This window comes from Gymnodraco acuticeps, unplaced genomic scaffold (genome assembly GCF_902827175.1).
Source record: "Gymnodraco acuticeps unplaced genomic scaffold, fGymAcu1.1, whole genome shotgun sequence".
NCBI classification, from domain to species: Eukaryota; Metazoa; Chordata; class Actinopteri; order Perciformes; family Bathydraconidae; genus Gymnodraco; species Gymnodraco acuticeps.
In genome coordinates, this window is record NW_022990271.1 from 4,714,616 (window position 1) to 4,770,622 (window position 56,007).

Consider the following 56,007-nt stretch of genomic DNA (forward strand, 5'->3'; position numbering starts at 1 on the left):
GGGTTTGTCAACGGGACTGTAGTCCCAAACGATAGCTGGGGATTATGGGTAATGTAGTGTTTTCGGCCATCCTAAATCTCGAAATGTCCCGTCTGTTTCTGGTGACTTTATTTACGGCTAAAAAGCCCAAGATTATAGAATTAAACAAATAAATAAAAACAAGGATAATTGTGTGTTATTGTTGAGTAAATAACAGTGTGTTATTTAGAAAAGAATAACAAATTAGAAGGAAAAGATTTTAAAAAATACAGATTTCAGTATTTTGAGGCTCTAAACCCCATTTATTTTCCTCACAGACGTTTATACGATTTAAAATAAAAACAAATAAATAAAAAGATAAAACACTGGCATGTAATTTACGTTAGAATACATAGAATGGTTTTGAATAATAGATGATAGTAAAATCTACGTCACTTTACAGCTCCGCCCACTTTTGGGGAAACCAACGCTGTCATTTGAACGGCGATCAAGCCTGAAGCCACAGAGCTCTTCTTTTACTGTCTTTTCTTCTTAGAGGAAGTACAGAAACACGTAACTCTGGATTTGTTTTAATGTTTGAGGTAAACGACACAGCAGCTTTTTGTCATGTTAAAACTATTATTTTCTGCCTCGCTCATGAGAGTAACAGCTGGCGAAATTACAGCCTCGCCTACTGATTTTAATTTAACCATATATCGAGCCTGATTCTCGATTTCAAAGGTGTGCTCTAAAATGATATTTATAAATGACTATTATCATTATTATAAGCAAGACAATACATGGCAAAGATATGTAGAAAATAAACGTATTTAAGATACGTTCATAACGAACGTAACGTGGGAGAAAATATGTTTCTAGAAGATATGTAGAAAATAAACGTATTTTAGATACGTTCATAACGAACGTAACGTGGGAGTAAATACGTTTCAAGCTAAACGTAATTCAGAATGCAGTTTAGTTCTGTGGGAACGTAATTTTTAGGAGACAGGGTTGCACAGCAGCAGACGCACATTCATGACGTCCGCTGGCGCATCATAAACAAGTCGGATAGTGAAAGTGCATTCGGATTCTCTAAAGTACCGCAGTCTCTTCTCCTAAATCCTTTTGAATTCTCCTATCCACTATCCCTTAACCCCATGACGTTTCACTCAGAGGTCAAGGAATAGGAGATAGGGTTCGAATTTAGGAGCTGATTTTTGGATTATCGGAACGCAACCCTGGCCACCGGCTGCATGAGTCTCCTTCAATGGGCTTTTTGTTTCCCTTTTGATCAACTCCAATGAAACAATTCCGCAACGTATTCAATATGTTATACTTTGATCCTCCATGATATACGTACATGCATATGATCAGATACATCCTTTCATGTTTAGACACTCACACACATTTAAGGATATTATTTAATCTGCCAAAGGAACTTTACATTCTAGTTCAATAGTAGAAATCAACTCAAAAGAACAACAAAGAAGCTTGCATTTCATCCGAAAACAGGGAATCCCCCTAGGCTTGAATTCAATGAGATTCTCTCGTTAGTGTTCTGTAATGAATCACAAAATTGTTGGTATTTAATATGCAGTACATGTACTTTATTCTCTCATGTGTCAAGCTTTATGTCTTGTATGCAAGTGTGCAACTCGATTTTGACAGGAAAGCAACTGGAGACTTCTAGAATTGTGTGAGTAACATTCTGTTTTTAGACTTCTCTGTTTCAGTGTGTGTACTCTGTATAAATGCTCTGTAGTTGATCTGACTGAAATTGTGATTTTAAATCTCAAAACCGCTACAGTATCTGTCAGGCAGAAACTTGGGACAAGTAATTTGACTGAAACCTTAAAACTGAACTAACTGACTGCTAGGGTTAACTTTTATTTTAACTGTATTAAGGGTTAAACTCATAACTTTATAACTTAGGGTTTAATGTAATTGTAAAACCATTGGGCCACTGAAAAGACAATAACAACTCAGGAGGAAGCCAGTCTAGATTTCCTTTTGAGGGCCACCAGCTGCAGAGAGTGAACTAATTAAAGGGATGTGGCCCCACAGCTGTGAGAACTCAGCAATCAGGTGTCCATTTTTAGGTAGCACTTTCCTGGAGCGGCAGCTTCAGCGTCAGACAGGCTAAGACTGACAAAGACATTAGAGTCCTGCGGGAGTAAGACTGACAAAGACATTAGAGTCCTGCGGGAGTCACGAGGGAGGCAAAGAGGAGGCAAATCCTACTCTGATTGAGCTAAGTATTGCTGGTGTTTTATTTTCTTTGGTTGTTTAGCCCCTCATGCTATAATCATGTGTATTTTCTCCATTCCTGTTTATGTGTCTTCTCGCAATTATCACTGGCCCCGTGTATCTCGTAATCGATATAACCGGCCTGCTCTCGTGTATCCCACATGCTCCACTGACATCCAACATCTAGTTTCAGGCGGCCTGTGGAACTGCCAGTCAGCTGTTCCTAAGGCTGACTTCATCTCTGGCTACGCTTCCCTGCAGTCTCTGGATTTCCTTGCTCTCACTGAGACGTGGATTACTCCATTCAACACATCCACCCCAGCAGCTCTCTCCACAGCATATTCCTTCTTCCATACACCCAGACCCACTGGCAGAGGAGGTGGCACTGGTCTCCTGCTCTCTCCCAACTGGAGCTTTTCCCTCTTCAAGCTACCTAACTTCACTCCTTCCACCTTTGAATTCCATGCCGTCACAGTAACCCATCCTATACAATTAACCATTGTTGTTCTCTACCGTCCACCAGGCGCCTTGGGGGACTTCTTGGAGGAATTAGATCATCTCCTCTCACACATCCCTGAAACTGGCCCTCCCGCTGTACTTCTCGGAGACTTCAACCTCCAGACAGGGAAGATAGACGAACTAACATCTCTGTTAACCGCCTTTGCTTTCTCACTGTCTCCGTCCCCACCAACTCATAAAGCTGGCAATGTCCTTGATCTCATATTCTCAAGGAACTGCACTACTTCTAACCTCTCTGTAAACCCGCTCCACACATCCGATCACTTCTTCATTTCATTCTCTCTACCCCTTTCCAAACATAACGAACTAATCTCTTCCCATCCTGCACCTGTCCGCCGTAACCTTCGTTCCCTCTCCCCCTCTACCTTTGCCTCATCGGTGCTCTCAGCCCTCCCTTCCTCTGACTCGTTCCAACTCCTACCTCCAAACTCTGCTGCATAAACTCTCCTCTCTACTCTCTCATCCTCTCTGGACTCTCTCTGTCCTCTCACATCTCGGCAGGCTCGTCAGTCCCCTCCTGCTCCCTGGCTAAATGACGCACTGCGTGCTAATAGAACCGTCCTTCGGGCAGCAGAGCGGAAATGGTGGAAATCCAAACACCGTGACGACCTCCTAACCTATCAGGCTCTCCTCTCCTCTTTCTCTGCTTCGATCTCTCAGGCAAAAAGCACTTTCTTTCAAGATAAGATCCAATCTTCCTATTCCAATCCCAAAAAACTATTTTCCATCTTCTCCTCCCTCCTGGACCCCCCCAAAGCCCCTTCCCCCTCCTTCCTTCTGTCAAGCGACTTTGTTAACCACTTTGAAAAAAAGGTTGATGATATTCGCTCTTCTTTTTCTGACTTACCTCTACTCACCGCTGGGTCACCAGACCCTCCTTTCACCCACACACTAACCTCCTTTTCCCCTCTCTCTCCAAGTGAGGTTCTTACCCTCATTACCTCTGCCCGCCCTACCACCTGTCCTCTGGACCCTATCCCTTCAAACCTCCTTCAGACTATCGCTCCTGATATTCTACCGTTTCTCACCCATTTCATCAACACTTCTCTAACTTCTGGTCACTTTCCAAACAGTCTCAAGGAGGCAAGAGTAAACCCTCTCCTAAAGAAACCCACTCTCAACCCGTCAGATGTTATAAACTACAGGCCCGTCTCTCTCCTCCCGTTCCTTTCTAAAACACTTGAACGCGCTGTCTTTAGACAACTCTCCTGCTATCTCCATCAGAACAACCTTCTGGATCCGCACCAGTCTGGTTTCAAGGCAGGTCACTCCACAGAAACTGCCCTCCTTGTTGCACACTGCTAAAGCAGCCTCCCTCTCCTCTGTCATCATCCTTTTGGACCTGTCTGCTGCATTCGACACGGTGAATCATCAGATCATCCTTCGCACTCTCCAAGCACTTGGAGTTTCAGGCTCTGCACTTTCCCTCCTCACCTCATACCTCAAAGACCGCACCTACAGGGTTACTTGGAGAGGGTCCGAGTCCGACCCTTGTCAATTAACTACAGGGGTCCCTCAGGGCTCTGTTCTTGGTCCCCTCCTCTTCTCCTTGTACACAAACTTGCTCGGATCAGTCATTAGCCCGCATGGTTTTTCATACCACTGCTACGCTGACGACACCCAATTAATTCTGTCCTTTCCCCGCTCAGAGACCCAGGTCGTCGCACGCATCTCTGCTTGTTTAGCTGACATCTCTCAGTGGATGTCTGATCATCACCTCAAGCTCAACCTTGACAATACTGAACTGCTTTTCCTTCCGGGAAAAGATTGTCCCACTCTTGACCTAACAATCAACATTGGCACCTCTGTTGTTTCCCCGACTCAGACTGCAAGGAATCTGGGTGTGACCCTAGATAACAACCTGTCCTTCACTGCAAACATAGCTGCTACAACCCGCTGCTGCAGATACACGCTTTACAACACCTGGAGGATGCGTCCCCAGCTGACCCAGAAAGCGACGCAGGTTCTGGTCCAGGCTCTCGTCATCTCACGCCTAGACTACTGCAACTCCCTCCTGGCTGGTCTACCTGCATGTGCCATCCGACCTCTGCAGCTCATCCAGAATGCAGCTGCTCGCCTGGTCTTCAACCTTCCTAAATTCTCCCACACCACTCCGCTCCTCCGCTGCCTTCACTTGCTTCCGATAACTGCTAGAATCCACTTCAAGACAATGGTACTTGCGTACCATGCTGCCAATGGATCTGGCCCTTCCTACATCCAGGACATGGTTAAACCGTACACCCCAGCACGTGCACTCCGCTCTGCATCAACCAAACGGTTTGCTGCACCCTCGCTGCGAAGGGGACCCAAGTTCCCATCAGCAAAAACACGTGGGTTTGCTATCCTGGCTCCTAAATGGTGGAATGAGCTCCCCATTGACATCAGGACAGCAGATAGCTTACACACTTTCCGGCGCAGACTGAAAACTCATCTCTTTCGACTCCACTTCGAGCGATAGAACTATTAACAAAGCACTTATAAACTACTAATAAAGGGCTGGCTTATCTAAAGCCAGTTGAGTAGCACTTGAAATGTTTTTGCTCTATGAAACCTGATGTACTTATATGATTCTGTTTTCTTCAAGTTTGTATTTTGTTGGTCGAACGCACTTATTGTAATTCGCTTTGGATAAAAGCGTCAGCTAAATGCAATGTAATGTAATGTAATGTAATGTATTAATGTGGGCGGTGAGCCATACATAATGCTGACATCATGTTTCAGAAAAGTTTATTTCGGAGTTGGAGAAGTTTTGGTCCAAGCTTACGTCCATTGTCTCAACTGGCACATCTTCCACCGTCACATTTAGATAAAACTCCCCCAGAAACTCAGTCTCTTACATTTTTGATAAGGGATGAGGCCTGAAAACAGCAGGCGGCATCTAAATTATGCAACCGTCCGCATACTCTAAGGGGAAAAAGTGGAGTTGGGCTGAGTTGTCGAAGGGAACAAGCCATGACAGGCCTGTGTATGGAGGGGTGGTGACCATGCATTATGAATGGTGCTAAGTGCGCTTCAGCTGGAGGAGCTGAGTGGAGGCGATGGAGGGCGATGGGATCGGACCAACCTATTGGCCGCCCGCGGGTAATGCACTTTACTTTACCCCCCAAAAACATTCTCTCTCCTTCAATTCCCGCATTATCAATCAATCAAGTTTATTTATATAGCCCAATATCACAAATGTTACATTTGTCTCAGTGGACTTTACAGTTTGTACAAAATATCAGTATGACAATACGACACCCTCTGTCCTTAGACCCTCACATCGTACAAGGAAAAACTTCCGAAGAAAACCCACAGTTTAAAGGGAAAAATGGGAGAAACCTCAGGGAGAGCAACAGAGGAGCGATCCCTCTCCCAGGACGGACAGACGTGCAATAGATGCCGTGTGTAAATTGAAAAGATAATACATTTGCAACATAGGTAGTCCAAATGTTTGGAAATGCATGTGTGTATAATAGGAAGATGAATCCACGAGGATATCCATCCAGGACCTATGATCCAGGACCACAGCCACGACTCAAGATCCAGGACAGAGGAGCGCAGGATCATCCATGACTCCGGATCCCCCATTACTGCCCCAGCCTTTCTATACGGCACCTGCCACAGCCCGAAAATGTCCCCCAGAATCTCCAGATTGAGTTCATGCTGTTGCCTCACAGTTGGAAGAGTGCAGATGATGACTAATAGACTGTTGTGGATGGGGAGTGAGGAGGTTTTTTAAAAAATGATTCAGATGGCTCTTTAGATAACTTTCACTTAAGATGCTCTTTACAACCATGAAGCTGTTTTTTTTTTTTTTAAATGCCTAAAACTTGTTTTTAGTTTAGGCATTTGGTCATTCTTGAAAGTCATCGAGAATGTCTTTTAAAACAAAATTACAGCTGAAAGTACTAATAATGAAAACTCTCAGAAGTACCTCAGCATTCTGTCTTCTGCAGGAAATGTCATTTATAAACAATTATTCCTTTTATTAAATGTAACCTTTTATTCCTGTGACACAACAAGATTAAGAGAGACCATCTTGCGATAGGATTATCAGGATCACACCAGCCGCGACGGTATATTAATAAATACCCCCCTTACGGGCACACCTGCCCAGTCCATACCCACTACACACCTACACAAAAGTTTTGTGACACAAAACTGGCGAGGGGCGTAAAATGAGGTGGCCGATGGCCCCTTTCAAACGTTGTTTCAATACGTTTAAAATGTCCAAATATCTCACCTTCCCTTATCTTAGCTTTGATGACAATACTTGTATATCAGTCACTGGCTGTCTTAATGAATGCAATTTAATCTTTGTCTGTAATGAATTTATTTTACATATATTCTCCAGCAAGATTATTTTTGAGCATCATAGCAGGTCGACATTTCATATTTTAAATAATTAACTTATGAGGTGTGTACAAGTGCATGTATCCGCACATGAATCACTTTTTTTACATTAATCTAAAGCCTTAACATTTGTCTGTAACAAATAAGATGCATCACTTCCTCTTCTAATATTTAGATTTACTAGATTAATGACATATGCTAGAGAAATCATGTCAGTACAGGATGTGGACCTTTTAAAATATTTCAATTCAGAGGAAGAAGCCACTGTAGCACTCTTCCCTTGTGTCGTCAACATGCAGCTCTGTGTTTAGTTTAAAGTTTAAAGCTTTGTTTAAATCATCTGTTAATTCAAAGACAGTTGTCAGATGTGTTATGTGCTCTTTATACAGTTGCAGTCATGTTCTATATTTTTCAGCACGTATGTGCATGTGACCCTCATCCTAAATAAAACATGTTCTTCAAAAGTACCTTATATAGATCATACATCTTGGTTACCAGGCAAGTTACGTTTTTGACTGTGTAGATTTGTATTTTAAGCACATCAATCAAAAAAAAATCAAAAGATCAATCAACCGTTGACATTAAAGACATTTATGACATTTAAACACAGAGTGCTTACTCAAGTTTGATTAAAATGCTCATTTTTGGTGTTGTTCTTGATACAACTAGACTAGAAAGTGTGTGTTTTTGTTGTGAACTTTCTAGTCTTTCTAGTCCAGAAAAAGATATATCCCTGTAGAAGGCCATGGGATCAAAATGCTTAACTTAATTCTTAACTGAAGATGTTTTTATTTGGGTGGTCAATTGAAAGTGGGTCTTTTTTACCAGTATGGTAATTCAACTGACAAATCTAATATTTTTTAAATATACCTTGCATTAATTATTTTTCAAAATGGCTTCCACCCACGTCCAGTTCCTGAGCAAAACCCCATGATCCTCCAGTTCTTCTCATGTAGGTCTGCAGGGAAATCCTGCGCTGCTCAGCTGAGTCTCCTTAGTTTAATATTTGATGACATTAGTTCTGCTCGCTGCTTTGCACTCTTTACTTCTGCTGAATGCCTTCCAGCCCTAAATTGCAACCTGAATTTCCATTTTTGGTTAACGGTTGGTGTGTTTCACTTGTAATGAGGGACAATTGGAAGATATTTGAAAAGAAAAATGTTAATTTTAGCAAAAGCCTTATTTTTGTGTTGATTACTCATAGATATTGTGAAACACATTTCATATAACTTCTTTAAACCTGTAAAAATATTCTGACAGAGACAAAGTATGTTTATGATGTAGTAAATGTGTGTTTTTTTTCAGATTATGCATGTGTCGACTCACATGCAAATTGAAAGAAGTAGGGTATGATTGTCCAACCATTTTAAAGGGTAGTTCAGATATAGTTGGATAAGATAAACAACACATGGGGCCGGTTCACAAAACAACACAACAACACAGAACTAAAAATGAATCTTTACAACAAAATAAAACATCTTTAGGGAACAAAAGATACTTAATCTTGAAATGTTTTGTGGGATTTTACTTTCAAATAAAGCAAATGGTTACATTTAGTGCTGAACTGGTGAACATGAAAATAGAAAACACTCCCGACATTAGACTTTTTATGCCATATCCCTCTGTATAATTTATATTCGCTATTGATAATCCACATTTATCTGATAACATACGTCTCTCAGAAGGTTCAGTTTAATAAAACAAACAAACAAAATGTATCACATGTTATTATAGTCTATAGATTCACAGCTACAACATTTAATATGTAATGAACACATTAATGCTTCAATAATTATTATTAAACAATATCATATTTATTATTCTGAAATGTACCAGTTAGCATATTTTATAATTGCACATTTTGTACTTTACATACATTTTGATGCTAAGATATTTATAATTTTAACATTTTGAGAAACTTGTCCACCACTGGTTATATATAAATGTGTTTGAGAAGACATGTTTAATAGTATAAATCAGGCCTGCCTGGTGATTGGAGGTTGTGTTTTGTGTTGGTTGGCTCAGAAATGTCCAACATTAAATAATTTTTTGTATTACCTTATTATTATTTTATTATGTTATAATTAGGGCCGGGACTTTAACGCGTTAATTAAGATTAATTAATTACACAAAAATTAACGCGTTAAAAAAATTAACGCATTTTAATCGCACTTATTTTTACACCGCGGAACGTTTCTCACTGGATGAGTTTCAGGCCTACCGATTATACTGGAGCACCAACTAACGTTCATGACTTCAGACAACAACAAACCACAGTGAACAACAGTGGGAAATGTTGTTTTGAAAAACGGACGGATGGAAGCGTCGATAAGAGCACGGTTGTGTGCAAATTATGCAAAAAGGAATTCGCATATCACCGCAGCACATCAAGCCTCAAGTATCACCTCAATGCAAAACATATAGCAGCTAGCGTGGACGTTAGCCTATTTTATCGCGTTCACACCAAAAAGAGCCGGTACTAAAATTAGTTCATGAGAACCTTTTTACCCCCACGAAAGTCCCTGCTAGAGAGCAGAGAGCTGCAAGAGAGCAGGGACTTTCGTACGGCTCTCTTGTGAGAAAAGAGCTATATTTCTGATTGGCTGGGTGGATTGCAAACCACGCCCCGTAAAACTCCCAAACAGTTTTGTGAAGCCGCCATTTTATTATCCTCGCATTAGCATTATTAGCATTAGCCCAGCGCAGAAACGCAGAGAGACTAACTTATGGCAACACAAAATAAAACATGGGAGCGGTGGAGATGAGGAGGTGTCGGCGTTCTGGCGATTTACTCGGAAGGCTGCTGGGACTCCCAGCAGCTTCTACTGAAGCCAGTCCCCAACTCCGGGGACTTCCGGCCGGGGACTTTGGGCGGCAGTATACGACGTGAAGTGGTTTGCGGCCTGCCAGTAAACCCAAAGCAGAAGAAGAAGAAGTGACGTCAGCGGCTTCATTTACCTAATCCACCCCCAGGTTCAAAGAGTTCTCATGAACTAAGTTCTCATGAACCTTTGTGGGAAAAGTACTGCGGTGTGAATGCGCCTAATGGTATACTAAAATCCATGTGAAAAAAATTGCTTCTCACTGTTCTCAGGTCAAATATTTATATGTGATTAAAAATGCGATTAATTTCGATTAATTAATTACAAAGCCTCTAATTAATTAGATTAATTTTTTTAATCGAGTCCCGGCCCTAGTTATAATCTTTTAAAGGTGGGGTAGGTCATTTTGGAGAAACCAGCTCGAGTGCGCTAGTATTTGAAAATACACAGCCGGAAGAAATCTGCCACTTCCTTACAGAGCCCCTCCTCCAACACAAACGAACGCGCACATGACCAATGAGGGCACGAGATAAGTTTGTGCACAGATGGAAGGCTGACAGGCAGGTAGGCCATCCAGTTATTTTAGCCGGGCCGGCTCAGATGATTGGTCGTGCTTTTTACAGTACTACGGCTTCCACAGGTGACATTTTTGTATGGATTTTTTGTCAAAGCACTTAAAGGTGGGGTAGGTAAGTTTCAGAAACCGGCTCGAGTGCACTAAAATGTGAAAGTACACAGCCGAAAAGAATCCGCCCCTTCCTTCAGAGCACCTCCTCCAACACACATGAACGCGCACATGACGTCAGCAGACTGGTGAAAGTGGCCGCCTGTTGCTGGCGAGTCATTGAAGTACTGCTGCAATGCACGCCCAATGAGGGCACGAGATATATTTGTGCGTGCACGAGATGGAAGGCTGACAGACAGGGCGACAATCCAATCCGTTTAGCCGGCCCGGCTAAACGGGCCGGCACTATTACGGGTTCCACAGATGACATTTTTTAATGGATTTTTTGTCAAAGCACTTAAGATATTCATTGCTATCGGGATGTTAAGAGCATTCCATGGAATATAACAAAAAGTGTATCTCGAGCCGGTTTCTCAAACTTACCTACCCCACCTTTAAGAAGCACAATAATCAAAAACAAGTTCTTGACATCTGTCTTAGTTGTTTCTATGTTTGAATCTAAAAGCGATCACCTGGAAATAGCTCCTCTTAAAAGCAGGAAGGAATATTTAGATTTCACAGCTTGGACAGGCGTCAAGCAATGAGCAGCAGACATTTGAGAAGGAATGACGCTGTTTTACCTTCCTCGTCTGTTTCTCAGCAGATTGTAATACATTAGAAATGCCACACTCCGAACTCAGGTTTCAGGATGAGCAAGTGGCCTAAAAGCCAGATGTTTATTAGAAACAGATTGATTTAGTGTCTCTGAGAAAGACTCGACTAAGACCTGCCGCTTTTAACTGGCTTGTTATTGTCCATTAGATGAGAGCCATGCCTCCGATTTGTTGAGCGCAGAAGGAACATTGTATAACGTGTGTTTGGATTGGACTCCAGTGATGGATGCTCTGTGAGATTTACCTACCAACACTTACAAAGGACATGGTCAATGTTACTTGTAAGAGAGAGGGAGAGAAAGGAATTGATTGTGCAATAAGCCATTTTTAAAGAGATGTTGGGTTGTTGCAAGGCCTTGCTACAACTTCCCTGATAAAATTCGACCAATATATATTTGACCAAAAAAAACCCAAAGCATACAGATTTTTTAAATATATATTCATATATCATTATAATAAAAGCTATTGGTGCTAATTTTTTTAACATCGGACTCACATTTACAACCACACTATTCTGTGTGTTTAAACCGGACCAGCTGTGTTATGTTTGGGGATAAATGCAAATGATAGCTAAATACTTCAAGGCTAACATGCTGATTTTTTGCAGGTAAATGTAACATGCTCGCCATATTATTTTGGCGCATTAGCATTATAATATTTTTTACAATTAGCACTGAACACAGCTCGGTCTGATAGATATGCTATATTTGGTAAAAAAAACTAATTATTGGACACATTTAAATGTATACCTGATGTTAGAAATACGAGAGAAAGTTAAAGGATCACCAGAATTGACTGTAATGGTGACATCCATAAATGTCAACTAATAGTATCAAAGAAAATGTCAGGGGACCGGCAAAGGCTAGAATGATCACATAGGAACCATTACATTTGTAAATTATTTTAATTAATGTGAATCCATTCAATCTTTGTTGAGATATTTCAGTCTGGACTATAAGACACTGAGTGACTGACATAGATCGGCACTGCTAGCATCACCTTGCTCCATTGTGTCTGGAGGAGGTTAAGGTTTGGATGATGATAAGATAATTGATTTTCTTTTCTTTTTTTCAGCAGCATTTGAGAAGCAGAAGCATGTTGAGCTGTCATTGCAGTGCTCTGAATGATCAGTCCACATAAAAATCGATATAAAAAAGATACAATCACAAGAATGAATGTATTCGTGGTGGACATTGGTATTGTAGTTGTTAAGCCATGTTTGCATTTTATTAATCTGTTTAGATAAGATGTAATAGCTCATTTTACAACTAATCTTCAAATTAGCTATTTTTACTCTCTGAAGAAAGTGTGTCTGTTTTTGTTAAAATAACTATGAGGTGTCATCAAAAGTTTGCAAAGCTGTGAATTGTTCGAAAAGAAAAAAGAACAGAAAGGAAAAAAACCTACTGAGAAAAAAAAGATGAACCGAGTCCAGTGGCTGCAGTCTGCGGTAAGACACCCATCATCTTCATCCAAACATAATAAACACACATCTGTGTGAGTTGAACACAACTAGCACACATACACACTGCTAATCTAATAACTGTAAAGTGCCAGTGGTTCATTACAAAAAAATCACCTTGAAAATAATAACCAGCGGCAACAGTGATTGTTATCGTTGATTTCAAATCATGTAAAGTTCAATTAAATGTATTAGTCATGTGATGATGTTGAACATGTGAACATTTCACTGTATGTCATTAGTTGTTATGAAGTCTGTGTATATGAGTGGGTAGTAGTGAGTTTACATTCCTGAGACGCTGCCCAAAACCAGAACACGAGCGCGTATCGCAGCTGAGCTAAAAGTGTCCAAACAACATTTGAATTTTTGGCGTATCGCCTGCAGAACGTGCCTGCAGGCGGAGAGCGTCACAGGCCCTGGTGGATCTGATAGTTATCAAAAGGCCTTCCTTTCTTTGAAATCTCTGCGCTGGTTGAATATACTGCTACAAAGTGCTCTTATAATGGGCTTGAATATTACAGTTAAATGCAAACATAATAACATTGAGCGGTCACATTAAAGAGTCTGGAGGGAAATCAGAGAGTTTTTCCCCTTTTCTTTCAACTTTTTAAGATTTCAGTTTTATCAAGTTCATCTGCTTTATTTACAGGATCAGGGATCTCTGATTGAGGAAGCAACAAAGTGGTTTAGTTAGACATGTATTTCCTCTGACTGCAGGTCTACTTTACACATCCTTTAATGTCTCACTGAGGAGGATTGGGTTTGGTTCCATTTGTTTATCCGTTTGTTATATCACATGTTTGTGTCTTTTAAAACATAAATGTTGTTTATCAATCGTTTAATCTGTTATAGCAACCAAAAATTAGAAAATTGGTCACCGGTACACTTCAAACCAGGAAACCTCGTATTTTCTCACCTGTTTTCAGTTTTGCTAAGTTGCAAAGATCTAATTTCGTTCAGATTCTTATGACTCCTCAGTCTGTTTTATGTTTTTATAATGTCCCCATATCAAGGAAGTGCAAGCCAAAGGTAATGTCATCACATATTTTGTGTAAAGTAGAATAACTGCCACAAATAGCCTTCTGATAAAAGCAAATATTAAGAAAACGTTTTTTTAATTTGGTAACATGTCTCAGAATTTGAAAAAGAGGTATTAAATATATTTTAATTTGAGTCAATAATTTGCCAGCTAAATCAAATTGTTTACATGATATTCAACCTTTCAACTTTTGTTTCATTAGGATCGATTTGATGTTACACCGACTCTGTTCTTCACTAGGTTGGTATAAAAGCAATATAATATATCCATTAATATTAGATTCCAACTCTGCATAAAATAGTTTGTTGGTCTGCATTTTTTTTGCAGTAACACTCTTTGACTTCTTGCCGCTTTACCAATAATTTTGCCTCTTGTTGTTTTCGAAGAATACTGCAGCAAACAGCTTGTTTATCACAAAAGTATGTTTTCCTGTTTGTTGATGTTGCGCCATCTATGAAGGGCCTGATCGTGCACGAGTATAAACAAGGCTTCGCAGTTGCACGACTATCCACCATCCCCCCACGTTTAATTATCCTCTTTTCGATTCTCATTTGCATCATTATCTTGTTTCCCTTCTTTTCCAGCTTTCTGCCTTTTCCCACCCACTTCACTTCATGTCCCCCTGAGAAGCTGGCAGCAGTCCTCAAGATCCCACCAGCCTCTGCTAGCTGGGAATCTGCTGCCCTTTGGTTTAAATAGCATAACCCTCTGTGTCCCTTATTCCATACACAAACAGGAAGTGAAGACCTTATTGCTGAGGGAGGATGTTGCGAAAGTGTTTATTTCCATCAAGTTCACAGTTGCTTTGCGTTTCATACAACACCCCCTCTAAAATATGAAGAGATCAGCTGGTTTGGTGTGTTCGTTTAGTTCCTAGCCACTTAAAATGTCTCTAAGTAATTACTTTTGTATTTCTATTTCTCATGAATAGGGCTTTAGGAATGTTGTTGAGTAAGGTTTTTTTTGCATGTTTTTCCCATGTTGAGGAAAATCTCAGTGGAGTTTCTTTTTTATCTGCCAGTTTTACTTAAATGGTCCCAGTGGGTCGTTTCTTCAGCATTTCCTCTATTTAGGAATGCTCAGAGTGGGAGTGTAATAGGAAACACTTTGATATTACGTTTGTTTCAACCAGTTCTAAGATCAGGAACAAGATGATCTGCTGTGTGTCGTTTCTCCAAGACTCAAAAATGATGTGTGAGAAAGAAGTAGAGACGCACAGACTGTCAGAAAAAAATGTTTGTTTTCTTATCTGAGTTGCAAACAATATGTTAAACACAATATCACAGTAGATCTGGCAAATCCTTTTGGAACATTTTTGAGCTGAGTTTTGTTTTCTGCTTTGTATGAAACAATAAACACAGTCACTGCTGGCACTGACTTTGTTGTCATTGCAGAAAACATAACAGCCCTGAGATCCAGGAGAGGTGGAGGCAATGAACTGGGGTTACTGTGCTCAACAAATAAAGGCCAACTACAGCATGAATATATGATTGTTGTAATCCTTTAAGTTCTGATACAGCCAAGATCTTTTTATATTTGTATTCTATTATATGATTAATGCTGATGTCCAAAACACAAACAAGCTTGCTTATACGGTTTACATTACAAGTGTCAGTGAGAAGCTTTCAGCCAGAGGCCTTTGCAGTAAAGCTGTGAACTATTTTGTCTTTTTTTTTCAAAGTGTGGCCTGATAGATGTGATCAGTGGTGAACATCTGGACAAGGAGGTGATACAGAAAGAAAATGGTTTGTTCCTGCTGCTCTTCAGAGGTTATGACTCCTCCTCCAGCTGATAAAGGATGCGATAGTTGGGTTTCTTTGGTATCCAAAGCTCAAAACAAAGCAGTTCATGAACGTTTTGTGAAGTTTGCTTCTTCCATCACAAATCAAAACCCAAATGGAACCAGCTGTCATTAAGATACAAAGCAGTTTTTGCCACCGTTTGCAGTCTTTAAGCTAAGCTAACCTAAGCTAATCACCTGCTAGCTTAAGCTAACAAACATGAGTGGTGTGTCACTTTTCTTACCTAACATTAGGCAAGAAAGTAAACAAACATAGTTCCCAAAATGCCTATTCTTTCACACACAGTGACGTCACGAGCTACCCACAATGCAACACGCGCCATATATATATATATAAATACGCCATTTTCCTGGAGGTGCAAATATCCTGGAAGTGCAAATATAAACAGCTAGCTAACGTAGCCAGGCAGAGCGGACTAGGTTTTTTTTCTGAATTAACGACCAAAGAAATCGCTGCATGTCTTCGGATTACATCTCTGGACTTGAGGGGTGTGCTCTGGTCGTTACCTAGAGCTGTGTGCCTGCAGATGTATGGAAAACCGACAGTGGCCTTCGTCGATTTTGGCTGCATCTACGTCTAATTTCTGGAAACACCAGGTGAATACCCCACTTGTCACAATAATATTATCATGCCATTGCATATGTGGTATTTTAGAGTTGACTAGATATTGATTAAGGCAATAGACTATGATATTCAGTACAGGAAGCTTAGCAACACCTAGACGGTGTACGGCTGCTTGCACCTCGCGTAAAACGGCGGATACCGGAAGTAAGGTGTTGCGCTCGGCCCAATACCCGTATGTGTGTGTGAAAGAATAAACAACAACCTTAACATTTGTCAACATATAAATAAAAAAATATCCCTTCAATGTTTTTAGCTAATTGGTTGGTTCTGAATGTCTTATTGCTCACATTAATAACATTTGTTGTGTTTCAGTAAACCAGCTCAGATAAACTTTAAGTAGCCTCCATGTTTAGCATCGAACAGCAGACAAAGCACCTGACCCACAAAGTTAGATGTTGGTGAGGAAAACCAAACATTTTACAGCCGAGGAGCCAGATACCCTTCAGGAGTGAACAGACTGAGACCAAGCTAAAAGGTGAGTGAATATTGGACTTACATTCGACAGGAGGCTAGAAACCTCCAGGTGAATGCTAATGTTGCCCCTAGCTGGATTGTCTACAGGAGTAGCCTATATTCTTTTCTAATGTAGGCCTATACTAGATGGATTATGTCTGTTTTTTCCCAGTCGCCAAAATACTACTTAAATGCCCAATTAGCCAATAAACAGGTAGAAAGCTATTGCTCATGGTTAAGGCTAGTTTGGCTATTGATAATGTACGCGTTGAAACAATAGCTTAAATAAGGCTCAAAGGTTTTTGTTGTGAATCGAACAACCGTCTGTTTATGAAACAAGTTATTTTTCAAATTTCTCCTTTTTGTTCACAATCAACCATTAAATATGTGAAAGTTCCTCCTTAACAACTTTGTCTACTACAAAGAGCTGATGGAAAACGGCATGTGAACTCCTTTTGGGTGCAGCTGCAACATCAAATAGAAGCCAAGCATTAAATTACTATTAATGTAATCTGCTGGAACAACTGTCTCCAATCTGAAATTCCTCTAAACTCTAATTCTCTTACATCTGTGACACAGATGGCGTTAAGATTTAAATATATTTAGTTTACCAACAAAACAAAGAGGGCTGTGTTTGATGCATGTATCGGTGCAGTGTTCGATTGATTTCCAGCAGACGTTTCTCCGGCATCCTTCTGTCCTTGTTGGCTCTCACAGCAGGTGTGACAATGTCTGACAAGTGTTAGAAAAAAAGGGCAACAGATAAAATGTCACAACCAAATGGATAACTGGTGCTATCGCTTGCTATTAGGGTATTACAGATATTATTGGTTAAGACTATCTCAATAAAACCCTTCAGTTGACAGAACCAAATGTCATTCTCATCATGCTGTTTGGGCTGCATGTCTGTGATTATAATGTATTTGTGAAGAGGGCTATTTATTGGACAAAGTATTCACGAAACGTCACAAATGCCCCGCGCCTCCCTCGCTCAGTGTGTGGGTGGAAAAGCTACAAAGTTTCCTAGGACCTCCAAATGGATGTTTGGCTGTACCACAGAGGACACGCAGAACACAAGCTAAGTGCTTTAGCAGCGGGTGATGCTAACGCAGTAGGACAGGCTCAGTGAGGCGTGAAGCAGAAGAGTGCTGTGCGAGGTGACTTATGGGACAATGGGGCCGCTTTTCGCAAATAAAACATGAGGTCTTATCCAGAGCCTCTGAGCGCTACAGTTGCGGTTTCTGTCAGGTGTTTGCCGGAGGAAAGAGAGGGGGGAAATCTGATTTAATGCTTCTGAACTGTTTGGATTATCTATACAAAGAAGGCTAATTCAGTGAAACATATCGTTTTTTTGGTAATGCTCAATCCTATTAACTCCTTAACATCCGGTTTTATTTTTCTCTTAAGTAGCTTTAATGCTGTTAAAATCTTATTTTCTCTTAAGTAGCTTTAATGCTGTTAAAATCTTATTATATTATGCTTAAGCTTCTGATTGAAGCTAAAAACCTTTTTTCAAGGTCAAGACCAGAGCCACTTTCTAGCAGGTGAAGGATTAAAAAGAACAAATCAATGGATTGGACATTGCTTTTGCACAGTAATATGTATTATTCTCAAAATGTAAATGCAAAACAACATAAGCAGATTTGTAGTTAGGAAAGCTTAAAACAAAAACAAAGTTAATTTAAAACATTTCCTCTGATCTTTGGCTTCTACTATATATTTTTTTAAACACTAGAAAGTTTCACTTCATCCTGCCTCTAAACAATTTAAAATCAAGCAATCTCAGAAGGGAAAATCATTATTTGCCCATGGAACGATTCAACCTTTGAAATGGTGTCACAAGGGACATTTTGTTTGCGTTAAGGGGTCGCAATCCAAAGATGCTGGGAGCCACTGACAAAGACTGTATGTTATCTGATTTGGTTTAAAAAGTGCCTACAAAAGAAAAGACATCTTCCTGGAATGACAATGTTCAGTCCTACCAACATCTTCAGTATTTTCATACTGGCAACGTAACCTTTTGAGACGTTGGACTAGTTGTGATGTAAAAGCAGAAGTATGTTTCTTCAATTAATAAGAAGCAGCAGCCATTTGAATCATATAAGTCCAGTGAGGTTCTGAAGAAATCCATTCAGTTTAAAAAGTGAACATCTCTTGATAATTTCAACTATACAAGTCTCAGCATTCAATTATGTAAAGGCTCTATGCCAACACTTAGAAGGAATAGGTCTGTGAATTTAGCTCCAAACTACGTCAAGCATTCCTTTAAATCCAACCGAAGAGACGTATGAATAAGATATTGTGTGCGCACTACATCTTCACAAAGCTATCTTTGGCTGTGAGGTGGCAGTGACATCTTTGGGCTTAAAAGGCTCAGAGCAACATTGACTTATGTTTTGCTTTTTAACCCTTTGTGTGGTCAAAGTTTTCCAACCACAGCATCTGAATTAAAGATTTATGGGAAAAAGTAAAGAAAGAGGAAGGGAGAGTAAACACAAAGCACAACCTAGACATCAAAAACACTTTTTCTAAGGCTGCCAAGGATGGAAAAAGTGCTTTAAATTATAAATGTATTGATTTTATAAATAATAATTGCCATGTTTATTAAATGCTTGAAAGAAAATCTACAATCTGCTTTACATTCAATTAAAAAACAATAAGCACATGGTTAATATAATAGTATGAACAATTCAACAAGGATAAGCAAACAGCACTGAAATAATGAAATAGTGACTTTAAAAAAACTCTGCAGGTCATTGCACAACTGGGGCCTTAGTTGGAACATAAGAGAAATCATTTTTCAAAATATAAATGTTACTTTCTAACATTCATATTTTGTCTTGGCATAAATAATCTGCTGATAAGTCTTTTCTTAGGATCTCATGATATAAAAAAACATGTAGCAATCAGCCCGGACAATCTGTGTCTTCTTTAAGTGAATGTAAGGCAAGTGAATGCATTTTACTGTAATAAGACCTGAATCGTGAGCCTCCTATGCATTAAAACCTCAGAGTACAGACTGTCACTGTACAGACTAGTGATGAATACATTAATGAACACTCAGCAGTACAGTCAATATTTCATAGGCAGCAAGTGTTGCTACAATGACAAACAGAGCGTAATGTTGTTCCATAGAACAAATTCTCTAAGTCAAGTGTACTGCAGCTGCTGACTGAAGCAGAAGCCAGATCTCTACAGACCTTTGTTCTGGATTACGAGATGTCGATCTGTATCTTACTTTTAATTTGATATTGTACCCTAAGGAGAAATGTGTCTTGCAGTCAGGTGAAATACATAACACACAAATACTTTCACATAAAACATAACAAAATACCAGAATCATACAAGAAAAATATTCACATAAAACAATGTTAATGATGACATGAAGCCTGGAGTGCATCCAGTCAACGGTTAAAACAACATCATCATCGTCACGGTCACACCCACATACCGGCCCTTACAGAGGCCCATTATTTTACGTTGGGATGCAACTAATATTGATAAACATGCTGATTATTTCTCAAATTAATGAACTCACTAATCTATGAAATCGTTTGTAAAAATGTGCTTTTTTGTCTGGAAAGATATTACTTTTTTAAAAGAAACAGAGAAGCAGTAAATATATTATTTTTAGAAGCCAGTAGATATTTGGCTTTTTAGTTATGTATTTAGCTTTTAAAAGAAATACTTAAATTATCAAATGAACAAGTAAGATTAATTCCCTGTAGTTAATGGATTAATTCAATTTGTTTTAGATCAACTGTTTATACACCAATGCTTTGTCATAATGTACATCTTATGCTGGTTCATTGAAATACTATGACAGAGCTTAACACTGTTTATTGTCTTCTATGTCCGCATAGCCTTTTTCTTTACATCTGTTTGTATCTCCTCTCATGAAGTGATGAAATATCTATAGACAGCACATTCACCACCTGAAACACACTGGAAACACAGCACGGTTCCCCTATTTTTAGATCACACCACTGAAGAAATACAGTGAGAAAACGTCGGCCCACAGGGCCCCCCCTCCTCGCCCTGCAGGTCTGATTGTGTTTCTATACAAAGTCAGGAAACTCTGTGGCCTCTGTAGCTGTTTTGTTGTGAGGAAACGCAATGCATGCTGGGCTCACGTCCAGGGCCGAGCCTCAATACACAACACGGACTCTTGTCCACCCACGCCACTCTTATCAGCCACATCATTAAAACACAAAGGCATGATTTATTATTATCATTGTTATCATTATTATTTAATTTAGGATGTTGCACTAATAAAGAGGTAATATGTAAACAAGGCTCATCAGTGTATGTATTAATTGCCAAAAAAAACATCAAAACACAGTGTGTGTTTGTAATTAAATATTTTCTTCAGCATAAAAAAGGGTTAAATGACAGAAGACTCTCCTAAGATAGCTGTTTTACATTATAAAGCAAAAAACGAAATGTAAATAAAAAATGTTTTATCTCTGATATACTGGAACAGTGCAGTACTAGTATAATGATGTTAGACATAACTACACAACAACAATCAATCATAATCCTATAAATGCATCTGTTTATTTATGAAGGCCAAAGGCCTTTAACCTGTAGTGAAATGTGTCACATAAAAAATAGATTTGAGTTGACTTAAAATACCCTTAAAATAGCCCTTACATTTGTGTTAATTAAGTGGGTTTTACCACAGATGTAAACAATAAAATACATTGAAATAAATTAAAGTTTGTGTCAGTGTGGTGCCATACTGTCACAGAAACAGTAGAAGATCCAGTAATATGAAACATTGTTTCTATATATTTAATTCTGGGGTAGACACCTTTTATCAGTTTTTATTTTTTATTTGTTGGGGGGTGTTAAGTAAGTTGAAGGCAACAGATTCAAACAGAAAATTAAAAAAATCAAACAATTAATAATAATGATAATATTGTATTTCTTTAGGGCAATTTAAATATGTGTGATAAACTATCATTGGCTGCCCGGGTCCCATAGTAACGGTGATGCGGCGCGGAGGGGCCGGGTCTCCTGCAGCAGCTGAGGCGGATCTGCAGCCTGATTACGGCTCACAGCAGACTCCAACATAATTGATGACCTAATTGAAAAGCAGGAGGAGGAGGTGGATGATAGAGAGAGAGAGAGAGACGCGCTCCAATGAGAAAAGTTTAGCCTACTTGTTCTTCCTCCGCACACTGTTGAGGGCATTGATGTGACCGCATAGGCTTTCTGTTTTTTACGCGCACTTCTTTCCCACTATCTTTCACCCTCACACACGGAGCACAAAACCACCTTCTCACCTTTAGTTTAGCGCGTGTCTGTATTTCTTTTCTTTCCTTTTCCAACCTTTTATGAATGATTCTCTCTCGCAATACTTCTAAGATATCCTCGGATACTTCTCCGTCCTCGTCTGCACGACTTCACCTCGGCACATCTTCTCTCCCTAAGTTCAAAAGCCACCAGGACTTTCACTGCAGCTTCAGCCGCACTTGGGGGAAATATCACTCGACGAGGAAAGACTTGATACTGAGTGCAGCAGCAGTTGAAGCCTCCGCCGACATGAGTATCAAGGCTGACGCAGAGCCCAACAACAATGTTTCCATCGAAGAGGAGGTGAGTTTACACAAAGTTTAATATCTCCGCAGCTCCGGACTTTGACCCTTTAAGCCACAGCTGTAACTTTTCTTGGTTGTGTGTTGGCTGAAATTACTTGACTTTATCTTGGCTTTTCGCTCTTCTGTGTCATTTTGGAAGGAAGTAAGGCAGGCGCGATTTAAAGGGGCGAAACCACTTCCAGTGGAAGTTACCGCATTGTTTAATAATAGGCCTATCTGTTTATAAATAATACACACGTTATTTCAACTTGCCAATTCCTGTAACTTTTTGTGACGCATCTTCTTTTTTTCCTTATTTATCTCACCAGGTGCGTAATGATTCGCCTACAGCAAATAACTAAAATGAATCAATTGGGCTCTTAACACTGTATTTGTTTTCCTTTCTTGTAATGTTTTATTCAATACCCAATTTCACTTAAAAGTGTTTCTTTGTGTCAAAAAAGGTAGAGGATTTATGTTGCCTTAAAACGTGGGTTAATATTAAGGCCTATATTGTATTTTTAAAACCACGCTTTAAATGGTTGACATCAGTCCGTCTGCATTTAAAAAAACATATATCTATGGACTCTCCTAATTTCCCAATGATGGCACTCTTTTTCTTTACTTTTCATGAGCATCAGGTTTTTTTAAGGGACATTTTTGTTTGCAAATAGAAGATGGTCACACCAATGCTGCAGGTTTCAATATATTTGAGAAGAGGTCATCATGAAACTGTAACCTTAAATAAATGTCACAACTGTTACATTACATCTTTTTGGTAGGTCTAAATTAATACAAATGCCCTTTATTTTAATCTGAATAATAATAGTTGAGATTGATCTAATTAATTGAACTAAAATATGTTTTGTTTAACCGCTGCCACTCGAAGTCTGTGTGGCCATCTATATTTCCTCTTTAATGACTCCTTATGGAGACACACTGAGGGGAGTGGAGGGCCTTTTGTTGGTCCTCCTTTGTTCCCATTATCTTCCAACAAAGCCACATGTGGCCTCTTGACTGTTATTAGCCTAATGTCCTTTTGTATTTTGTCTCCTTGTAATTAAGAGCAAAGATTAAACAAACATGCCAGAAATGTATTTGGGACCCTAAAATGTTTGTTTAGAGATGTGGTAAATCAAGATAAAGAATATTGTCAGTCATCAATAGTCGCCCTTTTTTATTCCTAAATAAACCCCCTTGTAACTGATGCATTTCAGATGTTGTGAACAATACAGTATGTTTCAGGTTCATACACTCAGTCAATGAGAAGCTGATAGATGAATTAAAACATCTCCATTGAGTTTGTGTCCTGCTGAGCCGGCCTTCAGTCGCTGTGTGTGCTGAGCTGTAGAGGACTGAGAATTGCTGCTGTGCGGCACCTGAAAAATGCCAGAGGGCGGGGGCCGCAGGTCAGAGGAAGGAAATGGTGTCACGCTGTGCACTGTTGTCCAGTGCTGTTCGTCTGGCAGCCCCATTGTAGTGAGGGCCTCCCCACCGGCTGGGAACTAATGGGCCCCGCACTACACAGTTTATTTCCCCAGCCACTCCGCACTGTACACTACATCAGTTCTCAATGTCTGTTCAGTGCCATTCCAGGGTTTCCTATCAGGATGAAGACCCTCTTAGGTTTATCCTTTTAGCTCGTAACATGCTTGAGGATCACAAGTTGGCTTTAAAGACAATTGATAAGATCTGAGACATACTTAAAATCCTCTTAAAGGAGTGGTTCCCAATCTGAGGGTCAGAATCCAGCCAAGGGGTCACTTGATAAATCTAAGGGTCGAGAGATGGTTAAAAGAATAGTAAAAGGACAGGCTATGGAGCTGCTCGTCGTACATCTTGGAGGGAATTTTCCATCTTTTGTGAGGCTCAAACTTAAAGCATATCTATGATTGAGATTCTCGGCTGGGATTGCCTCCACACCGCTCTCAGCTTGAAGAAGGCTGAACTGGTGGCTAGCAGCTAACAGCACACACAAAGTCTCTGACAAGGCTAACGGTGTCGACCTGGGAGGGAACAGGAGGCCGTTCAGTTTATGCCACAACTCCGCTTGTTTTATGTGCAGTGAAGAGCCGCGGCCATTGGCTAGACAGTTGGGCACACAAGGTGACATGCACATCATGCAAGCATAGTTGGCCAGGCTAAGCAGGAAGTCTTAGTGGGAGTATAGAGCAAGGCAAATGTGTACAGGATTACAAAACATTAAAGAAATGTTGCATTGTTTTACTTTTCTTTTTTCATGTTCAGGCATTTAAAACGGTTTTATACTCAAACTGGTGTTGCAAAGCAAAATAAACCCATTGTTCTAAAAAAATATATACATAAATAACTAATTCAGGCCTTATGTATCCCAAATGTATACAAAATAAAATATGCAGCCAACAAAAGTATAAGTCTAAGTAGGTTCTTGTTTTGAATGCAGTTACTTTCTAAAAAGTCAGTCTTAAAACTTGTTTGGTTTATCCTTTTCCCAGAAATCATGCCATTAACATAGGCTGCAAATTCATTTCCATTAACACATATCCATCCATAAGTGTTGGTTATTAATGGAGCTTTTTAATATATAAATTGCAGCTCACAGTTTAAAGTCCAACATGCTGGTCTTTAGAGAATAAAGACACCATTAAAAGATACACAGAATATTAAGATGTTTTGCTTCCAGCTGACAAAAGTACATTTTGCTTTTCTTTTTGCAGGTGCGAACACTGTTTGTCAGTGGCCTTCCAGTGGACATTAAACCACGGGAGCTTTACCTTCTCTTCAGACCCTTTAAGGTAAGTAACAACATGAGTTTTTTTCTGGGTGTTATACAGGTTGTTTAAGGGACATCTCAAGTACCTTACCCTTACAAGTAAAGCAAGGCTGATGTTTTTGAAGGGCTGGAGAAGATTTAGGAACGTTTTTTTTAAAAGGATTATCTGCACACAGAGAAGGAAGAGTTTAAACATTTGTTATTATTGAGGAGGCAACTGTTTTCCGTTGTGCAGGATATTCTTTTAAGACCACTTTTAATGATGCAGTTACATTACTGCCTGTTGCGCACACTGTAAAAAGTTAATCAGAGCTCCTTTTGAAATCAAACAAACCCCTCTGTTTATGGACGTCCAGATATTTGCATATATGGAAATGAGGCCACATCATTGTTTGTCCATTGCTCTGTTTTTGACTGGACTCCAGTTCCATAAACTGCCCTCCCACCCGTGTCCTAACTAACCAAATTGGAAGTGGTATCCCTCGCACATGGATGATCTTGTGGAATGTGTAAATGAGTAGCCCTTGCGATTGGCCAACAAACCCTCTCCGTGACCCAGCATGCCCACCGTGTAGGGAAACTTTATTTATTTCCTCACATAACATTCAGACATTGTGAAACCACTGAAATGTTTTGTTTACACAAGTTGTTGTAACGCTCATGTACTTTGTGTCCTTTGCGTCTGTAGATGGCTAACATTGTGTGCAAATAGGGATACAGATTATACAAATTAAAACACTTTAGTTTATTTTAGAGAGAAACCTTTCAATATTGCTTGTATTCTACCTCTTGTTTGTCTGGTTAACTGAAGCTAAATCTGGTTTGGATTGTTTCTAAAGATTTATGACAGCCAGTGAAAGTTGTTTATTTTCCATGGCTGTAAATCAGGATCAGGAGAGATCCCATTTATCAATACTCTGCTTACGCAACATTCCCCTTCATTTCTCAGGAATTTGTTCCTGTTTTGATCAACACTTGTGCTGTTTTTAACCTTGTTTAAAACCAGTGGATTTCTTTTACAAGTCATGTCTAATCTATGGCTAAACTCCTTCATAATAGAGAATCTCCCATTTAAAAAAGAAAAACAAATGTTCTTCATTTCTTTTTCAGTTTTCAGGATATTAAAATGGTATTTGCAGTAAAATTAGTTTTGTATGGAATGTACATGATTTGATCACATCAAATGTAAGTACAACACTATCACAAAAGGACCCGTGATGGCCTTCTGTTGAGCTCAAACTGACGGTGAACACAAGCAGGTTCCTCTTGATGTAGCGAGAAGTGTTCATGCCTGACTTCCTGCATGTGACTCCAGGGTGGATAATTGGCTATCTTTCTTCCCTGCAGGGTTATGAAGGGTCACTGATTAAGTTAACATCAAAACAGGTGAGAGGCCTTCATCAGTAGAAGGAATTGCTTTAATGCTGTACTAAAATACTACACAAATGTCCAGTCATGCTCTTTAACTTTAACATTACCTCAGGACTGTTTAGCTGATTTGTTTGATGCATGATTTATTTTCTATTATTAATATCTAATGTGACATTTGAAAAATGCAGGTTCTTGCATGTTAAGGTGCTCTTCTAATGATGTCAGCTCTCAGTGTGTTTCTTCCCTTTTTGCCTTCCAGCCTGTCGGGTTTGTTACCTTTGACAGTCGTTCTGGAGCTGAAGCTGCGAAAAATGCTCTGAATGTAAGCATAGCCCTGTTTTTATCCAATTCCTCTCTTGGTCTGTTGTATTTCACCCCTGTTTTTACATTTGTTGCTTTTGTCTTCGTTGTTTTCTAACCTTTGCTTGATTCTAGACAAAAACATTGGGAGCTTTAACAACTCTTTCCTACAAAAGATTTTCAAAAGTCAACCCATTTTGTCTTTTATAATTCAATGGCAGGGCCATTTTTGGAAAGAGGCCAGAATCCCGTAGACTTACGGTAGTTTACTTTGACCTTGATACACATCACTTATTAGTCTGGTATAGCTTTCCTCATTTTGCACATCACTGCTTTACTGTAATACTTGTTCCATAGACACGTGTAGTGTTATTTGGACACATATTCAGTAGTGTAACCTCTTATTTTGTCACTCAGTAGCCCACGTATCTGGCAATATCTAACACTTCTCTCTCATAGCCTAGCCTTTCTTATGAGCATCACCAGCATCTTAGACACACCAGCAGTCTCACACACACACCGAAAAAACTACTCACCTGCATGTGGGCACAACGCTTAGGGCACAAGAACACAAGCAGGGTTCAACCCCCTAAAGGGATTTACTCTCAAAAGTCTCAGCCCGTTTCCTCCTCTCCCTCTCCTCCTGGCTCCTCTTCAGACGCATGGGCTCTTGATTTCGTCAGGAGGAAAAATAGATGCACTCATGTTGAAATACTTCAGGAGAGTATCCTTCAGCCTTCCCTTTTTTCTCCTCTTTTATGACAAAACCTTTTAATGAACAGTTTAAGTTCAGAGAAAGCAGTCAGTTATTTTGACTATGCCACCGGAGGATAGAACAATGTTTAGCTCAAGGGAAGCTTGAAGGATACATCCCGAGTATTGAAACACGGCTTTAGGAAAGGAGGCTATGTGAGACTACAGAGTTTCAGCCCCTCAAACTCAGCCCACCTCCCTTACGATACTATGTCCCCCTCCTCCCCTCCTCCGTCTCTCCCCCAGGGTATCCGTTTTGACCCCGAAAGTCCCCAGACCCTGCGCTTAGAGTTTGCTAAAGCCAACACGAAGATGGCAAAGAGTAAGCTGATGGCCACACCGAACCCCACAAATATCCACCCTGCTCTAGGAGCACACTTCATTGCACGGGACCCATGTAAGTTGTACGGCTGCACCACTCTAGGCTCTCTCATCCACTCTCACCTTGGCAATGCCAGTATACTCAATTACCCTTTTTTAAATTTGTCTCAGAATATTGTGGTATTAAAGACAAATGGGCAGAAATTAAAACAGTATCTTACTAATTAAGGACTAACTCACCACCACATGCATGTGTCATCTCGACTCTTAAGACGCCCGCTTTGCTTCTGTAACTTTTGAAAAACTCTCACAGGGACCCTTACCTAAAACAACGGTTCATTTTTTAGTATTGGACGGGTGATGGTTCATTAAAGTCTCAAGCTACATTCAGACCAGATTTCATTGTGGCAGAACGCTTTATTACACTGTGCAAAGGGAGATCGGCAGTTCTATTAACTATTATCAAATTGATCTTGGCGTGCTCCACATAGAAACAATTACGAAGCTAAAGAGTGCGCCTCTTCAGGGTTGCAAGTACATTTTTATCCTAGTGACAGGTCAAGTTATTACTACTAGATTTGTCGGTAATAAAGCTTAAAGCCCTATTTTGACAAAGTAACCAAACTCCCCTTTTGCAGCAATGATGACACATTTTCATTGTTTACATTTTTAGCTTCTGTTTTTATTGCTCACAAGATGCAAGCCTGTATGTTCAAGAGTAGGTCAGTCAGCTTTTGTTTGCTCCCGCCCTGTACTTCCTCAGATGATATGACAGGAGCAGCACTGATCCCAGCTTCTCCAGATGCCTGGACTCCTTACCCCCTGTACACCACGGAGCTGGCCCCAGGTCTCCCTCATGCAGCCTTTAGTTACCCAGCGGCCGCTGCCGCTGCTGCAGCCCTCCACGCCCAGGTGAGGGACCAACCAGTGTGTTCCTCTTCTTCCTTCTTCCTCTAGTAGACGTTCAGGGCTCACAATACATCTTGTGTAGAACTGGGTACAACCCAAATCCTTCAACTTAAAATGAGATGTTTAAAGATGCACCCCTGCAAGTTAAAACTTGACAGCATGGTGCACTGTTAAAAGCAGATCTTCAGATTCTTGAAACCATACAGTTATCCTCAAGTATTACAGCACCAAGGATGCTCCTGCTGAATACAACCCAGATAGCAAGTCTTCAGATCACTGCTTTCTGCAAAACATGTGCACAGTCTAAATATCACAAAACGGGGAGCTGTTACAATTATATAGTAATACAAAGATTTGTCATTTAGAAAAGGAAAACGTCTTGACTGCTGTCCTGCTATCAGTGAAGTGATGTGTTGTGTATATTCTTTGATGTAGGATAACCTTAGCATACCACACATTTGCTTTAAACCCCTCTTTGTGTTTAGTCATCTGGTTGTGTTTGGCCCAAACCTCAGACTTGGCAGGATAAATGTAGCCTTTAATGGAGCTCTGTTCATCACTGTCCCATCTGTGTGCGTCAGGATAAAACTGATGCTCACTTGTAAAATACCAATGTTTTGGTCTGCACTACAGTGTGGACCAATAAAGTAGGATTGTTTAAGAGAGGTACACATTTTTACCCTAATGGAGATGGAGATTAATGCCTGATTTGCATTTAGAAAATCAATTCAAAACATTTTAAATTCATGATTTGGATCTGGTTTTCAAAATAAATGTTAAACATTGTATTAAAGGTTCATGCTGCTGAAAGTCAGAACATACAACATGGTGTACAAAGTGTTTACTCCAAGATAATCGCAGTCTAAATGCAGCAAACTACAAAGCAGTGGGCAGGGCTTTTGGTAACAATAGCAATGGAAAATATTTCCCTTGTTGGGTCATTTAAAGTTCATTGTGATCTAACTTCCTGCAGCAATGTAAGAGCACAGGGGAGTGCAACACTGCAAAGTAGGCAGCTATTACATGGACCATTTTGTCGGGCATAAGAGGCGGAGGAATGCGAAGTATTTGCTTGGAGAAATTGTCGGTCCTGATGGCCTTCTCTGGAGGTGCCAACTTACTGTCCACGTTTCTTTTGGAACGCAAGCTGACTGTAGCCACACAAAGGGGAAAAAGCCTTTTTTAATTGCAATCTGGTGAAGGATCCCTGAAATGCCCTGTTCTCTTTCCACTGACTCTTGGCTTTATTAGTTTGACTGTAAGACACAGCAGTAAGTGTTTAGTAAATCTTAGTTTAGGAAATCTATTGTGGCCTGCGTCTTTTTTTTATTCAGTTTGTATAAATGTGAGGCCTTATTCTGCCATAGGTTTATTCATAGGTATGGAAAGGTACCAGCTCTTACCCCGTGCAAATGTTTAACACATAGAGGTTTGACGCTCCACATTTCCGTGCCTGTTAATTACTCAAGGACTATTGTCCTCAATGAGCGGCTACATAACCCACATTCCCATGGCTTCTCTGACCAGGGCTTAAAGGGACAATCTTTCTAAACCTGCTGTTCAAAAGTCAAAGTGTGTTTTAATCTGCTGAATTGTAACACTGAAGCTTGGTTTGGTCTGCTGTACATAAATACGTTTGCGTTTTTTTTTTTCAGATGCGCTGGTACCCTACTCCCGCTGAGACTTCCCAGCCTGGATGGAAGTCCCGGCAGTTTTGTTAGATATTTAGTGAGTAACCTTTGAAACAACAGTGTTTTTTTAGATTTCCCAACCCCCACCCGCCATCTACTAACTACTAACCCGATGTCGTTCAAACTGAAACCTGCATAATGAGACTAACACAATGTTTGACTGAAAACTACAGAATGAGTAAACATAAATTAAAATGACTAACAACTTTGGTGTTAGAGGGTATTCTCTTGTCAACAAATCCAACCCTGTCTTTTGGTGCTCAGCCCCTCAAGATGTAAAATGAATACGTATTTTAATTTGTAGTTATTGCAGATCTTATCAAACTTTACCCAAACGGGATTAAATTGTGCCTTTTTTTTAATTGGGTAATATTATCAGTTATCTGAATTTGCAGAATAAACTATAGTGCTCATTCTAATGAAAGCACTTGTCTCCCAATGCAGCACCGACTCATTTGAACTGTTTTGGACAAGAGTTGAGCTCTGTCAGAGGAATACGATTGTGCTTTAGATGCATTATTGATCCCCACTATCCTTTATCTTTCAGGCCAATATTCCATAATTTTGTAATGCAGCTTTTTTCTTTGTTTTTTAATAACATATTCCTCTATTAGATAGACCTCTGTTCAAAACCTGTTTGAGTTGCACCATTTCACTTGTTAATGTACTTTCATTACCATAAAGCTTTAGTCAGCTTAGATTTTTAATTAATTACACATTTACCATCTTGTAGCCATGAAACACTTAACAGCACACTAAACTTTTTAATAGCATTAGTATAGTATCAATCTGCTTCTTAAATGGATTCCTCCCAAAAAACACTATACTCCTGAGTTATCTTGGTTAATTAAATGGAAACAAATTGGCTTTAAGTAGAGTATCAAACAAACTAGCATTGTTGGTCTTTAAGTGTTTTTATTTATGATGGATTTATTGATGTGGTTAGACTAAATCTTGTTTTCTGTTTCCTTCAGGCCTCTGGAAACCACACCTTTGTCCAGCTGAAGTGAGGTTTGCCGAGTTCTTCATTAATTTAATCAGGTTTATTTAATGGACAAGTGTGCATTACTATAAACAAACAGTATTTATATCTCCTCCCGATTATCTCTGGGGGGGGTTGAGTTGAAACCATCTTGCTGTCGACAATCTAAGCTTATCCTTGGCAACTAGGGCGGTACCATCTTAGCACTTCAAAAAAAAAAAACTCATGCAAAGCCTAGTCAAACTCGATGGATCATAATTGCTGAGGAAAATGAACTAATTGAAGTAATTGTTGTTAAGCTAGTCCTTCCATGGGTTACCGCTGGTCCTGGGAGGCTTAAAGCATTAAGAGTCATTGCATGTTAGTCCTTTTGGCATGAATTTAGAACGCAGAGTTCTGTGTAGCCTAATTTTCTTAGTGTTTGTGTTGCCGCTTTACCTTTTGGCCTAGACAGCTAAATGTTTTGTTTTCCTGTAGAACCTTGGTCTTACCTCTGTGAAAGCTAGGCTGTTGTGTAAATGGCTTGCATCGCATGGACCTTGTGAATGCTTCCCTACGTTCTGACAACCCCAGTCCTTATGATCATATCAATGTCTGTCATTATTTGAGCAAACAAAAGTACAAATGTTTCTGTACTTTTTTGCGTAATGTATATTTATGCATTTTTGTGCAACTAAAATAATGAACCTGTATAAGTTGGATGTTTAGTCGTCTCTTGTGTTTTTGGTGTTACTTTTTGATCCTATAATCCTGTTGACGTAGTTTTAAAGAGAAAAAAGTGCAATTTGTTTAAATGGGAATCTGTCAAAAATGGAAGTATTCTGAACGTGGCTTGTGCCATTCTGCTAAAGAGATTGCTGCAAAACGATCTTTCAGAATGTGAAACTGGACTACAAATGTAAAAGGTTGATTTTTCTTGGGGGGCCATTTTGAAATGGAGAGCAGGAATAGTGATGAAGGAATTTAGTTTGTGGTTTAAAAAAAAACATGTTTGTCTTTGTATCTGCTCAGCATAAGATGTAACAAATATTCCCATCTTATGAATAATAAAATAAGTGAATGCATTTCTCTCTGGACATCTGTCATTCATCACTGTGGCGAGTCAGCGGCCAATTGAAGTTAACTAACGCTCTGACACTGGACGCTATCTCCAAGAAGTGAATTCTGTGCGATGTTGACATCAATAATTCATGCCAACTTTTCATTTGTAATGCACCATTGCATTAGTGTCACTTTGCATCATGCTGACCTCCACACTCTGCCCTCATAAGGCGCTCTGCTCAACCAACCATGACGGCTCCTCTGGGACTCCTAAGTGACTGTCCCCGGTACGACCAGCTGCCTAATCATAGTGGTGACAGTGCTGGTGGTTAACTGTAAACATGTGTCCATATTGTGCCAATTAAGTAACGGTATACACAGGACATAATACATGATGACGGCTGCACTGAGTTGAAAGACATACTGTGAGTATAGACTGGAACTTTGGCATTGTACAATCTTGAATATAACTTAGATTATGGAGGCACTTGATTTCTGTTTTTAGATTTACTGACCATTTAATCGAGATAAAAAAAAAAAAAAAAAACTTTTCCTCATATCAATTTAATAATTTTGACAAAACCTAAACTGTCAAACATTTGCCGTCAACTTAAATGTGATGTTTTGATTTATGTAACTGGAATGTATGTATTTGCCTTTTGAATTGAGTAACAGACAAACGTTTAAAGATCTCTTTCTAAACTCCTAGAAACTGGTCTTTTGGTATATTTTAGAACATTTCCTCAAATAAATCAAATCTGTAAAAGAAATACAAATAAACGGGAACTTTGATGCATTAATGGAGATGAATTGATACATAAATTGTAGGCTGTTAAATCCCAAACTAACAGATGATTCAGGAGAAGCAAACAATTCTCTCAAGAATCAGCCATTTGCCCTTTTGTAGAAGAAACAGGTCAGTTAACTTTCACACAGAATATTTGGATTGACATTAAATCAATACAGAGTGCAAAGATGGTGATGCGAGGAAACCTTTCCTTTTCCTCTGCGGCTTCCTCTGCAGACACAAGCTGTGTGTTGTATCAGATATTAATATATTTACAATTCCTTGTTTTGTGATGTCCCTCTCTGGAAAATGCTAATGATCTACAAGAATGTTCCATGGTATTCTTCCTTACATAAGTGTTAATGTTCTATGTAGAGACTCTTGCAATACATTTTATCCTGTCATTTATGTAAGAAATTATTCAAATGGCTAAATCCCCCAGTCTATTAAAAATAGGAGACAAATATCAAAGAGTGACCATCAAATGTAATATGTATGCATTCATATTTTGTAGACCGAAAATACAGTAAACATTTGGTGCCCTTACTGTAGTGTTTAATAGAAAATGTATGGGAGAGCATATTCTTTACACATCAATGTTCATAACCTCTTTTGTAAACCATACATTGGAGACACTCACAATAGTGCTTTGTGTCATTGTTTAAATAAAAAAAACACTATGTGTCACAAGTGTATTTAGGTTATTGCAAATTGTGTTTGAAAACGGTTGAAAGGAACAAACTTTTGGACCAGCAATAAAACAGCAACAAGCTCAATCAAAGAGGCCTAGATCTTTAAACGCGGGTCTTTATCGCCCTCTACTGGCCCAGAGTCCACATGGCCAACATGAAGCAGCTGCAGAGAGCAAGCTGGCCCAACATGGACTGGGTTAGTGAGTTGAGGAATAATTAAGACCCTTCATCTTAGTTAAATATGAATACATGCACTGTTAAACACTCTGGTACAACTTTAAGTCATGGCATTGATGGAGTTGTACTCTAGTGAAGGTATGTAGTAAATTGCAGCTAAAAAATGTCAAGTAACTAAAGCTACAATAATCGAACAGTTCCTCGTACATTTGTGCGCATAGGGGGAGTTGGTAGGACACCAGGAGACACTGAGGTGACCGTTGGGAACCGGCCGCTTGTGGGAACATTAGTTCTAGCAAGTTGTTCGCTGGAAATGACATGTTGCTAATCTTGTACCACTTCCTGTGTCCATTGTGTGTCGCTATATTGCTTTACTATTTATAAGGTTTGTGTTTGAATAAAATGACATTTATTAATTTGATTCTATAAACCATGGACTACATTTCTCTGTGTTGGAATTTGACAGACACTGCTATATTTTCAAAACTGTTACTGGTACTAGATATGTATTTTGTAAATTGTGTAATGTTTACTTCCAACCTTTCCACCATGGGCAAGACTAAAGAGCTGTCTAAGGACCTCAGGGACAAGATTGTAGACCTGCACAAATTGTTTACAAGACCATCAGAAAGCAGCTTGGTGAAAAGAAAATGGGGGTGGAAACATTATGCGTGGATGGGTCTTCCAGCACGACAATAAACCTTAACATACGGCCAAGGCAACACAGGAGTGGCTAAAGAAGAAGCACATTTAGGTGATGGAGTGGCCTAGCCAGTCTCCGGACCGTAATCCCATAGAAAATCTGTGGAGGGAGCTGAAGCTTCGAGATTCCAAGCATCAGCCTCAAAACCTTCAGGATTTGGAGAGGATCTTCAGAGAGGAGTGGACCAAAATCCTTCCTGAGATGTGCACAAACCTGGTGACCAAATACAAGAAGCACCTGACCTCTGTGCTGTCCAACAAGGGTTTCTCCACCAAGTACTATAACATGTTTTGCAAGGGGATCAAATACTTATTTCCCACAGTTTAATGCAAATCAATTTGTATCTTTTATATAATGTCAATTTCTGGATTTTCTTTTTGATATTCTTACTTCATTGTTAAAATAAACCAGTAATTTATTTGTAAGTGGGTACACTTACAAAATCTGCAAGGGATCAAATACTTATTTCCTCCACTATATTTGACTCTTAACAAATATGCATTTCCTCTCTGTGGGACGAATAAAGGTATTCTGATAATTCCTCATACATACTCCTTTAAACCATTTTTTTTTTAAAGTTAAGACATTCAATGGTAACCTTGTCAACAGAAGTGGCAATAACAGAGTGATATTGACTTTTAGAGATTTATTTATTATGCAGTTTTTCCTGCAGGTGTGGCTTGAGCCTCATCTCGCATAGCATTTTGGGCAGATGGATTTAGAGGCATTCAGGTTGTCCATCATCTCCAAGGCCCTGACGCTCCGTGGCAGGGGGAGACGTGATGGCAGCTTATAGCAGCACTGGTTGATTATACTGTTGGACAACATATACACAAGTTTCAATTCAACATACCAAGTTGTATTGACATACTGTATGCACAACAGCGTTGTTTTAGGCAATGAAAATCCTAACCCTAAACCTAACCCTGGGTCCTAAGCTTCTCCAATAATGCAATATACAATATACTCAAGACATAAAAAGATAAGTGAAAACACTTCACAGAGCTCAGGAGTTTTACAGCCTTATTGCCTGTGCGATAAACTTAAGCTGCACTCAATAAAGACATCATTAATAAAGTGTAATAAAGTATTTGAAATGAATAAACACCAAAATGATCACTGTCATATTATAATCACTTGTAGGTAAGTAAAACTAACAGAATTAAATATTAAACAGTAACTCACAAATCCACTTTGTAAACTTAGAAAACTAAACTAACATTAAAATCGACATGCTAACCTCCTGTTCAATTGATATTGTACATTTTGTTTTCTCAGTACATTAAATAAATAAGAATACATTTGAATAAAAATGTCTACAAACTAGAAAAAGAGACTTTGCATCTTTATTTCAACTTACTGGATTGCCACTTGAAAGGTTGTGGTTACTGTGATTCATGTTTGTCAAAGAATCTGATCATACAGATGAATAACGGTTTTGAATGTTTCTCCTGTCTCTCACTATGTCTCATGGTGTGAAAACTCAGATCGAATGACTGTAAATTCAGTTGGGTCTCCTACTGAACAACTGACACTTTGATTCTAGAACTGGTATGGTAAGACATGGATTGGAATACTGATGGGAACATTCCAAAACATAACATGTTATTACAGTAAGCCTAAATGAGTGAAAACAATACAATAACAAGTTAACACGTCAATAAACCAAAAAAAAAAAAAACTACTTAGCCCTTTAGAGTTATCTGGCCAACATATTTATCATCACCTAGCTTTTTTTCGTTAGCAATATCACTAACCATCTTCCAGTGGTGGAAAGTCACTACGTACATTAACTCAAAAACGCGACTACATTTCTGAGGAAAATATGGTACTTTTTACTCTACATTTATATAACGCCGACAGTTACTATTCACTTTTTTACATGTAAAAAATACATTACATGATGATCCAGTACTGTACTACAAATGTTCCCAGTATTTTCTGAAGTCTCAAAAATAACTCCACACTGAGAAACTACAACATTATAAAGATATGACATGTATTTGTTGGCAGTACAAATATAAAATAATATTATATAGTAATAAAATATTCTAAGATGGGTCATATAGAAACTAATACTGTTGTTTAAAAACATTATTTAAATCAACTCAAAAGTAAGCGGGTGACGCCACAGTAACCTAACAATTGTAACATAGGACATTTTTTACGACAAACACTGATGGCCTTATTATTTTTGAGTTGTATCATGAATTTTATTGCTTGCCTTTTTTTACCTGCTATGCCACTTTTGCATCTATGCCACTTTTGCTGTAACAATGTACATTTCCCTGCTGAGGGACTAATACAGAATTTCTGATTCTGATATCGCATAACCCTCTATCCTTTATGTAGTATTGATATTTCTGTGTTTCAGGGTTCTTTTATTCTTTGTCCTCACTGAACTGATACTGCTGCTGCATAGACTTTATTCCCCATGTGGATCAATAACTTTCCATCTCTCCGGTCTTAAATTACAGAAGCACTGATTGCATTCTCACAAAGCCTTTCTTACTAAGTTATACTTAGAAATCACAACACAGTCAATTAAGTGAACATTTAAAATCCCTTTACAGTTTATCTACACCGCTTTTATGAGCAAAGAGTATCATATGTGAGTAGAACCCTTAAAATGGAAACAACCCCATGTTTCTTCAACCCGCTGGGCAGTACTTTAACCTTAATAAAGGCCACCATTTTGTTAATTTAAACCATCTTCACTCTGGGGCATCTTTGAACCTCAACCTTGGAGAGGAAGCTTGTCACCCCACTCCCCTAAACAATAGTGAACAGTACACATACTGTCATTTAACTCCAGTTAAATGTGCTTATTTTGCCACTTGTATGCTTTAAATATTGTATTCACTTGTACACTATGATTATGTTTTTGTCAACATATGTTATATGTTTTTTATGTATGATTCAAATATATTCATTAAAATGGAAATTCATTCTGATTGCTTAAGTGAAAAAGCATCCGTTCATGAGTGTACTTTTTTCTTGTATTCATCAAAATTAAATTAAATTTGATGCAAATTAAAAGAGGTGTAGGCTACTTGTGCTTCATGGTCCTATTAGTATTTGAATCATTGTATTTGTTTTAAATTATGTTGGGTAAATCCCTGAACACTGGAAATACTACTTGTAGTATTTGTTAGTCCATTAATACAATATCAAGAATATGTATAAGTATCTTTAATGTTAAATTGTTTAAATATTGTCAAATTTGAATCGTGGTTGACACGTGATTATTATTTTGTGCGGTGTTCTGTTTGATGTGGGTCACGTGAGCACTGAGCAGGCCACGAGACATTCATTCGCTGAGCACACGTTCAACAAATTGAGACTAATTAGGTGGCTAGCTGACTTCTTAAATATGACCTTTTATTGATGCTAGCGGTTATAATTTGGACATTTCTCACAGGCTGTTAGTCCACATCATGGCTTTTTCCCTGGTGAGTTAAACACTAAATATATTGGTGTATTGAATTAGTCTAACGTTGACATTGGACCTTGTGTGTGACATGAAACTACCAGCGACGTATCTCTCTTCTAAACTCTTAATTCCTACCCAAAATAATAGTTGAAAAACCAGCCTCATATGTGCTAACCTTGAGCTAGACTTCTAGCTTTAATTAAGAAATCATTCCCCCTGTCTTTTGGTTTATTTCCCTGCAGAGAAACGATCCCCGCAGGCCAGACAGCCCGGACCCGGAGTCTGCGGCCCTTTCGACCTGCAGCAACGCGGACATCTTTCGCAGGATGAACACCTTGCTGGGTAACGCTCTGGATTTCAGCGGTGTGTGCACCACACCTAACAACACCAGGGGAAAGCCAGACCTGCTGTGTGGTAAAGTCTGTTTAGTATTTTTCCACTCTGCAGCAGGTCGTCTTGGCTGCAAGAAGCAAGAAAACTATAAATGGTTACTCTGGTGTATAAACACAAGGTTTCAGAAAAAACTAAATCCAAGTTAAGTTCCTCCACTGAACATTACCCATTTGAATTCGAGCTCAAATGGGAAGATGTAGTTTTATTAAAGTGTTTTCATGGATTTAAAGTGAGTGTTTTTGGTTAATGTTACACTTTTTAAGGACCAAATGTATTTTTAACACATTGCCATCAATACCATTTTGAGTAGAACATTTTGTGTTCATTTGTTTATTGTAAGTCCAAAGATAATCAACCAACTGCTTTTTTTGTTGTTGAAATATCACAATTTCCCAGAATCCCCCCATGTGACATCTTGACGTTTCTGGTTCTGTCTATACCAAACAGTCCATAAACCAGATATCTGTATTTAAATTCTCAAACAATAAACACAAGCATTTGACCAGCTGAAAATTAAGATTTCTTTGACATTTCTCATTGACAAAGATCTTGCCGGAATGGCAACATGTTTTTGCTCTAGTAACCAGCACCCTATATATATGCATACTTAAATTAAAGATACACAACCTCTGTGATAGCTACTGAATTCCCCTGCTGCTGTTATGTGATATGTATTTTTGTTGTGGAGCCACATTTGGGCTAGAAACTATAAAATAACCCCACATCTTATCATGACTGGTTTGTTTTTAACAAGATGGATATTTTTTACATGTTAAAAGTTTCATCCTCACACGTGTCCATCTTATCCAGAATGCCATCTGTTAGACCTCATTCACCTTGTCATTATCATTCAGATGCCAGCAGCTGATTCCTGCTGCATCGCAGATCTGCAGCATTGCAGCACATTGAAGTGTTTTAACCCCAGAAGCGAGATTGGCCAAGATTTTTGCTCGGCACAGTGTCTGCGTACTTTTTCTTGAAGTGGCCATTTGCTCTGGGCATTTCTGTAGTCTTGGTCCAGATAATGTAAAGATGTATACACGGCTCGACATAAGATGCAGTATGACACTAGTGTGTGATAAGTTACAATTGGTACAGAAGGGAATTGTTTGTTGCTGCAAATAGAGTTAAAATGATGTTGTGGCCTCTCTCCCCCTCCACCCTTGCTCAGTGTTGCTGAATCAGGGCTGCAGCTGGATGCTATCCAGGCCTGGAGGGAGGAGCTGGCAGTGCAAATTGCTCCGTCCTCATCATCTGATCAGTCAGCTGATTTTTGCCACAGCAAGGCTCTACATGCACAGTTCCTTTTTAAAATCAGGACAATAAACTAGTGTGTGATTTTAACAAGCTATTTTCTAATAACCAATTGAGCAGCATTAAGTGTGGTGTTTTTAAAATTGTAAACAGTCTGCTGAGTCATTTGCTCCCCTGCTGCCTTCCACCATGCTGCTGTAGCTCTGCCCCTCGCCTCGCCCTCCCTCCTCCTGCCTCTGTCCGCTCGCTCAGGAAGCGAGGCTAGACGGAGTTAGCTGTAACTGGTAGCAGTGAAGGCTCTCTTCCCACTCACTCAGAGATGTGCTGTGCCTACCAGAGAGGGGACTACTTCCATCAACAAACCAATAGCTCCAGCAGGAATTTTTCATTACACAGTTGTTAGGCAAGGAAGCAGTGAGGTGGGGGGGAAAGCTGATGTCATTAGCAGGGGTGTGTGTGTGTGTGAGTGCATCAGCAGCCATGTCACATGCTGCTAGGTGGGTCAGTGATGCGGACAGAGATGCATGGCAGTTGCACCGGGCACAGAGGCAGCAGGTTAGCTCCCCCGTCAGCCAGGGTAGGGGGAGATGTGGTCGTGTTCAGGGAAGTTTATTTTTAAACAAGATTTATTTTCACAGAAACTGTTTTGTGTGACTAGTTACTCCCTGCCCATTTCTATGCATAGACTGAAACAGTTCTTTCAGCTGCCTAACAAATTCTCTCCTCTCTCTCCTCTAAATCTCTGACCTGGATCTTCGATCGAAAAGAGTCGGAGCTGGCTGCGGTGGGCAGCAGGAGGATGCTCTTCCCAAACTGTGGTGGAATTCCCGGCTCCCAGGACACGCCGACGTCCAGGGGCCCTCCGGGTGTCGCAGACCTGGGCCTGGGCCTCCAGTCCCTCCGGCTGTCTGGCTGGGACAGACCCTGGAGCAGCCAGGATACGGACGCACACAGTTCCCCCTCCCAGGTTCAGACCAGCTCACCCTCCAGTAAGTACCACTGTTCTTGTTTACCTCGATGGATAAAAGGAATGATGGCAAAACCAGCAAATATGTTTTTAAACAATCAATGTCAGAGGGAGGTTGGTGGTTTTCCGAAGAGTTTATAAGCTCTCTCCCTGACCCCATTTATCTTAGCATTACAGTAGATATTGTAACATCTGTGAGGTAGTGTGTCTTGACTTGTGTAGCCCTCATGTTTAGAAATGTGTCGTGCATCATCATTACAGCAGTCTGTGTGGGAACAGACTGTAGCGTCAATGGGGAGGATGATGTGGCAGTTTTGCTTTGCTGCATCTCTAGCTATCCAGCAGGCAAACAAATACTCCAGTCGAGTTACTTTCTCTTTTCCTTAAACGTATTGGAAGAGATGTGTATTGTAACAACAAGGTTGACTAATTTCTAAAATACGAAGTACCTGTTGATGACACTGATGATGCCAGGATGTTGTTTTTATACACGATATACCAACCCCCCCCAAGTTAGCTGCTTATTATTTGTACATGGGTGATGTAAATACTTATATCGGATGTTCACAGTTCTTAAATGAGTCTTCTTTGTGGAGATAATCAAATCTTATTCATATAGCACATTTTAAAAGTGATTTTTGGTCGAGCCAAAGTGTTGTACATGTAATACAAACACATTACTACAATCACAATAAAAGACAATTTACAACAGAAATATAAAACACAGGGAATAGTCAGGAGTCGTGCTCCGCTCTGACTAGAAGGCCAGGGAGAAGAAGTGTGTTTTTTAGTGAGGATTTAAAAACCCCTAGTGTCTGGGCCGACCTCACATGGAGGGGCAGAATGTTCCAGAGCCTGGGGCCAGCTGCTGCGAAGGCTCGGTGCCCTCGAGTTTTGAGCCTGGTCTTGGGCACTATCAGCAGCAGCTGGTCAGCAGACCGTAAAGCTCTGGCTGGGGTGTAGCGATGGAGGAGTTCGGCTCTATAGGCCGGAGCCAGCCCATTTAGGGCTTTGAAAACAAATAAAAGGATTTTAAAATCAATTCGGAACCGAATTGGAAGCCAGTGTAGTGAGGTCACGATTGGGGTGATGTGGTCATATTGCAGACTGTAAAGGTGCCTCACCTGCCCTGACCCATTTGTAGTGCTATAGTTTGATCGCTGCATGTCCATACCTATGGTCCATATACCCACCCAGCATAACTTAATTTAGAGCTTTCTGAACTGGGCCCGGTATAAAGTCTGACAGAGCTTTGACTGCGGCCTAAAGCTGAATAATACCCCTCAGTGCCACATGTTTACTGTTAAAGGCAATACACCTGACTCTCTCTGTTATCGGAGGAATAAAGCTGCTGGTTATAGTTCAGGAGCTAGACTTTGTTTTTGAAAGGTGATGGATTAGTTGGCCACCAGTTTGTAAAATGTCTAACTTCTGTGACAAGGCTGTGTTCCAGGTTTTAGTCAGCTAAGTCACCAAATATCAAAAGTAAAACTGCTTTAAGCTTCGCCTCAACTGTGTGTTGCTGTTGGCAGCCAGCTTGTGCACCTGCACATTTTGGGAAATTAGAAACCTACATTATGTGACTTTGCCCCTGATTAGAAACCTGTTTTGCAACTTGATGAACAAAGATGCAAATGTTAGAAACTTGAATTTGCAATTTCTGCATGCCTCCTCACGAATCGATATTGCTCTGTAGATTCAGCACACACTTCAGTTTGCTCATCCTCTTGCAAAACAAACGACATCAAACAAGCTAAGCAGTAATGCCACCGTGGCTAGCCTACATGTACAAAAATGGCTGAATCATCTTAATAAGACTATTAATGGTGTTGTCCTTTTCCTCCAGTGCTGGGTATACTGAACAGCCCCTTCAGCAGCCTCCTTGGGAAGCCCCCAGGCTACCTGCCCCAGGAGTCCATGAGCATGAGTGCTGACTTCCTGGAGAAGTTTCCCACCATGGCTCGCATAGCAAACCGTCTGGACTCCAGCTCCTTTTTAGACTCTCGCTCCAACAGTCCTGAAGACTCTGAGACCAGCGGCTTCAGCTCTGGCTCAGACCACCTCTCTGAAATGCTGGTAATGATACTGGTTCTGTGATTCCTGTTTATTATTGGATTGTCAGGGGAGCTCAGTCATAGGGACATTTTGTTTTAAACATGGATTAACCCCCTGGTTTGACCTTAAGCCATAAATGATCAAAGAGTCGGGTGGGCCTTTACTTAAAATGCGCTCCTTTCCTACCTCCCTGTAAAATGCATATTTTTAGTAAGGCATCTCGGCCCTTTCTGATTTGTATTAGCTTTTTGTTGTTTATTCAATTGCTGCACTTGGTTTATCTATTATGATTAATTAAAATGTACATTTCCAAAGCACTAAATCGTTTTTACAAGAGTTTCATTTACAGAACTATTTTATATGCTTTCTCAGATAACTTTTTTTTTTCTGTTGAGCTACACTCAATTAATGTCAACACTTTCTACAATGATGTTCCATATTGAAATTCAATGGCTCTAAGGGCGCCTCATACAGTGGCATATATGGCCGTTGTCATTAGCCAGTCTTTAACTTTTTGTGCTAACATTTTCTGTGAACATATGGTAATCATTCAAACTCTATACGCTGATCATATTTTAAGTATCTTGTCTTCAGTAGGGTATAATAATCTGGACATGTCTTTTCTCCAGTCGACTCTGCGGATTTCCCCTCCTCTGCCTTATATGGCATCAAGCATGCAGAAGGACCTGCTGCGGCTGGGCGGGCGTCTGGACCCCCAGGACTCCGGCTCCCCTCTGACTCCACCGCCCAGCGTCAGCCCCGCCTCCGGCATTTCCCGCCGCTGGCGTAGCAGCTCTCCCTGGCCTGGTACAGACATGCTGGACCACCAGCCTGACGATACGTTCAGCATTGAGAGGGAGGCCCGCCTGCACAGACAAGCTGCAGGTGAATCTGACTTCAGTCAAATGTTGTGGTCTCTAAAGCTCACTCGTAATGCATAATGAATAAGTCGTGGCTTTGTGAAAAAAAAATTTACCCCAGAATTTTTGCTTACCTTCTTTTCTTCTGGACGTTTCAGCTGTGAATGAGGCCACGTTCACCTGGAGCGGCCAGCTACCTCCCAGGAACAACAAGGATCCTCTGTACTCCTGCAAGGTCTTCCTTGGTGGTGTGCCGTGGGACATCACAGAAGGTAACTGCTGCTTTATTGTAATTTGACTTATAATATTGATGATTTTTAAGTCTTACAGTGCGGTTCTAAAGGGGTTATGTATGTATATTAGGGGTGCAACAACTAATCGATTAAAATCGATGATCAAATTAGTTGCCAACTAATTCAGTCGTCGATTCGTTGGTGACGTCATCACGTGTGTTTTACGCGCCGTTAAGCTCCAACGTTATTGGTCTTTTTATCGGTACTGGAGAAATTAAAAAAAGATATGTCATGTATTATTGCTACATAAGCATTATATCGCAGTCTTAGTGTCGCCAACTCGTTTCTAATATGCAAAAAGCCAAACAAATGCGTCTATGATGTATTTTCGATCTTTCCAATCCAGAAGAGAGATCTTTCTCTCCCCCGTCTGTGTGCGAGGGGGCGGGGCAGTTTACACACACGCGGCTGCTACATGCAGGCGGCGGGGATGGCGGATAGAAGCGCTCCAAGGTGTGGTTAAACTTTACCCGTCTCGATGTGGACAATGCTCGTTGCCAATAGTGCAATAAGAGTTTAGCATGTGAGGGCGGTAACACGAGCAATTTGTCTAAACATTTAGCAAAAGTGCTCCACATTCCGACGGAGGAATGCACCGGGTTCGACTGTCTCTCTAGTAGCTCTGTAGCTCCATCCACGAGTAACGTTTCCACGTCAGGTGTTATGTATGCTAGCAGCAACACACGGAGTTAACTACATGATACAAACATGGGTTCATGATTAGAGGAAACTGAGTTATTTATTTAGTAAAGGTTTCAGCTATTCTGTTCACAGTTCTGTCATCAGATTATTTAATACCATTTGTTAAAACATTGTTGTTTCTTTTGATGTGAAATATTATTTATTTAATTTAAATAAAAAGCTATGTTAATTTTGTTCACAATTTGTTTAGTTAATATATGTATTTGTGAATCAAGTATTCATCTTTATTGTCTTCATTGTTAGTTTCCACATGCCTAAAACAACCTCAAGCTAAATCTAAAAGTTGATGGCTAAATCAGAGCGTTTGAGAAATTGTGCAAGGCATACAGTGATAGTCTGAATAGTCGATTAATCGTTTCATTAATCCATTATCAAATTAGTTGTTTGTTGCAGCCCTAATGTATATACTTGCATAATCCTGGTAGGCTAAATATGCTAGATAAAACATAAAAAGTAGAGTAAAAAAAAGAATCAGGATTGCTTTTCAATATTTGTCACAAACCACGGGCAATCTGTGTATCATACCAAATTCAACAAGGCTGGCCAAATCTCCAACATCGTAATGAAGATGACTGTAAAGGCACATCTAACTTTGTGGCTCCTGGTGTGAGTCTTGAGTCTGAGTTTTTTTTTTCCTTTCTTTTATCTGTACTTCTGAGCATATGATGGTCAATAAAAAAACCTAAAAAGTTTAACTTTTACATTCCAAAAGTTGACGGGTAGTATGATGAATATTTTGGTTGGTAAAACTATCAAGGGAATAAGGAATTTCTAATAAGAAAAATATGCATGTTGTAAAAATTGAGGCTGGACCACATCACTCTTCTGTTAACTAAACATCCTTTTAGCTTTGGTCACCAGTATTTTGGTGACACACTTAGAAAAATAATCTAGTCATTCAACCATTGAAAAGTTGGAATCAAAAAGCGGAGAATGATGCCAATATACAGTTTTTGGTGCACACCCTCCAATATGAATGAACTCTCTTCTTACAGCCGGCCTGATCAACACCTTCAGCGGTTACGGCCCTCTGAGTGTGGAGTGGCCTGGTAAGGATGGAAAGCACCCTCGCTGTCCTCCCAAAGGTAATGTTGCTAAAGGTAACGACAGGCTGGTAGGCTATTTCTATTCCTTCATGGTGTCAGGGTGGCACAGCGGTGAGCACACAGCATGTTGGTGGCGTTGGCTGGAGGTCTCTACAGCTACACAGGATAGTGATAATGGGAATTTAAATGTAGCATAGATGGATGAAGGTGACTAAACATGAGTATGCTTCATAATAAATTAGACCTGTAGTAACTGACGGCTTGTGAAAGCTTTTATTAGATTCTGTGATTTTTCACTGATCACCTATCAGTGGGTCTTTTTTAGGACTGATCTATTTATGTTCTGATGCAGTGTTCAAAACAAATGTCTTCATAATTTGAGATGTCTACCTGCTACATCCATTTTCTTTTTGTATGGCTTATAGACAATTTAAGGAGAAATTAACTGCCATGATTATTTTAACTATGGATCATTTGTTGAATACTCTTTGCTTAATAAAGGTTCAACTGAACTGAAAATGGATAGATGTATATTTAAACATACTGTATATCCTAAAGTTTTGTTTGTTATTTAGGGTATGTTTACTTGGTGTTTGAGAACGAGAAGTCTGTGCGGGCGCTGCTCCACGCCTGCTCCCAGGACCCCTTCCACCCCGAGGACACCAGGGAGTACTACTTCAAGATGTCCAGCCGCAGGATGAGGTGCAAGGATGTGAGTAGTATAGTTCTCAGGAAATGTTCTTCCCCTCTAAAGTATATACTTGAGTCTTTTCTTTTCATGGTACTTTTTACTTCCACTTCAACACTATATAAGAGTATATCTTAAAATATATATCTTTTTAAACACAAAGACAAACATTTAATTGTTCCACCTTATCAATAATGACAAAATGATGAGGTTTGCATCAGTATTTTTTACTTGGCACATTAATCAAGGAGGAAAATGAGTTCCAGTCAAACAATTAAATATGACCACCTACTACATGAATGCATGATTACAAAATAAATGTAATGTAGTTACAGGGTGCATGTTCCTACACTAAAAGTACATTTTCTTGATTAAAGTTACATTCTTTAACTTAAGCAATATGCAGGACTTGAACCTGTAAGAGTGTTTTTGACGATGGTACCTTTCCTTTAGTCAATGAAGTAAATGTGGATCCTTCTTCCTCCAATGACTGCAACATGGAGTTGCCAATGTTCTTACGATATCCACACCCCGATCTCTTCTGCAAACTGCTGCTCAGCCCTGCAATTAAATACTTAACCACTCCAAAATATTACAAATACAATTCCCCTTTTTATTGCCAAAGCACAATAAAGCTAATCAAATTAAACGATCCAACAGAAAACTAAATGGCATCATTTATAATCCATTAATTGTTCATAATAAGCAAAACATTCCAGCAGCTGACGAGGGAGCATTTGCTGATTTTAGACTTGGCTATGAATTTTGACAACAATTATACTTTAGATAATTGACTTTTGTCGTCCAGCTACACGGTAAAGAGTATTTTCAGGTTATTTTCATATAGGATTGAGTTTTCCATGAACAAAGTTGCAATGTTTGTGCAAGAACATTTGAATAAAAAAAGAAATTGGTATACAAACAGTCCAAAAGGTAAATAATTAAAAAAACTCATCAAGAGAATTAGTTGGAGTGACTCTTGGGACTCGTGTTCTGGTTTCAGGTGCAGGTGATCCCCTGGGTGATCTCTGACAGTAACTACGTGCGCTGCCCCGCCCAGCGTCTGGACCCCAGTAAGACGGTGTTTGTTGGGGCACTGCACGGCATGCTGAACGCTGAGGCGCTGGCCAGCATCATGAACGACCTGTTCGGAGGGGTCATGTACGCTGGCATCGACACGGACAAGCACAAGTACCCCATAGGTGAGACCCCTGTGTGCCTGCAGTCTGAAGACCTCTGGTTAGCTTTTAATGACATACTAACTGGTATAACTTCAGTCCTTTGCACTGATTATAATGAAGGAAATAACTTCAGAAACAATTGGGAGCACTTACTGAGTCACATTCATAACCCTACATAGACAGGAAGCAAATGTAATGTTTTAATGGGTCGGGTCCTCGATTATGATTTTACATTTTTGGATCATTTACAGTTCTGACTATTGAGAAATCAGTGAAGGCCATGAAATGATTGTTTTTATAAATATGGTCTCTTTCAGGCTCTGGACGCGTCACTTTTAACAATCAGCGCAGTTACCTGAAGGCTGTGTGCGCAGCATTTGTAGAAATCAAAACCCCCAAGTTTACGAAGAAGGTAAGATACTTTCCAGCATGGTTTATAACTAATTTACGTGATATATCAAACTACCTGTCAGCATATAAAGACGTTTTTAAATTAGCAACACTTTTACTGAGCTCATATTAAGGCATTGTATTGTCTTACTGTAGTAAGAGATGTAAACACTATGATTCGTTCCCCGCTGGTTATAATCCTTAATGTCCCTACGGCTGTTGGAGAGAGTGACAGCCTTTGACTCGCTTGTAAAAAAATAAGTACAAATACCTTATCAGTTGATTATCACTTCGTTGTTGTCTTCCCCCCCCCCCAGGTCCAGATTGACCCGTACCTGGAGGACTCAATGTGTCAAGTTTGCCTTCGCCAACCCGGGCCTTTCTTCTGCAGAGACCAGGTCAGTGGAACTTTGTCCTGCTAGCTTGGTGCTGGTTATGAAAAGTAAAACATTTAACCCAATTCTGATAAACGTATTGATAAATTAAAGGACTGTTCATTATAGGCTAGTTTTTATTGTCATGGCAATTTTAAAATATTTTTTAGTTTACAATATCTGCAAAGAGGGATTGTTATTGCAATAGTGCTCTCCTTTTGGGTTTTACCTCAGATTAGAATGGACAGCATTTGTATTGATTGTGCATACTGTCTGACTTCAGTACAGCCATATTGCTGTTAGACGAGCGCCACGGGTTAACCTGTGAAATGTGATTTCTTCCCACAGGCCTGCTTCAAGTACTACTGCCGCTCTTGCTGGCACTGGCAGCACTCCATGGACATCCTGAGCAACCACCGGCCCCTAATGCGCAACCAGAAGAACCGGGACTCCAGCTAGAGCAGAGGAGCACACTCTGAAGGGGCCCCTCTGGAGGGGGGCGGCTGCCCGCCAAGGAGAGCACGTGTGCCAGGTGTCCCTCTGCACGAGGGCATCGCGGCACTCCACCAGGCACTGGGGATATCACTGTAGAAAATGTTCACTTTGCACTTGCTACTTTTTTGCTGTTCACAGTGGCACTATGCACAGTGTTGGGATGACAAGGGGCCCTTCACACTTATGCATTTTCTCAGACCGGTGGCTGGACAGAAAGTTGGGAGTCAGCCTATGGTTAAGAAGTGGATGAAAATGCCCTTTTTTGTGTTTTTTGTTTACTTGTGTTGCATAGTGAAGAGCATCACGCAAGTCTCATGCCGTTCATTGGCAAATGCCATACAGTGCCTTTAAATTTTTATTTTTCTTCCATGCTCGCTCCCACTCTCCCCTACCCCCAGTTGGCATCTGTTTTTCCTGTGCAAGCCAACTGGTGTTTCTTACTTTTGGGAGTTAAACGTTGGGCTTCATTTAACCAGTCGCATTTCAGACATTTTTACGCAGTTTTTTACTAATTTGTACACACGGTTTTAAGTCATGACATGAACATTTTGAATAAAATTCTACCAGGCGGCCGTTTTGGGAAAATCCCCCTTTTTTTTTTTCTCATACATTTTTCTTTTTAATTTGCCCTCCTAAACTTCAACTGAATGGGCACAATGTTGGAAGTAGAACTTTAACTTGCTTTGTTGGTCCCGTTATATTTAATGTATTTACCGATAGTACCTGATATGCTTCAACTGGGCAATCTATCATTTCTCAAGCACCTGATGGATCCTGTTGAGAGCAGAGTGAATGAACATTTGACTGTATGTAGTTTAATTTTTGCACTTTTTAATTTGCACGTGTGGAGAGGTGGCAGTGGTTTTTAATCACTTTTGTACATCAGCAGGGGGACTCGCCTATTTTAAAACAGCTGCTTGTTTCCTGTTGAATGTAAGAACTTCCACTTAGTTGATAATACATTACATCTATCCAGAGCTTGAGTAGACCAAGTAAATGATTCAACGCTTTCTTATCCCATTTTGCCTTCCTGTTCCAGTTGGACATAAATGCATAATAAGCTGTGTGCCAAAGACAAAGTGTCTTTTTCTTTATCCATTAAGTTTGTGATGCTGAGCTTGTTGTCCCTTAGCCCAGCTGCTTTTTAGAGTTTTGAAAGTCTACCTCATTGTGGTCTGCCAAGTTTGCTGCTACTAAGTTGTGGAGTATGTTCAGATTGGGCACAATAAAGGTGTTTAAGCATTACCTGCTGTGTCTGACGCTTCTCTTCTGGGTCATCTAGCTGGTCAAGTCATCACTGTCGGTTCTGTGAAATCTTACAGAATACAAGTTCCATGCATCTCAAAAAGACAAGACTATATGCTAGATTATTTCTAAATTTTCATTTCAGTCAATGGGCAACGTTACAAGCATTGTACCTCCAAAGCTTGTGACGCTGTCACATCAGCAACACATTAAAGTCAACAGTCAGACGAGTTGTGCAAACTCATTTTATAGGAAACATTTGACACTTATGCTTGCCACTCATTACGAATACTACATTTCTTTTTCTTTCAGTCCATGGCGTTTTACTAAGCATTGGGTTTTAAATAAATTGCATTTTATCGTCTCTGTAGCGTTAACATTTTGATAAACCACTTATCTCATTTTACATGCTGGGCTGAAATGGACTAAACACATAGTCTGACTAAGTCTGGCTGCGAAATCACTGCATTCAACTTTTCTCACAATGCAACTTGTCTTGACCTTTAGACTTTCCCCGGCTGTCTCTACAAACTCCAGGCTTTCTTGTTTGTCTTCAAGATGAGATTAAATGTTCAACATGGTATTCTCATAATATATTGCTTTTTTTTTAATGATATTTTCAACTACTTTTTAACATACTGTCACTCTTGAGCAAAACAATGATTCTCCATATTGTGCAAATACTATTCATATTTTTGACATGCTATGACTTATATTTTTTAACATAGTATACTTTCATTTTACGATCTATTTTAATATATCGTCACCTTCTTAAACTAATGGCCTAAGTCATATTTGAACGTTTTTCAAAAAACAACCAAATATAGAATATATGATGTATATTAATTTCACACAAAAAGGTTATGACAATATATGACCAATGACGTACAAATAACAGTCAATTGTGTAAAATAAGAGGATTAGATTACTTAGGCCAATTTACGAACATGTTGTAACTTAGGCAATTTGAAACCTGATTTAGGCCTTATTACTTCTGGAGTAAGTGACTTAGGCAAAACAGTGCACTTCTCTTTCCCGCACTACTGTGACAGACCATTGGGCTGGGTCAGCCACAAACAGTGGATGCTAGAAGAGCATACAGAGACTCAGAAAACAGAGGGCAGTTTGGCCGTGGTTGGCCCTTAATTCAATATAGAAAACTCAAATGGTATAACTTAAATCACTCTTAGCTAAATAAAACAAAAGGCAAGTAAATCAAACACGGAGGAGGCATGTGCCTCTCCTCACTACCCCCTCCAGCTCTTCTTTGCTGTGTTTTTAATTGTAGCTAACCCTTTTCCATTTAAATCAGTTTCTCCCCTGAATCGTGCGTGTGTGTCTTGTGAAATGAAAAGGCTAAATAACTACACAACATGTATAGCCTAGCCTATAGTTTAGTAAACATCACTTACCAACAGGGGACAAGCCCTGAACCATGAAAATAACTTAATTTATCTGTTAGTTTTTCTTTCTTCTTGAAGCAGCCATTTTGTAAAGCTTGTCAAATTGCCTAAGTCACAAGACAATGTGACTTAAGCAATTATCTTTTAAAAATATATTGCCTAAGTCACACTCTTGACATAGGCCATTATACTATCAGGGTAGGAACAGCACTATCCTTTCAATAAGGATGTAGGCAATTTTACCAGAGGTGGCCAGCATCAAGAAGAGATGATTTAGGCAAACATTTTCTCCAAAATATGACTTAGGCCATTAGTTTAAGAAGGTGACGATATCTGAATTTATATTTTGGACATACTATACTACAAATTACTTCTGAAATACTATGACTTTTGTCATATTTCCAACATACGACTTGAGATATTTTAGACATACTATGACTTTTTTTCATGACATTTTCAACAATTACTTAATTCTCAAGATAACTCGACATTACATGCACTTTATTCATATTTTTCAACTCATTATGCTATCACCTTTTCACAATATTTTCGACATATTACTATACTGAGGTTTTTTCATATAAGTATACAATAAATTATCTCATATTGTCAAGATACTTTACAATATTTGTAATGACTATTTCCACATACTATACCATGTTTCCTTTAATATTTTTCAAAAGACTATACTATGACTAATCTTTTTAACATAGTACACTGAGTTTTTTTTTATATTTCGCATAGACTGACTTTTGTCATGTTTTTGACATAGTATACTTTGAATTATTTTATATTTTTCCAAATAATATTTTTCAATTTACTATACAATGACTTTTTCATGATATTTTTGAGCTCCTTAATATGAATTCATGAAATTTGATAAACTATGACTTTTTTCATATTTTTTAACATAGTAAACTATTACTTTTCACGATATTTTCGACTTACTATATATGTATTTTTTCATGAGATTTCAGCGATTCTATATATCATGTCTTTTTTCATATTTTTCCAGTTACACTCACTGTCCATTTTATTAGAAACACCTGTTTAACCGCTCGTTAAGGCAAATATCTAATGAGCCAATCACATGACAGCAACTCAATGCATTTAGGCATGTCGACATGGTCAAGACGACCTGTTGAAGTTCAAACAGAGCATCAGAATGGGGAAGAAAGGAGCTTTAAGTGACTTTGAACGTGGCATGGTTGTTGGTGCCAGACAGGCTGGTCTGTGTGTTTCACTAACTGCTGATCTACTGGGACAATTTCTCACCCTCAACCATAGGGTTTACAGAGAATGGTCCGAAAAAGGGAAAATATCCAGTGGGGGATATTTTCTTTGCACACTTTGGGCCCCTTAGTACCAATTGAGCATTATTTAAATGCCACAGCCTACCTGAGTATTGTTGCTGACCATGTCCATCCCTTTACAAATGGGTACAGTGATGGTTACTTCCAGCAGGACAACGTGCCATGTCGCAGAGCTCAGATGATCTTCAACTGGTTTCTTGAACATAATGATGAGTTCACTGAACTCACAGGGCCACAGTCACCAGATCTAAATCCTATAGATCACCTTTGGGATGTGGAGGAACGGGAGATTCTCATCATGGATGTGAAGCCGACCAATCTGCAGCAACTGCGTGATGCTCTCATGTCAATCTGGACCATCTCTGATGAATGTTTCAGCATCTTGTTGAGTCTATGCCACGAAGAATGAAGGCAGCTCTGAAGGCAAAGGGGGTCCCTAATAAAATGGCCGGTGAGCAGTGTGCCAAATACAGGGGGGTCCGGGGGAGCTCGACCCTCCCGATTAACACCTGAGCCCCCCTGAAAGCCTCTACAGCTAAATTTGAGGGGGATCTCAAATTATAATATGTATTCGTCACTTGCAATGGTAACTAAAATGATTTTAAGCTTACTATTACATTACATTACATTGCATTTAGCTGACGCTTTTATCCAAAGCGACTTACAATAAGTACATTCGACCAGGAAGACACAACCTTGAAGAAAACAGAATCATATAAGTACATCAGGTTTCATAGAGCCAAACATTTCAAGTGTTACTCAACTGGCTATAGATAAGCCAGTCCTTTATTAGTATATAAGTGCTCTGTTAGCAGTTCTTTGTTAGCAATTCTATCGCTCGAGGTGGAGTCGAAAGAGATGAGTTTCCAGTCTGCGCCGGAAGATGTGCAGGCTTTCTGCTGTCCTGATGTCAATGGGGAGCTCATTCCACCATTTTGGAGCCAGGATAGCAAACCCACGTGTTTTTGCTGATGGGAACTTGGGTCCCCCTCGCAGCGAGGGTGCAGCGAGTCGTTTGGCTGATGCAGAGCGTAGTGCACGTGCTGGGGTATACAGTTTAACCATGTCCTGGATGTAGGAAGGGCCAGATCCATTCGCAGCATGGTATGCAAGTACCAGTGTCTTGAAGTGGATTCTAGCAGTTACCGGAAGCTAGTGAAGGGAGCGGAGGAGCGGAGTGGTGTGGGAAAATTTAGGAAGGTTGAAGACCAGACGAGCCGCTGCATTCTGGATGAGCTGCAGAGGTCGGATGGCACATGCAGGTAGACCAGCCAGGAGGCATACTATGTCCAGTATTCATAATTCAAAACATTTATTCACAAATATCTACTATTTTGGCTGGCAAAATCAGAGCCAGCCCTACCACGCTGCGTGACGCGAACACAAATTATGCAAATTAGCCACGCGCGGCAAAGAGGAGAAAGACGTTACATTGGAGAGCACTAAAATGGCTAACGGCCCGTCCACACAGCGGCGTGCGTTGTCGCTTGCCGGCGGGCGTGTCTGAAACTCGACCAACAACCAATCACATGAATCTCCCGCCCCTGACACACAAGCAGCGGTTTGATTGGCTAGAACTTATACTGGCATATGATTCGATTGGCTGACGCTTCTGCCGAGGCGTCAAAAGTTGAACATTGCTCAACTTTTGCAGCGAGCCACGCCAGCAACGCTCCTTGTCGCTTCCCACAATGCAGTTCGGCGAAAAGTGACGTCACCCCATTCAAAGTGAATGCGTTCAACGCACGCCGCTGTGTGGACGGGCCGTAAGAGAAAGCTAAACCAACGTTTTTCACTCGCGCACAAAGGGTTCACATCCAAAAAAGTGACACCACGAGATGACCAAGAGACACCCAGAGCAGGGTTTCCGCTAGGATTTTTTCTCGCCGGTCAAATGTCCGGGCAGAATTTATTTTACCGGACAAATTTGAAACTTACCGGTCATATTTCAATAATAATAGTAAGAGTTGTGTAGCAGAGTTTCCGTTAGCAGGTAATTACCGGACTATGAGCAGATATGCTTCAGTTTAAAACTCAGTTCACGGGGCTCATTTTTATATTGCTTCAGTCTATAATCGTAACAGATCGAACAATTCAGATCCATTTTTCAATAAATGATTCCACAAACAACAAACAACATAATTATTACATTCAAACAAACTACTTGTAGTAGCCTAGATAACGTACATTATTCAAAAGTTTACATTAACTTTGAATAATAACACGGGAGAAACGGATCATCTCTTTTCCCCTCTCCCTCCCTCTCTCTCCTGACAGCCCGTCAGTTTCTCATGCAGCTCCTGCAGCTCGCTAAACAGAGGGCGGGGCTTCAGGTGATTATGCAGAGCTGCTTGTCTCTGTCTGACTCAGCAGCTGATCTGATCTCTCTCGCGTGTCCGGTTATACTTCACTCGCGTTTATGTCCATATCGATCAGATCCAGCTCTCCTGATCGTTCTTTATATAGAGCACCGATCAAACTATTAAGAGTGAATATCGGCCGATAATGACCGGTGGCCGATCTATCGGAGCCTTCCTAATTATTACCAGACATTTTGACCGGCAGGTTTTGAATTTACCGGTTTTTAATAAATTTTACCAGCTAAAAACCGGTAATTACCGGCTAACGGAAACCCTGACCCAGAGATGATGCTGATGATGCAGCTAGCACAGCACTCGCTACCAAAACCGTTAGCGAGTCGGGGGCTCCTGTCCCGCCCAGTCACTCCCCAGAACGAGGTGAAGTTGAGGCCGAGAGCTCAGAAGACGCAGCAGGTGCGGAGGTAGCTGCTATTGCTGCTAGTGACTTGCCGCCGGCTGGTTGGACAACGAAGCAAGTGGGCGAATGGAAAGACCGCAACCCTTGGCTTGACATTAAGGCTGGAAAGTTAGGATGTTTAGTGTGTAGGAAAGCAAAAACGTTGCTACTCTCAGAAAAGGGAGCGGGTTTACACCTCGCAGAAGAATGGATCAATGGTGATGTTACTAGCCCTGATGCAAAACAGCTACGAAAGAAGATCTACAAACACAGGGACAGCCAGGCCCGCACGAGGTCAGTGAAAAATGGTCCAGATGAAAGAGAAAGAAACCCTCCCAAACTGTTTCATTGATGTACAGTCCGATTTACTTAAGAAAACGACATTCTCATTTAGAACAGCTTACACCGTAGCAAAAGAAAGTATAAAAAGCTTAACCCCCTCATGACAATGCAGGAGCTTAATCGAGCCGAAGTTGGGAATATTCACAAATCTGACCA

The 56,007-nt window shown here is 39.9% G+C and overlaps 2 protein-coding genes across 7 annotated transcripts; both read left to right on the forward strand.

Moving 5' to 3' along the window:
• Positions 1-21,676: 21,676 nt before the first annotated feature.
• On the forward strand, positions 21,677-32,324 carry LOC117549280 (RNA-binding protein with multiple splicing 2-like). 2 transcript variants are annotated; one of them, XM_034221047.1, is made up of 8 exons: positions 21,677-22,200; positions 24,878-24,955; positions 26,281-26,319; positions 26,537-26,626; positions 27,604-27,754; positions 28,442-28,590; positions 30,243-30,315; positions 31,253-32,324. In XM_034221047.1, the coding sequence occupies exons 1-7, from the start codon at positions 21,943-21,945 to the stop codon at positions 30,306-30,308; spliced, it is 831 nt and encodes a 276-aa protein (XP_034076938.1). In that variant the 5' UTR covers positions 21,677-21,942; the 3' UTR covers positions 30,309-30,315; positions 31,253-32,324. The 2 variants fall into 2 exon arrangements, with proteins under 2 accessions (XP_034076938.1, XP_034076939.1); XM_034221048.1 differs by having other exon boundaries at positions 21,681-22,200; positions 26,564-26,626.
• A 5,745-nt stretch (positions 32,325-38,069) lies between these two features.
• Positions 38,070-50,036, forward strand: cpeb1b (cytoplasmic polyadenylation element binding protein 1b). Of its 5 annotated transcripts, none has more exons than XM_034221030.1 (12): positions 38,070-38,112; positions 38,336-38,507; positions 40,508-40,729; positions 42,554-42,783; positions 43,392-43,647; positions 43,781-43,894; positions 45,613-45,717; positions 46,239-46,375; positions 47,355-47,553; positions 47,850-47,944; positions 48,240-48,320; positions 48,645-50,036. In XM_034221030.1, the coding sequence occupies exons 1-12, from the start codon at positions 38,098-38,100 to the stop codon at positions 48,753-48,755; spliced, it is 1,737 nt and encodes a 578-aa protein (XP_034076921.1). In that variant the 5' UTR covers positions 38,070-38,097; the 3' UTR covers positions 48,756-50,036. The 5 variants fall into 5 exon arrangements, with proteins under 5 accessions (XP_034076921.1, XP_034076920.1, XP_034076918.1 ...); XM_034221029.1 differs by having other exon boundaries at positions 38,077-38,112; positions 38,336-38,435; XM_034221027.1 differs by having other exon boundaries at positions 38,083-38,112; positions 45,613-45,702.
• The last annotated feature ends 5,971 nt before the right edge of the window (positions 50,037-56,007 follow it).

Bases quoted from the DNA above. Each gene is read 5' to 3' on its own strand.
- LOC117549280 (XM_034221047.1), top strand. From the start codon at position 21,943: ATGATTCTCTCTCGCAATACTTCTAAGATATCCTCGGATACTTCTCCG. The intron at 26,320-26,536 runs GTGAGAGGCCTT...GTCAGCTCTCAG, and splicing joins TTAAGTTAACATCAAAACAG to TGTGTTTCTTCCCTTTTTGC. The intron at 28,591-30,242 runs GTGAGGGACCAA...TTTTTTTTTCAG, and splicing joins CTGCAGCCCTCCACGCCCAG to ATGCGCTGGTACCCTACTCC.
- cpeb1b (XM_034221031.1), top strand. The intron at 40,730-42,553 runs GTAAGTACCACT...CTTTTCCTCCAG, and splicing joins TCAGACCAGCTCACCCTCCA to TGCTGGGTATACTGAACAGC. The intron at 47,945-48,239 runs GTAAGATACTTT...CCCCCCCCCCAG, and splicing joins CCCCCAAGTTTACGAAGAAG to GTCCAGATTGACCCGTACCT.